Raw genomic sequence first — 72,089 nt, 5'->3', positions numbered from 1 at the left:
AAAGTACTTTTAAATGACTATATCCTCTTAATAACATTCCAAGAGAGAGATTGCTTATCTTGATTTTAATTTTTCAGTCTCCTTTCATCTCTTCTGCTAAAAATACGGCTCAAAGAAAGATCACCCATGAAGCACTTATTACTAACGTTTGCTGGGAGCTGGCAGGAGTGTGGGGCAGATTAAGGGCAAGGATTGGAGGCGGGTGGGGAAACGGACAATGGTACCAAATGAGAATACACTTTATATTTTGTGAGCGCGGGCACAATTCATAAACACAGACTCGAACAAATTCAACTTTTAAAGTTATTTGACAAAGCATGGCCTGAAATTCACCTCTGAGTTTCCTCTGAAGAAAGATGCTTATGATAGACAAACTTACAGAAAGAATGTTTTGCTTACTTAGGAAATGAAACTGTTTTCAGTCCCCAAAGAAGCTCTGATTTAAAACAAGTCCTTCTTACCTGTGGCTTTAAAGCTCTGTGGGCCAAGATGACAACATTTCCCTTTATATGGAAGTCAGATTTCTAGAAACTTCAGTGTTAGTGTTTCTCAAATTGAATGATCCATGAACCACCTGTACCAGAAGCATCTGGAGTTCTGGGCAGGTCTAGTCTCCACTTCCCCTTAGTTCTTCATCATCCCAGCCCCTTCTCCAGCCAACCTGCTAAATCAAAGTCTCTGCTGAATCAGAGTTAGAGTTTGGAGTCTAGAGATACTTCCAGACCCAGGGCATTTCTGGCAGGTGGTCAGGTAGATTTTGACCTATAAAAAGCGAAAGGGACTCAGCTAAAGATAGAATTGAAGAATCCTGGACATCCAATATCAGGGACAAAAGTATTGGTACCTGGATAATGATCCATGGCATTTTGAGTTACTAAAGAAAAAAGATGGAGCCTGATGAAACATCTACATCAAACGTAAGGGAAAAACTAGGAATCAAAAACAAGAGACAATGACTTCATCTTGCCAGCAGAAGTTCAAGTCCTAAGATGGAAATCCTAAAATAAAGATCTTCAGATGGGCACCTTGGTTCTTGAGCTGGAACGAGATATGTCCTCATAAGCACACAAGCACATCCGATTAACAAGAGCCCAAGCTACTCCCGACACCAGGTTCTCTCTAAACTCAGCATAAATCTAGAGTTTCCATAACAATGCCTGGTGTGAAATGCACAAGGCCACCAACAGCTAGAATTCATTCTCACAAGGAAAGAGGGTGAGGGACACGGGGCACCTGGGAGGGGAAGGAGCTGATACCACTTTTCATTCCCAAGCTGAGTTTTATTAAGGACGAGAAAAAGCATCATTAGCCCAGTGTGCAAGTTCTAGCACTGAAACACTCAAGCCTGGCCCAGGGGAACAGGCATATCTGTAGAGGAAGCATCTTCAGTGCTCAACATTGAGCAGCTGGCCAGGCAAGAGGCTGGAGCAGAAACAGGAGCTTTTCTCTCTCTCTCTCTGGCTTTCTCCAAACTACCTAAGTAAACCAGCATTTCAGGCAGCATGAATGACATAAAAGGCATGCAATGACATAAAATTGGTATTTTTTGAGAACCTACCCGAAGGCACCGTGCTGGCTGCTTTCACATGTACTATTTAATAGTCCCAACAGAGGCTTCCGGGAAGACGGCGGAAGAGTAAGACGCGGAGATCACCTTCCTCCCCACAAATACACCAGAAATACATCTACACGTGTAACAACTCCTACAGAACACCTACTGAACGCTAGCAGAAGACCTCAGACCTCCCAAAAGGCAAGAAAGTCCCCCCGTACCTGGGTAGGGGAAAAGAAAACAGAATAAACAGAGACAAAAGAATAGGCACGGGACCTGCACCAGTGGGAGGGATTTGTGAAGGAGGAAAGTTTTCCACACACTGGGAAGCCCCTTCGCGGGCGGAGACTGCAGATAGCGGAGGGGGAAAGCTTCGGAGCCGCGGGGGATAGCGCAGCCACAGAGGACAGCGCAGCCACAGGGGTGCGGAGGGCAAAGCGGAGAGATTCCCGCACAGAGGATCAGGGCCGACCTGCACTCACCAGTCCGAGAAGCTTGTCTGCTCACCCGCCGGGGCGGGCGGGGCCTGGAGTTGAGGCTCGGGCTCCGGTAGGAGCGCCGGGAGAGAACTGGGGCTGGCGGCGTGAACACAGCCTGCAGGGGGTTAGTGCGCCACGGCTAGACGGTAGGTTGTCCGGGGAAAAGCCTGGACCTGCCAAAGAGGCAAGAGACTTTTTCTTCCGTCTTTGTTTCCTGGTGCGCGAGGAGAGGGGATTCAGAACGCTGCTTAAAGGTGCTCCAGAGACGGGCGCGAGCTGCAGCCGGGCATGAGACGCTAAGGCTGCTGCTGCCGCCACCAAGAAGCCTGTGTGCGAGCACAGGTCACTATCCACACCCCTCTTCCGGGGAGCCTGTGCAGCCCGCCACTGCCAGCGTCCCGGGATCCAGGAACAACATCCCCGGGAGAACGCACGGCGCGCCTCAGGCTGGTGCAACGTCATGCCGGCCTCTGCCGCCGCAGGCCCGCCCCGCACGCAGTGCCCCTCCCTCCCCCGGGCCTGAGTGAGCCAGAGTCCCCGAATCAGCGGCTCCTTTAATCCCGTACCGTCTGAGCGAAGAACAGACGCCCTCTGGCGGCCTACATGCAGAGGCGGGGCCCAATCCAAAGCTGAGCCCCGGGAGCTGTGAGAACAAACAAGAGAAAGGGAAATCTCTCTCAGCAGCCTCAGGAGCAGCGGATTAAACCTCCACAATCAACTTGATGTACGCTGCATCTGTGGAATACATGAATACACAACGAATCATCCCAAATAGAGGAGGTGGACTTTGAGACCAAGATTTATTATTTTTTCCCCTTTTCCTCTTTTTGTGTGTATGTGTATGCTTCTGTGTGAGATTTTGTCTCTATAGCTTTGCTTCCACCATTTGTCCTAGGGTTCTACCCTCCATTTTTTTTGTTGTTGTTGTTTTTTAATATTTTTTTCTCTTAATTATTTTTTTATTTTAATAACTTTTTTACTTCTTATCTTTATTTTATTTTACTTTATCTTCTTTCTTTTTTTCCTTCCTTCCCTCCTTCCTTCCTTCCTTCCTCCCTCCCTCCTTTCTTTCTTTCTTTCTACTTCTACTAATTCTTTCTTACTACTTTTTATCCCTTTTATTCTGAGCCGTGTGGATGAAAGGCTCTTGGTGCTGCAGGCAGGAGTCAGTGCTGTGCCTCTGAGGTGGGAGAGCCAACTTCAGGACACTGGTCCACAAGAGACCTCCCAGATCCACATAATATCAAACAGCGAAAATCTCCCAGAGATCTCCATCTCAACGCCAGCACCCAGCTTCACTCAACGACCAACAAGCTACAGTGCTGGCCATCCTATGCCAAACAACTAGCAACACAGGAACACAATGCCACCCATTAGCAGACAGGCTGCCTAAAATCATAATAAGTCCACAGACACCCCAAAACACACCACCAGACGTGGACCTTCCCACCTGAAAGACAAGATCCAGCCTCATCCACCAGAACACAGGCACTAGTCCCCTCCACCAGGAAGCCTACACAACCCACTGAACCAACCTTAGCCACTGGGGACAGACACCAAAAACAATGAGAACTACGAACCTGCAGCCTGCAAAAAGGAGACCCCAAACACAGTAAGATAAGCAAAATGAGAAGACAGAAAAACACACAGCAGATGAAGGAGCAAGATAAAAATGCACCAGACCTAACAAATGAAGAGGAGATAGGCAGTCTACCTGAAAAAGAATTAAGAATAATGATAGTAAAGATGATCCAAAATCTTGGAACTAGAATAGACAAAATACAAGAAACATTTAACAAGGACCTAGAAGAACTAAAGATGAAACAAACAACGATGAACAACACAATAAATGAAATTAAAAATACGCTACATGGGACAATAGCAGAATAACTGAGGCAGAAGAACGGATAAGTGACCTGGAAGATAAAATAGTGGAAATAACTACTGCAGAGCAGAATAAAGAAAAAAGAATGAAAAGAACTGAGGACAGTCTCAGAGACCTCTGGGACAACATTAAACACACCAACATTCGAATTATAGGGGTTCCAGAAGAAGAACAGAAAAAGAAACGGACTGAGAAAATATTTGAAGAAATTATAGTTGAAAACTTCCCTAATATGGGAAAGGAAATAGTTAATCAAGTCCAGGAAGCACAGAGAGTCCCATACAGGATAAATCCAAGGAGAAATATGCCAAGACACATATTAATCAAACTGTGAAAAATTAAATACAAAGAAAACATATTAAAAGCAGCAAGGGAAAAACAACAAATAACACACAAGGGAATCCCCATAAGGTTAACAGCTGATCTTTCAGCAGAAACTCTGCAAGCCAGAAGGGACTGGCAGGACATACTTAAAGTGATGAAGGAAAAAACCTGCAACCACGAATACTCTACCCAGCAAGGATCTCATTCAGATTTGATGGAGAAATTAAAACCTGTACAGACAAGGAAAAGCTGAGAGAGTTCAGCACCACCAAACAAGCTTTAAAACAACTGCTAAAGGAACTTCTCTAGGCAAGAAGCACAAGAGAAGGAAAAGACCTACAATAACGAACCAAAAACAATTAAGAAAATGGGAATAGGAACATACATATCAATAATTACCTTAAATGTAAATGGACTAAATGCTCCCACCAAAAGACACAGATTGGCTGAATGGATACAAAAACAAGACCCATATATTTGCTGCCTACAAGAGACCCACTTCAGACCTAGAGACACATACAAACTGAAAGTAAGGGGATGGAAAAAGATATTTCATGCAAATGGAAATCAAAAGAAAGCTGGAGTAGCAATTCTCATATCAGACAAAATAGACTTTAAAATAAAGACTATTAGAAGAGACAAAGAAGGACACTACATAATGATCAAGGGATCGGTCCAAGAAGATATAACAATTGCAAATATTTATGCACCCAACATAGAAGCACCTCAATACATAAAGCAAATACTAACAGCCATAAAAGGGGAAATCGACAGTAACACACACATAGTAGGGGACTTTAACACCCCACTTTCACCAATGGACAGATCATCCAAAATGAAAATAAATAAGGAAACACAAGCTTTAAATGATACATTAAACAAGATGGATTTAATTGATATTTATAGGACATTCCATCCAAAAACAATAGAATACACATTTTTCTTAAGTGCTCATGGAACATTCTCCAGGATAGATCATATCTTGGGTCACAAATCAAGCCTTGGTAAATTTAAGAAAATTGAAATTGTATCAAGTATCTTTTCCGACCACAATGCTATGAGACTAGATATCAATTACAGGAAAAGATCTGTATAAACTACAAACACATGGAGGCTAAACAATACACTACTTAATAACGAAGTGATCACTGAAGAAATCAAAGAGGAAATCAAAAAATACCTAGAAACAAATGACAATGGAGACACGACGACCCAAAATCTATGGGATGCAACAAAAGCAGTTCTAAGAGGGAAGTTGATAGCAATACAATCCTACCATAAGAAACAGGAAACATCTCGAATAAACAACCTAACCTTGCACCTAAAGCAATTAGAGAAAGAAGAAAAAAAAACCCCAAAGTTAGCAGAAGGAAAGAAATCATAAAAATCAGATCAGAAATAGATGAAAAAGAAATGAAGGAAACGATAGCAAAGATCAATAACACTAAAAGGTGGTTCTCTGAGAAGATAAACACAATTGATAAACCATTAGCCAGACTCATCAAGAAAAAAAGGGAGAAGACTCAAATCAATAGAATTAGAAACGAAAAAGGAGAAGTAACAACGGACACTGCAGAAATACAAAAGATCATGAGAGATTACTACAAGCAACTCTATGCCAATAAAATGGACAGCCTGGAAGAAATGGACAAATTCTTAGAAATGCACAACCTGCCAACACTGAATCAGGAAGAAATAGAAAAGATGAACAGACCAATCACAAGCACTGAAATTGAGAGTGTGATTAAAAATCTTCCAACAAACAAAAGCCCAGGACCAAATGGCTTCACAGGCGAATTATATCAAACATTTAGAGAAGAGCTAACACCTATCCTTCTCAAACTCTTCCAAAATATAGCAGAGGGAGGAACACTCCCAAACTCATTCTACGAGGCCCCCATCACCCTGATACCAAAACCAGACAAGGATGTCACAGAGAAAGAAAACTACAGGCCAATATCACTGATGAACATAAATGTAAAAATCCTCAACAAAATACTAGCAAACAGAATCCAACAGCACATTAAACGGATCATACACCATGATTAAGTGGGGTTTATCCCAGGAAGGCAGGGATTCTTCAATATATGCAAATCAATCAACGTGATACACCATATTAACAAATTGAAGGAGAAAAACCATATGATCATCTCAATAGATGCAGAGAAAACTTTTGACAAAATTCAACACCCATTTATGATAAAAACCCTGCACAACGTAGGCATAGAGGGAACTTTCCTCAACATAATAAAGGCCATATATGACAAACCCACAGCCAACATCGTCCTCAATGGTGAAAAACAAAGCATTTCCACTAAGATCAGGAACAAGACAAGGTTGCCCACTCTCACCACTCTTATTCAACATAGTTTTGGAAGTTTTAGCCACAGCAATCAGAGAAGAAAGGGAAATAAAAGGAATCCAAATCAGAAAAGAAGAAGTAAAGCTGTCACTGTTTGCAGATGACATGATACTATATATAGAGAATCCTAAAGATACTAACAGAAAACTACTAGAGCTAATCAACGAATTTGGTAAAGTAGCAGGATACAAAATTAATGCACAGAAATCTCTGGCATTCCTGTACACTAATGATGAAAAATCTGAAAGTGAAATCAAGAAAACACTCCCATTTACCACTGCAACAAAAAGAATAAAATATCTAGGAATAAACCTACCTAAGGAGACAAAAGACCTGTATGCAGAAAATTATAAGACACTTATGAAAGAAATTAAAGATGATACCAATAGATGGAGAGATATACCATGTTCTTGGATTGGAAGAATCAACATTGTGAAAATGACTCTACTACCCAAAGCAATCTACAGGTTCAGTGCAATCCCTATCAAACTACCAATGGCATTTTTCACAGAACTAGAACAAAAAATTTCACAATTTGTATGGAAACACCAAAGACCCCGAATAGCCAAAGCAATCTTGAGAACGAAAAATGGAGCTGGAGGAATCAGGCTCCCTGACTTCAGACTATACTACAAAGCTACAGTAATCAAGACAGTATGGTACTGGCACAAAAACAGAAAGATAGATCAATGGAACAGATTAGAAAGCCCAGAGATAAACCCACGCACATATGGTCATCTTATCTTTGATAAAGGAGGCAGGAATGTACAGTGGAGAAAGGACAGCCTCTTCAATAAGTGGTGCTGGGAAAACTGGAGAGGTACATGTAAAAGTATGAGATTAGATCACTCCCTAACACCATACACAAAAATAAGCTCAAAATGGATTAAAGACCTAAATGTAAGGCCAGAAACTATCAAACTCTTAGAGGAAAACATAGGAAGAACACTCTATGACATAAATCACAACAAGATCCTTTTTGACCCACCTCCTAGAGAAATGGAAATAACACCAAAAATAAACAAATGGGACCTAACGAAACTTCAAAGCTTTTGCACAGCAAAGGAAACCATAAACAAGACCAAAAAACAACCCTCAGAATGGGAGAAAGTATTTGCAAATGAAGCAACTGACAAAAGATTAATCTCCAAAATTTATAAGCAGCTCATGCAGCTCAGTAACAAAAAAGCAAACAACCCAATCCAAAAATGGGCAGAAGACCTAAATAGACATTTCTCCAAAGAAGATATACAGACTGCCAACAAATACATAAAAGAATGCTCAACATCATTAATCATTAGAGAAATGCAAATCAAAACTACAATGAGATATCATCCCACACCAGTTAGAATGGGCATCATCAAAAAATCTAGAAACAATAAATGTTGGGGAGGGTGTGGAGAAAAGGGAACACTCTTGCACTGTTGGTGGGAATGTAAATTGATACAGCCACTGTGGAGAAGAGTATGGAGGTTCCTTAAAAAACTACAAATAGAACTACCATATGACCCAGCAATCCCACTACTGGCCATATACCCTGAGACCACCATAATTCAAAAAAAAAGAGTCATGTACCAAAATGTTCATTGCAGCTCTATTTACAATAGCCCAGAGATGGAAACAACCTAAGTGTCCATCATCGGATGAATGGATAAAGAAGATGTGACACATATATACAATGGAATATTACTCAGCCATAAAAAGAAATGAAATTAAGCTATTTGTAATGAGGTGGATGGACCTAGAGTCTGTCATACAGAGTGACATAATTGAGAAAAAGAAAGACAAATACCATATGGTAACATATATATATATGGAATTTAAGAAAAAAAATGTCATGAAGAACCTAGGGCTAAGACAGGAATAAAGACACAGACCTACTAGAGAATGGACTTGAGGATATGGGGAGGGGGAAGTGTAAGCTGTGACAAAGCGAGAGAGAGGCATGGACATATATACACTACCAAACATAAGGTAGATAGCTAGTGGGAAGCAGCCGCATAGCACAGGGATATCAGCTTGGAGCTTTGTGACCGCCTGGAGGGGTGGGATAGGGAGGGTGGGAGGGAGGGAGACGCAAGAGGGAAGAGATATGGGAACATATGTATATGTATAACTGATTCACTTTGTTATAAAGTAGAAACTAACACACCATTGTAAAGCAATTATACTCCAATAAAAATGTAAAAAAAAATAGTCCCAACAACACTGATAAGTAAGTTATATTATCCCCATTTTACAGATAAGAAAGCAAGGTCCAGAGAAGTTAAGAGGTCTACCCAAGAACCTTTCTGATAATTCCTCACACTCAAAGCGCTAGTCATACATTTTTCAGAAGCTGCTTCTTTTATAGTAGAAAACAACCTATATGGAGACTTCACTACTTTTATGATAAAAAGGGGGCTTTAGAAGCTAAATACATGCATGTATATGCAAGTATATACAACCACAGCTTCTATCTTGTATGTAGTTTGGGGAAAGAGAAAAAAATTTCCTGTGAAATTTTTTTTGTGTGACTCTCTTGTTGGACCCAAACTCTGCAATGAGATCACTGTAATTAAAACATACATAAAGCCTGCATAGATGTTCCATAAGTACCAGACGCCACTTACACTTTGAGCCCAATTCTGTCCAACACCAAACCATGCTTTTTCTATGACACCATGCTGCACTTCCTAACTCTTGTTCTTTCTGCCTGGGGCCCCCTGGCCAACTCTCTCCACTTGTTGGGATGTCACCCAAACTTCAAGTACCATTTCAATTCCTAGCTACTGCAGGAAACCTTGTGTGAATCACCAGCCTGTTCTACCCTCTTCCTTCTAATCTTACAGCAAGGAGGGACAAAACTAAACACTCAACACTAAGAGAGGTGCTTGAGGCCAAAATCAGAGATGGTGAAAGTCTAGGCTGCCGGGAATCTAGAAGAAGGAAATCGAAACACAGTGAAAGCTGCCAAAATGGAGTTAAGCCTGGTCCCAGGTCCTCAGTTAGCAGGCAAGGCAACACAAGACAACAAGGCTTTGCAGAAACCATTGAGGAGGAAGAGTCCATGAGTCAACCCCAGGGTTTGAGATGGCCAGCATGAGCAGGGAGACCAAATATGGGAGCAAGTGGTCACCTGGTCATTCCAGAGTCAATCTCAAGGCTGCCTATGAAGACCAGACCTCTTCTACCACAGGGGGGCTTATGTCCACCCTCTGAGTAAGGCAGCTGGAGCCCAAATCTGACATCCTGATTTCAACCAGCACCCCTCACCCAGAGGTAGAAAGGTTCCCAACGTTACAACTTGATTTTAGGAACACAAGGAATGGCATGTTGGTCCCCAGATAACCTACCAGCACCACACTAATGCCTGAGATGCCTTTGGTTGTGGAATATAACTTAATGGACTTTGTTCAGGATAAGACTTAAGATGCCATCAACAGGGAGAGAGGAATAGAGAGCACCTTCCCTAGGAACAGAGTGTCAAAGGAAGAAAAGAACTTGGCTCCAGAAAGGTCAAAAAACATGGACATAATGGAAGGCAAAAGGGTATGGAAAGTGGGATAGAAGAAGGTTAGGTATTTCATACACTTCATTTTATCTTCAGCAGCGCTGCTCCAGGTGGCCCCTTCCTTCTTATCTAATTGAAAGTGGTATGGGGGAAGGGCAGCGGGAATGGTCAGTAGTCGACATCTGGTAGGGGCTCCCTGTGCATCCCTCATACCCTTCGTGTACCACAGAGGACCTAAGATACACACAACCCAAGCAGAGGAGAAAAGGCATGGACATGGAGCACATAGTCAGCTGAGAGCAAGATGACACAGAGTTTGCAGCCCGGAGATGTCCATGCTATTCCTGCCTGTCACTGATTTTTCTGTGTTGTTGGACAAGGGCCAAAACTTCTCTGTATTTTCATTAATTCATGAACAATATGTCTAATCCCTGTCTCATAAGAATGTTGTGAAAACTAATGAGCTTATTAAAAAAAAAAAACTAAACTGATGTAGAAGTCCTTTGTATACCCTAGAGAGGCTATAAACACCAGGTGATCTAATTTAAAATACAGATGTGTATTTCCATGTATGTCAAACAATAGAAGAACATTCAACTTTACAAAGTAATGGCTATTTGGTTATTTTTTTAAAAGCAGGAGCGGGGGGTGGGCAGGGAGGTTCCTACTTTGAAGATAGAATATCCTATAAGTGAAAGAAAACTAATGTTAAATATTGTTCAGTTTAACATTTAAATATCAGTAACCTTTATTGAGGGCTTACTAGGTGCTAGATGCCAGGCTAGGCATGTATTATCCCATTTAATCCTCACAGTAACCCACAGAAAGCGTTCTTACTATCTCTCATTTCACAGATAAGAAATCAGAAATTCTGAGAAAGTAAGTAACAAGCAAGAGGTTACATATCTAATCAGCAGTGGAGACAGGATTTGAAGCCCAGGACTGCTCAGTCCCTCATCCATTTCTCTTTCTATTAAACTACACTGCCACCCCAACAAATATGTAGACCCCACAGAACATGCAATGATTGTAGAGTATTAAATGCCCAAAATCAAAACAAAACAAAGCAAAACCTGGCAGAGCAGCTAAGGGAGCAGGGCTTAGAGATCCACATTCTAATTAATGTGAAGGATGTTAACTAAGATAAATTATCTCTAAATGACAAATCCATAGGAAAATAACACATGATGTGTGAAACTCTTATTTATATTTGCCCATCCACTTAACTCATTCTGGCAATCATATTTATGACAGATTTCCAGGGCGGTGCAGAACTCAATGTTCCTCCACAGGGAAGGGCATCCGGTGCCTGGGACCCACCTCCTTCCAGTCCTAATGTACAGCACAAGCTTGGGAAGGTCACTGCCCTCCTCTATAAAATCCAGTAAGATTCAATAAACATTGACAGAGCCCCTCCAGCACCGGGCACTAGACCAGGTGGTCTCTTCCAGTTATCCAGTTCCAGAGCGTAGAGGGCAGTGCAATCTGCCTGGTGTCAATGACAACGTTCAGGTTTTTTCCAGTGTCTAACTTATCACTGAGAAAAGGAACTGAAAGTAACTCTAACCCGTGCTAAATTGGTTCCTCATCACAAACCTAACAAGCCCCCCTCTCACTTTCCTCTCTACAGCCTGACACCTTGGTGATCTGATGATTAAGACGCCATTCTCCAAAAAGAGCAATCATCCGGGGCCCCAGCGGGAGTTGGTGACCCTGTGCTTCCTCCAGCCCACGTGCTATCCACCTGTTTCCTCTCTCTCAGCCACGCGGTTCTCAACACACTGCCTAATGCCCAGAAGCAGAGAACAACACAACCCTGAGCTCTACAAGGGGAGCTGAGTTTAGTCAGCCATTCAGGTCAGAGCTGGAATTCTCCTGTCCCAGCTTCGAGAGCCAAGCTGAAGACCACTGGGGTTCCCCCAAGCCATCTGTGGACTCCATTTCACGTCTCAGCCAGGAAGTATATAATGGTGGGGAAGGGAAAGGAAAAGGCATGTCATTCTCCCGAGAAAGGATCTGTAGAGGAAGTCAGAAAACCAAAGTAAGAGCATCCAGGGGGCTAATATCACCTGCATAACTTTATCTGAAGCCAGATTCAGGCTTATGGAAAACAGGCAGCTACCGACCAGGGTAGGATTTTAGGGATACTGAGAAGGACCCCTTGAATGAAGAAGACAGCCTTCCCCACAAACCTGCTCATGCTTAAAATCCCAGGCTGCCAGCTCTGTTCACAGGCTTACAGTCTTTGATCCCATTTTGTCTGGTCCTGCCACACAGTCTGGGGTGAGCCCCGTGGAGCTACTGGCCAAGGCTGGGGTGCCGTCCTGGGGTCTGGAGCCAAGTCATGTGTGAAGTGGTCATTATGAGCAGAACAGGTGCAGGAATGAGAGTCAAAGCATGGCTGGGAAGACCCATCCTGTGCCCCAACACCAGACCACCCCTCCCACCAACCATGGGACCCAAAGCCAAAATATAAGAAGATTCAGGCTTTCCAGCTTCACTCATTGTGATTATCTTACTTTCTAGTTCTGTCCTTTCCCTTGCTGGTTTTTTCTGGTTGCTTCACTTCAATGCCCGCTCAACGTCTAACCCTTTCACTTTTCTCTTTCATTTCTGGTCCTTTCCTTGCCACCTTGGACTAGACAACAGGATTCTGCTTCCATGGTATTAGGGAAGGGGAAATATCACAGAGGGGCTTTGCAATCAGACACGTAAGGGTTGAGTCCCAGCTCTGCCATTCACTAGCTGTGTGAGCTTGAACAAGGTATTTTAAACTCTCTAATCTTCAGTTTTCTCATCTGTAAGATGAGGTCACTAACCTCATAGGGTTATGGGGAAGATTAAATAAGATAAAGTATGGAAAGCCCAGAGGCTGTTAAGACCTCAGGAATGGTCACACTCGTCCCCTGGCTGTTCTCAATACCAGGCTCTTTAAGTAGCTGTTCCAGCCCAAGTCCACCCAGTCCAGCCCCACTTCCCAGCCAGGCTCATCCTGCCACAGCTGGGGATGGGTGACAAGGATAGCAGCCAGGCAGTGCCACAGAAGAGATAGATGCTGTCATCAGCTCCAAGGTGAGTACAGGCACAGAAAGAAGAGGAAACTTCAGAAACCTGTGCTGGGGCAGGGTCCAGAGCTTGGGTTGAGAATGAGGGTGGAGGGATGTTTGGAGCTTAGTCGTAGTGGTGCTGACTACATGATTCTTCAGGGAGACATAGGAGTAAAAGTGAAGAGCTAGACAGAACACGCTTAAAATAACATCCAGGAAATGTAAACGTTTATGCCTCCCTCGTTATGTACACCCCAGGCAAACACGGTTTCCCTTCCTCTCCTGAGAGCAAACTATTTAGCAGAGAAGCAAGGATGACGGCACTGGACCCTGGAGGACAGAAGGGAGAAAGGCATAGAGGAGCAGGAAAGGCTCTGAAAGGGGAGGATGCAGCCTCAAAGATGAACTGTCAGATTCTCAGCTTTCTATTCCTTTTGGAAAGAACTGCAAGTTTCTTCGGTACCAGGCTGTTGATGCATCTTGTGTGCCCAGTACCAAGCACCGGGCTTACATGGATGAATAAATAAATACCGTTGGCTTTCAGACTCTCAGGAGACTCTGTCCACTCCATCATTACCCTTTACACCTGGCCGGCAGCCCAGCACAAGCCACACAAAAGCCGGCTGTGGCAGCAGCACTTGATGGAAACATTTGCCAGCCTCCCTCACTCTATCCCTCGACTTAAACCACCCACTTCAATCTATCCTTCCTTGCCTTTTCATTCCCTGACTCTACACCCCAACTTTTAAGAGGCAGTAGTTGATGTAGTAGTTGGAAGTGAAGATGCTGGAACCAGACTACGTCAGCTCAAATCTTAGTTCTCCTAGTTGTATGAACTTGAGCAAGGAAAGTATCCTCTCTGGGCCTCGAATTCTTCATCTGGAAGATGGAAGATGGAAGTTCCTACCTCATAAGTTTGTCACAAAGCTTAAACACATGTAAAGTGCTTATCTGATAATAAATGATCTATTAATATAGTAGATAATATAGAAATTATTAATATCTGCTTTCAACTCCTTCCATGGTCTGACGATCCATTTTAGATTCTGCTCTGGGCTTTTGAACTTGTCTCTCCAACAAATTGCTTTGTCTATACACTACCTCAGTATAAGCATCACCTATTGCCTTAGGTAAGAGCTGTTGCCTCCACCAGCAACTCACCCTCACTCCATCAAGAACCCTAACTTATATATAGTAGTGTGTATATGTCAATCTACTGAATAGCACAGGGAACTCTACTCAATACTCCGTAATGACCGATATGGAAATAGAATCTAAAAAAGAGTGGATATATGTATAGCTGATTCACTTTGCTGTACACCTGAAACTAACACAACATTGTAAATCAACTAGACTCCAATAAAAATTAATTAATCTTAAAATTTTAAAAAAAGAACTCCAACTTACAGTCTCCCAAGGCAATAGAAATAAAAGGAAAAATAAACAAATGGGACCTAATCAAACTTACAAGATTTTGTACAGCAAAGGAAACCATAAACAAACAAAAAGACAACCTACAGACTAAGAGAAAATATTTGCAAATGATGTGGCCAACAATGGATTGATTTCCAAAATACACAAACAGCTCATACAATTTAATAACAAAAACACCCGGGGCTTCCCTGGTGGTGCAGTGGTTGAGAGTCCGCCTGCTGATGCAGGAGACACAGGTTCGTGCCCCGGTCCCTCGAGAGGATCCCACATGCCACGGAGCGGCTAGGCCCGTGAGCCATGGCCGCTGAGCCTGCGCGTCTGGAGCCTGTGCTCCGCAACAGGAGAGGCCACAACAGTGAGAGCCCCACGTACCGCAAAAAAAAACAAAAAAAAACCCACCCCAAACAACCCAATCATAAAATGAGCAGAAGACCTAAATAGACATTTCTCCAAAGAAGACATACAGATGGCCAACAGGCACATGAAAAGATGCTCAACGTTACTAATTGTTAGAGAAATGTAAATCAAAACTACAATGCGATACTACCTCACACCAGTAGAATGGCCGTCATTAAGAAGACTACAAATAATAAATGCCACAAAGGGCGCAGAGAAAAGGGAACCCTCTTACACTGTGGGTGGGAACATAAATTGGTGCAGCCACTATGGAAAACAGTATGGAGGTTCCTCAAAAAACTAAAAATAGAGCTACCATATGATCCAGCAATTCCAGTCCTGGGCATATATCTGGATAAAACTATAATTCAAAAAGATACATGAACCCTTATGTTTATAACAGCACTATTTACAGTAGCCAAGTCACAGAAACAACCTAAATGTCCATTGACAGATGAATGCATAAAGAAGATGTGGTACATATATACAGTGGACTACTACTCAGCCTTAAAAAAGAATGAAATAATGCCATTTGCAGCAACATGGATGGACCTAGAGATTATCGTACTAAGTGAAGTAAGTCAGAAAGAGAAAGACAAATACCATATGATATCACTTACATGTGGAATCTAAAATATGACATAAATGAACTTATCTACGAAACAGAAACAGACTCACAGATGTAGGGAACAGACTTGTGGTTGCCAAGGGCAAGGGAGGGATAGACTGAGAGTTTGGGATTTGCAGATGCTAATTACACCCTATATTACATATAGGATGGATAAACAACAAGGTCCTACTGCATAGCACAGGGAACTATATTCAGTATCCTGTGATAAACCATAATGGAAAAGAATGTCTATATATGTATACATAAATCACTTTGCTGTACAGCAGAAATTAACACAACACAGTAAATCAGCTATACTTGAATAAAATAAATTGTTTAAAAAAAGAACTCCAACCTAGCAGGCAAGCTCCACAGGCTCCTTGCAGAAGAAAAGGTACAGACAATCAACGTGGTGTCATGGAACACCTTCAATAAGGTTAATAATAAGGGTGCCTTCAACAAAGGAACTTAAATTAGACTGCAGGCAGCAAATATTTCCCTGAAAAGTATTGCATGCAGAGCACTAATGCTAAACCACTGAGCTATACTTTCTCGGTCTGTAAATGGAAGTGTTGGAGCAGAGCAGTTGTTCCTAAATTTTTCTTCTTTATGCATACCTTTGAAAAATCTGATGAAAGCTATCAACTCCTTTTGAGTCTATAGAATGAACCCTAGGCTAAGAACCCCTAGAATGGATGATTTCTGAAATAAATTTTTAGTTCTAAAACTATGTAAAACACACACATATAAAGCAGGTTAAGAAAATAAGATAATATATGGAGAAATGACATTAGTCTGATATGCATTGTTATGTCTATGCAGACTGCTAAAATCTTAAAATACCTCTATTCTGGGTGGTAAATAGCATCTGTCCCAAAATCCTCCCACCACTGTGCCAGGGCTACTCTGGCCACTCTGGCCCTTCCCTCCAGATCTCCTCATCATCTAGCAATTAAAGGGAACTATCTGGAACAAAAGGAAATCCTTTGGAACCCTGTGCTAGAGCTATGACCAGCAATCATTTTGATCAATTAGTGCCCACTATGTTGAACTTCATTCCTGGTACACAGTAAGTCGTCAAGAATGGTGCAGACAAAAATGGCCTAGGAGATCAGAGGGTGTCAGAAAAGTTTCATAGAGAAGTAACATCTGAGCTAGGACTTGAGATGGTATAGGATGTAGATAGCATGGAGAGAGGAGCCCATTTCAGAAACAGCCTCAGAAGAGGCAAAGCATGAAGAGTGTTCCGTGGGCAGTAAGGGAACCAGTTTGCATAAGCTGATGACACTCACCAGGAATAAAGATGGAAAATCAGGTGGACATCAACCTGTGGAGGACCTCAAATGGCCAACCTAAGGAGTTTGGACTTTTGCCCTACATTGGAGAATCAGCCCTATCCTAAAGAGATAAAGAACTAGATTCTCAGCTAGTTGGATCTCAGTTAGATTGGATATTCCCACCAATCTAACCAAGCACATTATTCTGAAACTTCTCAATCTCACAGAGTGAAATGAAAAACTCAGAAAACTAAAGGAAGTATATTGTAACAGTAGATTGTCATAAAGCCTAGGGGCTTTGAGTTTTGTCCCTACTCTACCTCATTCAACATCTCAGAGTCTCCAATGCTTTTTCCAACTCCAAAGTTATGTGAGATTAGGACAGAGAATATGGGCTTCCATATATCATCTTCTCCTAAAATTTTTAGGTTTGGAGGTCAACACAGGGAGCTTCTTTGACTAACATACAAATGATTACCTCATGACCCCTATTTGCTATACTTTTTCTTAGTATCAGGGTCAGTAAAAATTTCCAATTCAAGCAGCCGATTTATTCCATCCTTAGCTCAAAGCAGTTGATGAGAATGCACTGCTGGTAGGGGGAGCTTCACATCTGGTTTAGTAGTGGGTTTTTGGCCCAACTGATACGAACTGGAAAAGAGTAAAACATATTACTGGATGGAGCTGTGCCTTGCATATTGTAGTATGTTCCTTATTTCCATTCAAATGGCTCTAGATTGGAAAGAGAAAGGCAGGGGAGAGAGGCAGAGGGAGAAAGGGGTGGGTGAGAGGGCAAAAAAGAGAACAAGAGAGAAAGAAGGAAAACAGATTAATAAAATTAAAGCACTGAATAAACATTTGCTGGCAGCTTAAGAGGTACACGAACTATGGAGGCCTTATGTTCATGAACCTGGCTTAAGGCAACACTTAAAGCAGGTCACCAGGAAGGTTTCTGCCAGGGGTATGGACTGTGTCATAGCACTCCAGGCTGAAAGGTAGATGAATAGCAGCACAGCACACGTCTCAGAAATGGTCAACAGACAAGTTTGCAGAAGATTTTTAGCTAATTGGCTGCTGCCAAAGCACCCCCTCACAGCTCAAGACTACTACCCACCTGCTTCCTTCAAAAGCCCCACCCTGGCTAGAATATCAGCTCACCAAGTCAACAGCAGGCTGCGGTCTTGCGGGGGGCTGGAGCTCAGTCAAGATGGCAGGACCAGGAAGTACCAGAGGGCGAGAGCAAGTCAAACTGTTATCTCGAGAATGGAAGCAATGAAACCCAAGAAACTGAAATTTGTCTCTGAGGATCCGGATATGGAAAGATAACTCCAAGAGCTAAGAGACAAAGAGAGGCAGTAACAAAAGAAAGCAAGAAAAGTGAAGTGAGCATGACCCAAAGAACTGCCTTCACCTGAGCTGGTTTTGATTCAGTTTCAGCTATGAAATGAAGGATGGAAAGTGTGGCCTGGTTTAAACTCACAGGATTAGGTTCATATTAAGCAGATTAACCTCTTCCTCCCTTGCTAGGAATGTCACACATTCTCACCTGTTTGTCCATGTACACACACACACACACTCACACACAGAGTCTGAACCTTGGCACCTCTATTTTAAGATTGTCAACTCCTCTACAAGTAGGAAAAAAAATAGTTCCTGGGTCTTGATTTAATACTAACCCATTTGGGGACTTCAGAATAGTCTCTTTTCTCTAGCCCTTGGTTGTTTTCGACTGTCAAACTATGGCTAATGTGAGCTGAACTTCTGGTGGTTTGGAGGGTAAAGTGAGAGAATGCACTGTGAAAGAACTTTGGAAAAGCGTATGTGTTATATCAGTGTAAGGGATCATATTATTAAAAGAGCTTTGTGGGCTAGTTTTCAGTTCTTTCTTTCAAAACCAGACTAATCCCAAGACCTAAGCCAATGACAATCCATTTATGATTATACTCAAAACAGGACTTTTGATTCCTAACTCAGCTCACCCTGACTTGCTTTGGGTTTTTCTCCCACTTTCACTGAGTAGTTTTATCCTAGAGTTGGCCAAAAAAAAAAAAAAAAATGCAGGGCATCCAGTTAAATTTGAATTTAAGATAAACACCAAATAATTGTTTTAGTTTATGTATGTTCCAAATCACACCTAGGACATACTTATAGTAAAGATTTCTCCTTCGTTACTTTAAATTCATATTTAAACTTGCCCTATATTTCTATTTGCTGAATCTGGCAATCCTATTTTATTCACATACTGACCTCTTGTCTCCTCCTAAACCCAACAATTTTCAATATAGTAATAATCTTGGCCAACCTTACAACAGACAGGGAAACATTGGCTGCCAATCCCATTCTTCTTGAAAACATAGAATATCTTTTTATTCTCGGCTAAACCAGCTCACCCTGGCTTGCTTCATTTTTCTCAGAATGAGACTTTTGCCTATCTACGTGATCTTCTCCCTCAGAGATCACAAACTGATGACCTAAGGACTAAATGCAAGCCTAGACGTTTTTTGTCTGCTTGCAATATGTCTTTTTAAATTCTCTATTATGTGCCAATATTTAACAAATGAGCAAAATGATGTTCAACTTCTATCTAAGATAAAGTAACAAAGACCAGATTGAACATCCTGCCTGAAAAAATCAAACCAAACTGAACAAAACAAAAAGACAAAGCATATGAAAAAAAAAAACTTTTCAAGAAACTGAACATCAGGTAATAAAGAACAATGATTCCTGAAAGACGGGGGGGAAATGAGGTGAACCCTACCATTGCCCCAGTATATTGTCTTGAGACAGTCTCCAGACCATGGCATGGCGGGAGGGGAGCCTAGGCAGAGCCCAAAGGACTCCCAGAATTTAGGAAACTGAGCTGACTAAGGTGGCTATAATTCACAGGACAGAATATCAAAAAGGAGAGAGCTGCACAGGGAAAGAACGAGGGTCCCCATTGAATATTCAACAGAATACTGATCCTTGTGAAAAGACTACCTGAGGCCAGAGACAGAAATTTTAAAAATTGAGGGAAAATGTGTCCAGTACTCACATAAGGCCAGGAATATTGACTATTTCCAACAGCCAACTGGAAAACCTCATAATTCACGAGGTGCTGGGTAAAATACTCAGAAGGATCTTACCTCAGTAGTGTGAAATAATTAGCTCTAGACCAAATCTTGCCCTTGTATCACTTAACAAATCTAAAAAGCAGGACATCAAGTGAATCAAAATGTTGATATTTGCAAGTATGTCAACTGTGTGCTGGAACAAAGGTTAAGAATATTTGTAAGAATATAAAGATAACCAGTATCCAACAAGGTAAAATTCATGATGTCTGATATCCAATCAAAAATTACCAGGCATGCAAAGAACCAAAAATATGATGCCTTATGAGAGACAAACCAATCAATAAAAACCAACCCAGAGCTAATACAGATGTTAGAATTAGTAGACAAGGACATTAATACAAACATAAAATATAGTGTTCCATACATCCAAAAAGTTAAGTAGAGATATGGGAGCTCCAAAAAGTACACAAATGTAATGTTCAGAGATTAAAACTACAATGTCAGAGACTGTAAGGTATGTTGTATGGGATTAATGGCAGATCAGACATTGCAGAAGGAATGAGTAGAGAATTGAAAGGCATAGCCATAAAAATTATACAAAAAAGAAACCTAAAGAGGAAAAAAGGGGAAAGAACACCAGCTGGATAAACTTAATTGGACTAATAAACATATTGTAGGAATCCTCAATGAAGGAGAAGGGAGAAAAAATTTTTGGAAAAATAATGACAAAACTGTTTTCTGTTTTTTTGAGCAACAAAATAAAGTAACACTGGTTTATAACTCAAAGTATAATATAAATATCCATGAGTCAATACTGATATCAATCAATACTCAATCAATAAATAAATGGGAGATAATAGACAAATCACAGAAGAATTCTAAATAAGTTACAGAGACACTCTGCTCTCAAAGGGATGGAACATAACTCCTCACTCCTTAAATGTATGCTGTGTATAGTGACTTCCTTTCAAAAGCATACATTATTAAAAGGAGTTTCTCCAACTTTCTAGTGGAGAACCTGACAAATGCTACCTCAATCAGATAATCAAAGTTAACATGAACAGTAAGAATCTCTGGCTAGAATTTCCAGTACAAGGTTGAATAGCAAGAAGGAAAGCGAGCATCCTCGTCTTGTTCCTGACATTAGGGGGAAAGATTTCAGTCTTTCACCATTGAATATCATGTTAGCTGTAGTTCATTCATAAATACCCTTTATAGACCTACTGTATAGCACAGGAAACTCTACTCAATATTCTGTAATAACCTATACGGGAAAAGAATCTGATAAAGAGTGAATATATGTATACGTATAACTGAATCACTTTGCTGTACATCGGAAACTAACACAACATTGTAAATCAACTACACTTCAATAAATTTTTTAAAATATTCTTTATTGTGTTGAGGAAATTTTCCTCTATTCCTACGTTCCTGAGAGCTTTTATCGTGAAAGGTGTGTTGCATTTTTGCCAAATGTCTTTTCTACATCAGTTGAGATGATCATGTGGATTCTTTTTCTTCGTTCTGTTAATTGTGTTTTACTAATTATAATGAGCAACCTTGCATTCCTAGGGTAAATCCCTTGATCATGATGAATAATCATTTTGATATGCTGTTGGATTCAATTTGCTAATATATTTTTGTGGATTTTTACCTCAATATTCATAAGGAATTTGGATCTGTAATTTTCTTTTCTGTGATGTCCTTATCTGGCTTTGGGATCAAAGTTATGCTAGTCTCATAGACTGAGTTAGGAAGTGTTCTCTTCAATTTTTTGGAAGAGTTAGAGAATGATTGGTGCTAATCCTTTAAATGTTTGTTACAATTCACTAGTGAAGCCATCTGGTCCAGGACTTTTCTTTCTTGGGAGGTTTATGGTTACTGATTCAATCTCTTCAATTGTTAAACATCCGATAAAATATGTTATTTCTTCTTGAGTCAGTTTAGTTAATTTGTGTCTTAAGTCATTGTACATTTCTTCTAGATATCAAATTTGTTGGCATACCTTTGCTCATAGTATACTCATAATCTTTTTATCTTTGTCAGGGCACTAGTAATGTTTCCAGTTTCACTTCTAATTTTGGTTATTTGTGCCTTCTCTATTTTTCATTGTCAATCTAGCTAAAGGTTTGTAAATTTTGTTGAGCTTTTCGTAGAACCAATATTTGGTTTTATTGATTTTCTCTATTTTGTTTCTATTCTCCATTTACCTCTGTCTTATATTTTTAAAAATTATTTTCTTCCTTCTGCTAGATTTGGGTTTAATTTGCTCTTCCTTTTCTAGGTCTTTAAGATATAAAGTTAGGTTATTGTTTTGAGATTTTTCTTCCTTTTCAACATGGGCATTTACAGATCTTTATTTTCTTGTGAGCGCTGCTGTAATGCATCCCATATGTGTTTGTATATCGTGTTTTTGTCTTCATTCACCTCTAAGTATTTTCTAATTTTCCTTTTGATTTTTTTTCTTTGACCCATTGGTTGTATAACAGTGTGTTGTTTAATTCCACATATTTGTGAATTTTCCAGTTTTCCTTCTGTTAGTGATTTCTAACTTGATCTTGTTGAGATTAAAGAAGATATTTTGTATGATATCTATGTTTTTAAATCCACTGAGACTTGTTTCTTGGCCTTATATATGGTCTATCCTGGAGAAGTTCCCTATTCACTTAAGAAGAATGTTTATTCTACTGTTGTTGGGTGGAGTGTTTAGCATACGTCTGTTAGGTTTAGTTGTTTTATTGTGTAGTTCAAGTGCTCTATTTCCTTACTTATGTTATGTCTGGTTGATTTACCATTATTGGAATACTGAAGCCTCCAATTATTATTGTAGGATTGTCTTTTTCTCCCTTCAATTCTCTCAATTTTTGCTTTGTATATTTTGAGAATCTGTTATTAGGTGTGTAAATGTTTATAATTATTATATCATATTGCTATACTAAACTTTTATTAATATATAATATCATTCTTTGTCCCTTGAATATTTCTGGATTTAAGACCTATTTTGTCTGATATTAGTATACCACTCCAGCTCTCTTTCAGTTGCTATTTATATTGAATATCTTTTCCATCCTTTCACTTTCAACCTATTTGTATATTTAGATATAAACTGAGTCTCTTGTAGATAGTATACAGTTGAATCATATTTTCTACCCACTCCTCCAATCTACTTACATTTAGAGTAATTACTGATAAGAAAAAAATCTGCCATTTTGCTATATATTTTCTGTACGACTTTAGCTTTTTTGTTCCTCAATTTCTCCATTACTGCCTTCTTTTTGTGTTTAATTTTTTTTAGTAAAACATTTTGGTTCCTTTCTCATCTTCTTATGTCTATACTCCATAGACATTTTCTTTGAGGTTACCATGAAGAGTACATTTAACATCCTAAAGTTCTAACAATCTAATTTGAATTTATCCCAATTTAACTTGAATAGCATACAAAAACTCTACTCCTCTACAGCTCTGTCCACATCTTTCTGTTACTGATGTCAGAGATTACATCTTTATATATTATATGCTCAATAACATTGATTAATAATTTGTTTTTTGAATCATGTACAAAATATAAAAAGTGATGTTACAAAGCAGAATTACAATAATACTGACTTTTATAATTTCCCACCTATTTACCTTTACCAGAGATTTTTATTTCTTCATATGGCTTCAAGTTACTGTCTAGTTTCCTTTCATTTCAACCTGAAGAACTCCCTTCAGTATTTCTTGCAAGGCAGGTGTAGTGGTAATAAACTCCTTTTGTTTATCTAGGAATGTCTTTATTTGGGAATTTCTCCCTCATTTTTAAAGGACAGTTTTGCCAGATATAGAGTTCTCAGTGTTTTTTTTTTTTTTTTTTCTTTCAGTACTTTGAACATATCAACCCACTACCTTCTGGCCTCCGAGGTTTCTGATGAGAATTTGGCTGATAATCTTTGTTGAGGATCCCTTGTATTTGCTAAATCACTTCCCTCTTGCTGATGTTAAGATTCTCACTTTGGCTTTGGCTTTTGGCAGTTTGATTATAATATCTTTGAGCTTATTCTACTTGGAGTTAATGAGCTTCTTGGATTTGTATATTTATATCTTGCATCAAATTTGGGTAGTTTTCAGCCATTAGTTCTTCAAATATTCTTTCTGCCACTTTCTCTCTCTTCTCTTCCTGGGATTCCCATATGTGCATGTTGGTCTATTTGATGGTATCCCACAGGTCCCTTAGACTCTGTTCACTTTTCTTCATTCCCTTTTTCTTTCTGTTCCTTGGACTTGATAATTCCAATTGTCCTATCTATAAACTGATTCTTTCTTTTGCTTGCTCATATCTGATTTTGAACCCCTCCATTTTAGTTTTTATTTCAGTTATCATACTTTTCAGCTTCACAAATTCTTTTTGATTCCTTTTTCTAATTTCTATCTCCTTATTGATATTCTCATTTTGTTAGCACATTGATATCCTCTTTTTTGTACATGTCTTCCTTTAGCTCTGAGTATCTTTAAGAGTTGTTTTAAAGTCTTTGTCCAGTAAGTCTGACATCTGGGATAGTTTGGGCACATTTTCTATCAATTATTTTTTGTTCCTTTGAATGAGCTGTACTTTCTTTGTATGCCTTATGACTTTTGTTGTACAGTAAACATTATAATTTTATAACGTGGTAACTATGAAAATCAGTCTTATCCTCCCCCAGGGTTTACTGTTTTCCTGATTCTTATAGGGTGTCTCTATGCTAGGATCAGTCTGAGGTGAAAGCTTAAGATCTCAGTTCTTTTCTGAGTCTGTGTATCTCCCTGGGAATATATGATGGCTTCTAAATTTCCCTACATGTATAGTCTTTTTTTTTTGAATGTAAAAAACAAACAAACAAACACGCGGAGCCTTTTAAGTATCTTGGAAGTCACTACAGCCCATGGGGGTTGGAACAATGGCAGCCAGCCACCATGCCTATGCCTTAGTAATCAGAGCAGCAATCTACAACCAGAACTCCAATATTTGGAGGACAAGGTCTTTATTACCTAGCCTAGATGCAGCACCAAAAACACAGATTGCCATCCCCACAGCTGACTGTCACAGGGCTGAGAATTTGAAATGGGTAGCCCCAAAGCACCAATGGCTGAAATTGACCAAAATTAACTGCAACTTACCAGCCAAGATTTCCCCTGGAAGTTGCAAGCATTCCAATAAATGTTAGAGTTCCAAAATATTTATTTCAGACCATTTCTACCAGGACTCTTGTTGTCCAGGTGGAGACAAAGCTTCCTGCTGCTTCCTACTTTATCATCTTCTATGAGATTACTCTTAAAGGGAAATTCCTAACACTAAATGCTTATACCTTTTTAAAGTGTCAAATCAATGGCCTCAGCTTCCACCTGAAGAACTAGAAAAGAAGAGCAAATTAAATCTCAAATAGCCAAAACAAACGAATTCATAAAGATCAAAGCAGAAAACACTGAAATAGAACATTACACCAAATTGATGAAACTAAAAGCTGGTTCTTTGCCCAGAAGAGGCCTCTCAGATAACTCTAAGGAACTGCTCTGAAGAGGTAGGGGGAGGTCAGCATATATGTGATTTTGGTGAAGGGAGTACATGCAATCAAGCACAGAACTGGTAGAAGGTTGCCACTAGTCACGAGGAACAGACATCTTAGTTAATGTTTTCAGTACTTTTCTAAGTATGGGAAGGTGCAAGAAATTGGGTTCATAAAATTTTCTTCTGAAAAGGCCTGTTCTTCCAGTTTTTCCAGAGCACAGAGTGCCTCATTCCTGATCTCTGCCCTGAACTCCTTTCAGGGTGTGTTAAAGGTCAGCAACTGCAGTGACTAGTGATTTAATTCTTGTAGAATCAGATGGCAAGTGATGATTTTTAGTTGTCAGTGCCCCCTCATGATCATAAAATTGACCATGGTTTGGGAGGCATTTCATGACCATTTTGTCCCACAGTGGTAGGAATGCTCACTCCTAGGTCAGACCAGGATTTTGGTTATTTAGTGTTATTACTGGACTAGGCTCTGTTAACAGTAGCCAAAAGGCCCTGGACAACCTGGCTTACTAGTCTGTGATGGTCCAGGAAAAGATTCCCTCTTGTGGCTTCCTCACATATCTAGAATATCACCATTACAATCATTGATATCATGTAGAACTATGTATTTGGTCAATCATTTCAAGTCACCTAGTCATCATTTTATCAGAGGCTCAGCCACACATTTGGTAATGCAAGAAACAACAACCTTGCAAAATAGGCAGAATACAAGTAATATACCTAGTAGGATTGGTAAGGTCATAAGTAAGAAATTAAGGCAAGAACTTCCATTAGGTGCAGCCCAGTATACCTCCGGGTCATCTGACCTAGTCTGTTCCATACCAATCCCTATCTTTAAGGGAAATTATATATTCACATTGTTCATAAGGCACCCAGCTCAATTTCCTAGTGTTATTAGGCTGACTATCCTTAGTATGGTTTAATTGTTCCCAACATAAGGGGGGCCCTTAAACTTAAACCATCATAACCAGGCATTATCCATATAAATCCATCCCATAACTGACGAAGGTCATTTCCTTTGACTGAAAGTTAGCTCATTACTCTGACTGAGCTTGATTAACTTTAAAAGAAAATTCATATTTATGGCCATGGTCAGAGCAAGTATGATTGATTGGCCAAGTGAGGGAGTCCCATCTAGTATTATCAATAGTGTCCCAGACATAACTCCTTTCTTCTAGAATTAATTTCCTAAGGGCCATCCAGTTAGAGCCTTAGAAAGGAGAAATCCACCAAAGTAACCCAAAAGTACTGGATATAGGTAATTGACCACAAACCCAACAATTAAATTAATTTTAAAACTCTGCATTAGATTGTACTTATGATAGAAAAAAGCATTTGATTCATATGCAAAAGTCCAAGAAATTAAGAAAATACTGTAAATAATCATACAGGTCAGGTCCAGCATCTTGGGGTAGCTGTCTACTTCTGATGTCATGTTCTCATCCTGGTGTGGGTGTGGTTTTGAGTGTCATTTTAAGGTGATTTTGAGGTCAGCAGTCCTCTCTATAAACCAGTCCAGTGTCAGGGCCTTTTCTAAGTGGGAAATATAAATCCAAGAGTCAATCCCCTTCAGTTTCACTGCTCATGAGCTAGTTAAGAGTACCTGATAAAGGTCCTTCCATCTAGGCTGGAGACAGTTCTTTAAATGATGTCTTTTCCAGTATGCACACTCTACTGGTTGCAGGTAGTGGGGCATCTGATCTTCACCCAAAGACAGATTACTGTGATAAGCTTCAGAAACAAGCTTAGAGTGTCCTTTTAATAATTCAATTAAAATTTACAATTATGTAACATAGCAACAAGGAGCTATTTGGGAAGTGAGTTTTAGGCAGTAAATATCAAACCTCAAAGATAATTAATTATAATAGAACTTAATATCCATTGAAACATAATTTTTCTCTCTAAAATTGCCCTCATTTCTATCAAATATAGTTAAATTATGATTAATTTGTTTTGCAAATCAGTCTGGTTTCAATAAACTTGACCTGATTACTTACATAAGTATAATCGATCATAGAGGCTTTTTAAAATTGATTTTGCTGGAAATTTTTATAAGAAATCTCAGATTAAACTTTTAAAAGGCTTCTTAAGGCCCGGAAAGCCATGCTAAGGGCTTGCCGCAGATTCTGCCTGCAATATCTATAGATTTGAGTGAATTTCTCTCTTCTTGAAGTCCCCAAAGTATCTTGAGATTCCTGCACCTGTCAGGTGGTGACCTTCCTTATTCGCCTGATAAGACTTCCGGTAACCTAAGAGTTTCCAATTTCTGGGGGGATAAGTAGAAAGAAAAGATAAATATTTAAATGTTTCAATTCTGCTTACAAAGATATAATTTACCAAATTGTTGTAAGTCATTAGATTAAGAGAAAAGGTTTTCTTATATCTGGAGAACACAGATTAAAAGACAATATTTCAGACCAAAAGAAAATCCATAAAAATTATAATTATATTTACCAGTTCACTCAGTCCTATGTAACTAGTCCTTTTTGTTAACAGTCTTATTAAGCCATCAGGTTTTCCATTAGGATTTCTTAATTTCTTACCCAGTTCAGCAGTATGATCTGAAATTGATCAAAAATCTGTACTTGTCAAAAAGTCCCTTCTATGAATCTTCTCAAAAATGAAGCATTTTTGCAAAGGCATCAGAGTAACACAATTCTGTCTATGAATGACAAAAGACTTAAAGGGCATGGTTAAAGACCTGACTAGAATGCAACTGACAAAGAAACTTGATTACTGCTGTGACATACAACATTTTAAGATAATAACTAGAATTATGACTGATAACATTTTACCAGGACATACTACATTTTTAGGAATTCCATATAATTTCTACAATATCTATATTAATAACATTTACCCAAACAATATACCTAGGAAGTTTTATCACTTATTTGATAATGCTTCCCATGTAATTTTACATGGAACATTTCCAGGAAACTGAGCAACATTAAGTTTTTCTTTCAATGGTATTGACTTCTCTGTGTTGTCGTTCAATTGCCTTTACAAATTAAGACCTGGGCACTAATCAACCTGCTCTTCAAAAAACTCCATTAAGAAAATGAAAAGAACAATCACAGATAGTGATAAAATATTTGCAAAGCATACATCTGACAAAGGACTTGCATCTAGAATATATATACATAGTCTTAAAACTCTCCTAACTCAATAATTTTTAAAATTATTCAATAAAATAATGGACAAAGGATTTGAATAGACACTTCACCAAAGGAGATATATGGAGGGCAAATGATCACATGAAAACATGCTCAATGTAATTAGTGATCAGGGAAATGCAAATTAAAACCACAATAAGAGACCACTACACACCCACTAGTATAGCTAAAATTAATAAGACTGACCATACCAAACTCTACTGGATTCTCGTAGTAAGTATCAGAAAAAAAATTCCCTCAAGCTTCCAGCAGGGGAGGGGAGAAAGAACCATTTTTAAATATGCCACAGCATTCTTTCTAATTAGGCCTGCCCTCAGAAGAAATTAGTTACCAGAGTCTAACCTGCTGGGTTATTATTAGAGTCTATCTGACCTGGGGGAAGCTCTAGCTTTCCAGGTGGGAGAAGGGAAATACTCAAGTCCAACCTACTGGAGCCATCCCTTCCCACCCAAGGGTAAGAAAAGAAAAAAAAAAAAAAACCTGAGAAATACTTGTGAAGTTCACAGAGGCACAGGCTCCCTAAAAGACTGAGGCCTGATCATAGGACTATAGAACGCTTCCCCTCCCCGCAACGCTGCACCACATTACCAAAGGCCTATTTACACCTGTCCCTTTTTTCTGGTATACCATGTCCAGCTATCAAGAAAAATTTACAAGCCATATCAAAAGACAAAAAACACAGTTTGAAGAGTCAGAGCAAACATCAGGACCAGATGTGACAGGGATGTTAGAATATCAGATCTGGAATTTAAACCAACTATAATTAATGTGCTAAGGGCTCCAATAGATAAAGCAGACATTACACAAGAACAGGTAGGTAAGCAGAGAGATAGAAATCCTAATAAAGAAAAAAGTATGGTATACTCATGCAATGGAGTACTATGTAGCTATTAAAATGAGTGAACTAGGGGCTTCCCTGGTGGCGCAGTAGTTGAGAGTCCGCCTGCCGATGCACGGGACATGGGTTCGTGCCCCGGTCCGGGAAGATCCCACATGCCGCGGAGCGGCTGGGCCTGTGAGCCATGGCCGCTGAGCCTGCGCGTCCAGAGCCTGTTTTCCGCAATGGGAGAGGCCACAACAGTGAGAGGCCCGCGTCCCGTTAAAAAAAAAAAAAAAATGAGTGAACTATTGATCTCACAACATGGTAAATCTCAGAATAACTATTCTGAGTGAAAGAAGGCAGACAAAAAAGCAATACATAATATACAATTCCATTTATGTAAAACTCTAGAAAATGCAAACTAATGTCGCCCCTCCCTCTGTATCCAAGGGAGATTTGTTCCAGGACCCGCAATGGATACCAAAATCTGCCGATGCTCAAGTCCTATAGTTGGCCATCCACAGCTGCAGATTTCACAGACCAACCACATATTTATCGAAAAAAATCTGCGTATAACTGGACCCACGCGCTTCAAACCGTGTTGTTCAAAGGTCAACTGTATATGCTGTTGTTTTTTCAATGTTCATCTTCCTGGTTTCCATAGACACTCTAGTGTTTGAAACCTACACCATCTTTGTGTTTTTAGCATCATCATAGTGTCTGAAACACTGAAAACACCCCCATTGAAGTTGGGTTTTTTCCCTCATGAGAACTACTAACTTCTAAGCAAAGTCAAAATTTTTCATTTTTAAATCTCCTCAATCAATGAAAAAGCAATATATTTATCTAATTTATTGTTATAGAAATGCAAAATGATAGAGCCACTTTGAAAGACTGTTTGGCACTTTTTTACCATAAGTTACAGCCATTGTGCTCCTAGGTTTTCATCAGGCTGATTTGAAAACTTACGTTCACACAAAGGTGAGTGTTGATAGCAGCTTTATTCATAATTTCCAAAAAATGGAAACAACCAAGATTTCCTTCAATAAATGAGAGGTTAAACAAACTCTGGTGCATCCACACAGTGCAATACTTTTTTTAAAGGAACAATCAAGTTGCAGAAAGACATGGAGAAATCTCAAATAGATATTACTAAGTGAAAGAAGCCAGTCTGTAAGGTTCCAATTATACGACATTCTGGAAAAGGCAAAACTATGCAGATGGTAAAAATATCAGTGTTTTCCAGGGTTCCGAGGGAAGAGAGGGTTGAATGATGAAGCATTCAAAATTATGGTAAAATTATGGTAAAATTATTCTGTATATTTTAATGGTGAAAATACAACACCACACATTTGTCAAAACCCATGGAACTTTATAGATTAGTGAAGCTTAATGTATGCAAACTAAAAAAGTCATTTAAGGGCTTCCCTGGTGGCGCAGTGGTTGAGAGTCCGCCTGCCGATGCAGGGGACACGGGTTCGTGTCCCGGTCCGGGAAGATCCCACATGACGCGGAGCGGCTGGGCCCATGAGCCATGGCCGCTGAGCCTGCGCGTCCGGAGCCTGTGCTCCACAATGGGAGAGGCCACAACAGTGAGAGGCCCACGTACCGCAAAAAAAAAAAAAAAAGTCATTTAAGAGTTTGAGGGGAATTTCCTGGCAGTCCAGTGGTTAGGACTCAGCTCTTTCACTGCCAGGGCCCAATCCCTAGTCGGGGAACTGAGATCCCACAAGCCGCCTGGTTCGGCCAAAGTAAAAAAAAAAAAATCATGTAGGAGTCTGAAGGATACCAGAATAGAATACATAATATGACAAAACTATCTAACCATATTACAAATGTATGAAACAACTTCATTGAAAGGGGTGGGGAAAAAGCTGCTGACACTGGACACTTTGGAAATGGAGTCTGTAAGATCAAAGGCAAAAGAAACTGTACATAAGCACAGTTGATACACCCTAGCTGATCAAGTTGATTCCCATGGGGTGTAGATTAACCATTTGGATACCACTATAGATGTATACTAGAATTGAACAATTAAATTAATGGGCGGCAGATGATGGGAGCCAGGTTCTCACTGTTGGAGTGGAAGGTTACAGATAATCTAGGGGAGGAGTCCAGAAAGACCCACCTGGAAACAGATTAGAGTTAGAGAGATCAGTGTGAATTGACCCTTAATGTAGACACGAATGTTTATACACAAAAATGTTCACAGATATGTGTATGTAACCTATTAATATAAACACATATTTTCTTGCTTTGTCAGCTGACGCCTCTTAGAAGCAGCAACACTTCAGTAGCAGGCACCCAGACCCTTTCTTTTGATGTCTCCTTCCTACTTCCCTCTGGCCCTCCATTTCTCTCTCGCAAAGTGTACTTTTGGGATAATCTATTTCAATTTCTTCTTGTTTTTGGAGAAGAAAATGGAGCCCCCCAAAGATAAGTTTTCTAAAGTCATACAGTCAGTTAATAGCAGGGTCAGCCCTGGAACGCCTTGTATTATTCCACTGACTTTCATGTACTGGATAATACCCAAACTATGAGGGTAATGTTTATTGCATTTTATAAAACAGGAGAGCTTGGGACCAGCTCCTTCCCCTAAACATTCCCCAATACCCTTTTTAGGGCTAGGAAGCAGTGCTGGAGGTTAACTTGCTAAGAAGCAGTGCTGGAGATTAATTTGCCCCAGTTCCTTTCTGTATTCATTTTAACCAAAAATGATCACAAGATTTTCTTTGACAGGTGTTGCATTTTCTTATGAGCATAAAAGAATTGAAAGGATTAGAGTTTGTTAACATTAAGCTCTTTAAAATGAGCAAATAGAACAGAGGACATTTCAACTTGGCCCAAAATCAAAGAAACTGATTGACTGATGCTCTTATCTACTTTTTTTTTTTAAGTTTCATTATATAACAAAGGAAAAATCATCTCAAATTTTCCTGGCCCTCACCCTTCCTGCTTCTCTTTGCTTTCTTTATAGTTAAGCAAAGACACTCAAAAAATTGGCTCTTAAAATTAGCCAAATTAGAAAATGAGCCTGGTTGTGAAGTTGGTGATGCACTTTGCTTCCTGCCTTCTCTGGAGCTTTCCAGATTTTAAAACTCAAATTTCATGCAAATGGACCCTGTCTTAATCATTCCCTTTTGTTTTGCTTGACTGAAAGTAATTACAGTAATTAACAGCGATCCATAAATCACCTTTTTCCAATGGCACCATCCTCTCTGTTCCACATGTTCATAATGTAACCTGAGAATAATGTTTTTCCCCAAGGTCTTGCATCAGCTGGGGCTCTCTTTTGCCCCATCCTATTCTCCACTCCTCTAGCACACCCTCCAGTTCATCCAAGCTAAAATCTCTCTCACTCTTTCTCTCCCACCCCCACCCCATCTCACTCATACACTCACACGCCCACACACACGCACGTACACGTACACATACTTTTGCACCTCGTCCACAATTGCATTCCCAGACCTGATATTTCCAACACTCTGTGTATGAAATCCTCCCCATCCTCCAGGCCTTGGAAGTGTTTCATCTTTTCCAAAAACACTCCCTTATTTGCCCAGGACTCTGCTAGGCACTGTTAAAGAGAAAGATCAGTTCTACATGACCTCTATCCCCAAGGAGCTAGTGATTTTCATCGATCCCATCTCAAAATACTAGAATATTTCATGTCACCACAAGCAATTGATTATATAGAGAATGTCATGTTTGACTCTCTACCTCACAATAGATTGTTAGAACATAAATCATACATTACACTTTCATAGCCTTTGCCTCCCTACCCCAGTTTAGAGGGAGCGTGGGAGACAGAGGAAGGAAGACGAGAACACAAGAGCCCAGGTAACAATCTCAACAGCCTTCAATTCTAGGCCTAAACCTAATAATAATAAGAACTCTAAGTCTCCTCAAATGAAAGGGCTGGGGCAGAAGTACAGATGAAGTCCCATGCACTGTATGTTTAAATATTTTAAAATTTTAAACCAAGCTAACAAATTGTTCAATAAAATAGGTCCTCTCCTCTTATCTTGATGAATATACCCTCATAACAAAAAAAAAGAAAGAAAGAAAAGTTCAGGTAAAGCTAGGATTTTAAATGACTGAAAGTCAGAAAAATATCAACAATGATTGAATTATTGTCCTCGTTCTGTTGCTGGGCTAGCAATGATCAGTAATAAAGTCATATATGATTCATAATTATTACTTACTTATTCTACAAACTTTATTTTCCTTGCCTCCATTTCAGTAAAACCACTGTTCTTACAATTGATGATATTTTTACATGTTTTAGATTCTATTGACAGGAATGATATCGAAAACTAAAATATAATTGTGTTAAGGTTTACAAAATTCTAATATATTTTCAATAAAATTATAAAGTAAATGTCAAAAACTTTTCTGTTCATAATGTGTTTTTAAAAGTTATTTCTTCTAAAGCATTCAAAATGATCTATTAAAATTTAAAGACAAAAAAAATCATAGTTAAAAATACCAAAGTTTAAATCGAAATGATTTAAGTAAACTGGGTTTTATTTAATTTTTTGAAAGTATGATTACATCTTACCATGATATATTTCATTAAAATAAACCTATTCTCAAATCAATGTCCATCTAGTTGCCAATGAATGATTGGTATCGCATTTCACAATGTTACGTCTAGACCCACACATACACAAATTTCAGCGTATTTTTGTTTAAAAGTGCAAAATGTTCTTCAGCTGCTATGATCAACTGTTGGCAAATATTATGCTAATCCGTGAATAACTCTGAAACCACAAGTTAAACCTGAAGAGGAGCAAGAAATGAATACTGGGTGCTATTGGAAAATGATACTTTATTAGGCAAAAATGTATTGCACTCATGCTATCCGAGAAAAGGATTTGACAAATTAATTGTTTTTACATTTACGTAAGTGCTCCCATCACTCACATCCTCCTCATTCACCTAAGCAGTGTCCTCCTCTAAATCCTGCATGACACCGCCCACAGACCTTCCCAGCATTTAAAGACAATTCCCTTCAGTCTTGAGACTTAGGGCAGGAGATGTGAATAAATATTTCCCTGGAGTTAGTCATGAAAACAAATGTTTAAGTTACGTCTCATGCCCAGTGCTGAGCACCAAATCCCCAGGGACAGAGGCTTTCATGTGTTCTTCAGCAAATTTGTTTTTGTTTGTTTGCATGTCATGCTCAGGACTAAGAGAGTATTTTATGATTAACATCATCCAAAAAATAAAAAAATCCTGGTCCACGAAATAAGAACGTGATACTATGAAAAGGGGAACATTCAAAATATAAGAAAGAGCTCTTGAGAAGTAAAAGCATGAAAGCAAAAAAATTTAATTCAGAAAAAATGTTGGGAAATAATGTTGAGGAAAGACCCCAGGAAGGAGAACAAATTGAAAAGGAGAGAGAAAATTGGTGAGATAAGTAAGGAAAACAGACGATCAATCCAGGACATACAATGGCCAACTAATAGGAGTTCTAGAAAAAGAAAATAGGGAAAAGAGCAACAATTATACAAGAATAACAACAACAACAAAAATAATAATTTCCAGGACTGAAAAGGAACATCATGTGACATTTCTGAAAAGCAGGGATAAGAATCTAAAATTATGTGGAGAGTAAAAATGTGTTCATTTACAAGGCATGTATCAATGTCATTAAAATTCTTATTAGCAACACTAGTAGCTAGAAAACAATGTGGCAGTACCATCAAAATGGGAGAGACAATTGATTCTAATCTAGAATTAGGTACCAAACCAAACTATCAAGTATGTGGGTAAAATAAAGACATTTTTGACTTTCAATATGCCCCCAAAATTGTCCTCCCAAGTACCTTTCCCAGGAAGCTACTGGATGACTCACTCTCTCACAGAAAAGACTTAGGCAAGAAAGAAGAAGACGTGGGATCCTAGTAACAGGGCTCCAACACAGAAGAGATGATGAAGGACCCCATGGAATTGTAGTGAAGATCAGCCCTGTATGGCAATTCTGCAGGAGGTGAGAGAGAAACCAGCTGGACTGGAACAGGCAAAGGAAGTTCCCTGAAGGAGGTCATCAAGAAAGAATGAAAATGATAGAAAACCTGAAATATTCAGAGGAGCTTCTCTGATTTGTTTCAGAGGAAAGTTTGGGGGATTTAGTGAATGGGCCAAATAAAACTTGGCGAATAAAAAAGTGACAATAGTTAATTCAGGGGTAAAATTAAGTTGTTGTTTTTTTTTTTTTAAAGAAGAAGAAATGGTGTCCTGGCATACTGTGAAGCTCAGCTGTGAATATTAGTTACATAGTAATAATAATATAAATACTGGGGAATGACTTAACCAAAACTTTTGAGAAAACCATATGGGAAAAATTAGGGAGTAATGGGAGAGGAAATGTGTGTGTGCTCATGTGTGTGTGCAGGTATGAGTGTGTGTGTAAAGGCAATATATCACTGAAAATATAAGAAATATAATCACAATACTGGGAGAAGAAAACAGAAGAAACAGGTAAAAGAGTTGAAAATATTACCTCAAGAATGTAAGAATTGGAAATGATGAGAAATTTGGCAAAGAACTGCTGTTTTTTCATTATATATCTAATATTATTTGTTGACTTTTAAACTATGTACATGATTTACTTTGATAAAATTCAATTAAAAATTAAGTTGCATGGGAGGGAGTGTGTGGGATGAGACTGTTTATGACAGATTGCAAAGGGATTCTAGAAAAGTGAGAGAGTTAGATGACCAGGTGTGAAAAATAAGATTGCTTCTCAGCATTAAAAAGTCCACTTTAGATTCAAGACCATGATTTTAAAGTGAGACTACCCAGTGTAATTACATGTTTTCCTCCAACTACATTTCTCCGTGCTTAAGCACAGGTGCCAAGCAGAAAAAGAGTTGGATTGTGATGTAGCCAAGTGAATATGATAAAGAGCGAGCAGAAAGGGAATCAAAGGTATCTGCAAGGATTATAATTGAACATGGAATTTAAGATAGGTGAAGAGGGGATGAGGATCAAGGGAATGAGAGGCAGGGAAAATATGGTAGGACCAATGGATTGGAGGTCATGATGGGATAGATTCTTGGTGTTGGGCTAAAGAATAGTGGTGTTGGTCAGAAAAAGGGCAGAACATGATATTGACAGGGAGGAGATATTGCAGCTATTGGTGATGTGGTTGAAAATATACCTGGGGGAATGAGTGGCTGAGGATGGGTGAAGGACAAGATAAAGAGGAGAAGAGCTCAAGGAAGTAAGGGAAGGGGACTCACTTTGGATAATTTGACCACAAGTAGTAAGGCAGAAAAACTGAGGGGATAATTGTTGACACCCACAATGACAGGTGTCATCTTCATATTTTATGTCCATGATCTTTAGGCACCTGAGTTTATAAATTCAGGATTCAAAGAGCTGTTTTGCCCAGTCTAGGGCAAACACTATACATATCTGGGGGATAGAGGTGGGGTGTATTTTGAAAATCCTTGCAGGTGATGACAGCAATGCCTTCAGTTCAGAGGTTCTTTGGTTGTTTTTAATGTCCTAAATAATAAGATACTGGGTTGCTATCTTTTATTTATTCCAGGGGACCATTTATTGAGTTCTACTGTGTATCCGCTCCTTCCTATACCCAAAATGGATCAAGCCCACCCATACATACCCAATGGTAGCACATGAAAGCCTAGTGCCAAGCCCTGTCTTCCACACTCACTCACACTCACCTTGGCTTCATCACTCCTCTCCCTTCGCTCTCCAATCCCATGTTTCTATACCTCAGATCCTAATCGCCATTTCAGGCTCTTCTGTCTAGGCCACCATCTTGTAACTCTTCAGTGTATTACATCTAGTTATCTTGATTTTGAACCTGAACCATGATAACCTCCTATTCTGGAACACACTCAGCTTCCAAGAATACATTCCAATAAAGATGAAGATGAAGGATCCAAAACTCTTCCCCCAGGATATGCATTCATGCTCCATGTGTCCTTCCCCAAAGACAGTCCATTGTCTCTCATCAAACAATGTGTATCAATTATCTAGCAGGTGCCTGGCACCGTGCTAGGGAGAGGTACTGTTACAAAACTAAACAGGACATAGTCAAGCTTTCCACTAATCCTTTAATACTTAAAGATTACAAATGAGTTTTAATACAGATTTCCTTTGCTTTTGGTATTGAAGGCTTTGTCTACTAAAACAAAGAATAATTTTTTGCTCCACACGCTAATTTGATTGAAGTAATAAAAAATTCAATCCAATCAAAACTTTACTGTCAATTATCTCAAAATCCTTCTACAATTTTGCTATTAGCTAAGGAATTTATACAGCCTAAAAATAAAGTTAGAACAATTATCTTAATGTTGAACTTACAGTTTTCTTCATGGTTATTTCAAGGGTATTTTATTTTATTTATTTATTTTTTTAGAATGAGTGTTTTTTTTTTAAGTCTTTATTGAATTTGTTACAAGACTGCTTCTGTTTTATGTTTTGGTTTTTTGGCTGAGACGCATGTGGGATCTTAGCTCTCCGACCAGGTATCAAACCTGCACCCCCTGCATTGGAAGGCAAAGCCTTAACCACTGGGCAACCAGGGAAGTCCCTTCAAGGGTATTTCAATTTTTTTTTTCCCAGAGAAACTGCATTTAACCAATTAATAGTCTCCTTTTAAATCTTTCATTGATTTTTAACTTTTCACAGATCTTACTTCCCCAGCTAGGACAGGGACTGTTTCTAATCTTTCCTTATATCATTTACAATTCCCAACATCATGCTGGATACACAGAATGACCTTGATACACGTGTGTCTGGAGATTTGGTGGCGGGGCGGGGGCTTTGTTTTGTTTTGTTTGCGGTAATACACTCTTTAAGAAAGGTATGAAAACATCTGTTTTCTTTAAAAGCTTCATGCTTTTAATTCTCTAGTGTATAGTACCTACACTATAGTTATGTAAGAGAATATCCTTTTTCTTAGAAAGTACACACAAGTATTTACGAGTAAAAAGACACAATGTTTCCAATTTACTTTCAAAAGTTCAGGGGGAAAACATAAAAATATACATAGAGAGAGAGAGGGAGAAAGGGAGGAGTGTTAAAGCAAAAATAGAAAATGGGGAAAATTGTCAACAGTTGGTGAACCAGTAAAGAAAGGTATATATTCTTGCAACTTTGCTGGAACTTTGAAATTATATAAAAATTAGAAGTTACCCTAAAAAGTCAATATCTAGAAAGAAGTGTACCCTGTAGTGAAAAGGTCTATCTTGCTACACTCTAGAAAGCAAGAGGGAAATTATTTTGAGTGCTGAGTTACAGATGATGGATGAGGTGGTGAGCTCTCCGTGGTTTCAGCAGAGAAAGAGACCCGATGGTAAACGAATTTTCACTTTTGCTCAGCTCGGTTTGGCCCTCAGACAACTCATCAGTCAGATTTTAAGGAGCTCTGGGAAAATCTCAGTACACATATTTGAGCCCTCTCTAGGACTGCTTCTGGAAGCCCTGCCCTAAGACAGGTCCACCCTTGAGACACTGTCCTATGGAAAAGGAAGTCAGTGGAACAATGAGTTATAATTACGAGGGAGACTAGATGGCTAAGAGGCTGGGAAACAGCTGACATCTCTTTGCTTCTGAAAGTAATTCAAGGTTAGCTCCCTAATGCGAGACTGGCCCCTGAAACCTCAAACACTGCCTTCTCTCCTCCTATAAGTCATCACCAAATGCCAAAATGCATCAGCTGATGTACTCCAGCTCCTGTGTGTTGACGGGAATTTACAATGCAGAGACCAGCCTCTGGGCACACTCTGCAAAGCATCCTGGCTCCCTGCTGATGCAAACTACTCAGCTCTTCTGCAGTGACCTGTGAAAACCAGGGTGGGCTTACTGTAAACTGGCAAGGAATTAAGTCAAGAATGAACAGATGCTCAGGGAAGGGGAATGCCGAGGCCTGACCACAATTGAAATGTCTGAGTCAAAAGTCAAGAAGTCATTCACATGCCAAGGGCCATTTCCTCCACTCACCCCCACCCCGCTATGCTGGAAGTCAGTTCTCCACAGTCTATGGTGAGTCAGGCGTGAGTACTTTGATTACGGCTCGGCTGATGTCATTCAAGAAAGCAGGGGGTCACCCACTGCATCAGAGGAAGAGACATTTGACTGAGACAGGTCCACCCTTCAGCCCTCTGGGGAGCCTGACATTTCCAGGACACAGAAAACAAACTTCCTCTTCAGAGGGAATACGCTTTCAGTGTGGGAAAAAAAAGAGAGAGAGAGAGAGAACCGGAGAGGGTCAAGACGTGTTCACCCTTGGCTGGATGCCCACGATCAGGGAAACTTCTGTCCTTTCAGAAAAGGTGAAAGCATCAGAACGTCCTCTGGTTCAACTGCAGATCCAAGCTACTGCGTGTACGCAGAGAACACTCAGTCTTGACTCAACAGAGCTGCCTGCACCAAGTAACCTTCTGACTCTCTTTCCGCGGAGCCCTTTGTTCTCACGGGAGTTAACACTTTGTTCATATGATGAGCATCTGTTGAGAAGTTCCCAGTGTTTGGCACCAGAGCCATCCTTTGTGGTGGGGAAAGAGGACTCAGAAACAATAGGGCCAATAGTATAAGCTATGTTGTGACAGCTGCCATTGAGTGCTGTGCTCTGCCACTCAGTTTACATGGCTTATCTTATATGAACCTCGACAATCTCATGACGCTGGTACTATTATTTTGTCCACTTTATAAATGAGGAAACTGAGACACCAGAAGACTAAGTAATTTCTTCAAAATCACACAGCAAATGAGCGGAGGTTTGAACCCAGACCAGCGCTGTCCAGTAGAACTTTCTGCAATGTTTAAAATGCTCTGTGTTTCACTATCCAATATGGTAGCCACAAGCCATATGTAGTTACTGAGCACGTGTGATGTGCTTGGTGCAAATGGATGACTGAATTTTACTTTTTTTTTTTTTTTTGCGGTACGCGGGCCTCTCACTGTTGTGGCCTCTCCCATTGCGGAGCACAGGCACAGGCTCCCGACGCGCAGGCCCAGCAGCCATGGCTCATGGGCCCAGCCGCTCCACGGCATGTGGAATCTTCCCGGACCGGGGCACAAACCCACGTCCCCTGCATCGGCAGGCGGACTCTCAACCACTGCGCCACCAGGGAAGCCCTGAATTTTACATTTTTATTTCATTTTAATTAACCTAAATTTCAGTAGCCACCTGTTGCTAGTGGCTCCCATATTAGACAGTGCAGATCTAGACCAACTCGGAACCAATGTACTTAACCATGTGCTAAATAACAATATTTAGGATAGACCTTCACCTTCTTTTAAGTCACGGGAAGCCAAATTGCAATAAATATCAACATCATCCTTGAAGGGGAAGAGGGTCATCCTGTACCTGTAGGGGGTGTAGGAGGGAAGGATAAGGGTTGCAGTTGCCAGGAAGAGAAAGCAGGATTCTCTCATCGAGGTGCTAAAGATATGTGTTTTTGGACACAATAAAGGCATGTATCTCACCTCCCTAGCTATCTCCACCTGTCACCCCTGTCCCCATCCAGCCACCAGCAGCCTTCCTACAAGTCTGACTTCCGGTCCTGCAGCTGGGTCAGCTGGTCCTGGGAGCATGGACCCCCCAGGATGCTCCTCTTTGTGATGGTATTGTGTGCAACACCAAGGAAGATGCCAGAGAAAGATGTGCCTTGGCCACCTGCCCTCTATTAACTCACGCTCCACAAGGCAGACTTGTGAGCCTGACTGAGCTCGCCAAAGTACAATGCAAGACAGTGTGTTAGTGGACAAAAAATGGATTTCAGAGTGGGGGATAAAAGAGGATACTAAATGTGGGCTGGGTGAACAGAGATGGTATTTTGGAGGAAGAGGGGCTTGAGTTGGGCTGCATAAAATGGGTGAACTTAGAAACTCCAAGAGGAGAGGAAATGACATTTGAGGTGGGGCGAAGTCATGAGCACAGAGACCGAGATGAGTGAGCGCAGGTGTGGTGAGGGGCTTTGAGAAGTCAGAGCAGTGTGGGATAAGTTTGTGAAATGGGGCAATGGTCAACACTTTGGCGTGTCCCTCCTCACCTCAACGCTGGGAGCTCTATTAAAAACACTTTGCTCTCAAAGAGCCAGAAGAGAACCTAAGAGATTATTTAAGCTGGCAGTTGGCCCCAACCTGCAGAATTTATTTAAATATATAGATCTCAAGTACCACCCCTCAGGATTCCACGGGATCTAGGGTATGGACCCAGGGGTCAGTTTTGGTTTGTTGGTTTTATTTTATTTTGTTAACCAGTGACCATTCTGATGCTTCTGAGCCCTCATGGATGTTTGCGAACCAGAGATTTCAGCCCACTCCCTGTTCCAAGCAAGAACCTACTTACTCAACGGTCAGAGGGGAAGGAGAATCTACCCTGTTTTCAAAGCTGTCCGGGAAGCATTACCCAGACTCCCTGGAGAAGCCCTCCTGAGAGGCTATGAGCTTACCCCAGGAGGAAAATCATTGAGGGGTCCTGGGAAGGAGTGTCTGACCAAAAAAAAAAAAAAGCAGCAACTTCAAAGGGCTACATGGGAATTAAAGATTTCTTTGCAGGAAATTTCAAATTGTTTCTCCGCTTCCTCGTTGTATAGTTGAGAAAGCTGAAGCTTAGTGAGGAGAATGACTTATGCAAGTTCACACAGTCATCAGGCCATAAACAGCAAATGAAAACAGGTGCCCAGCCTCCTGACCTGGCCCTTGACTTTGCTCTGTTGCCTCTCGTTAGCCTCACCCCGGACAGAGCAGATCACTTCCCTTGGCACCAACTCCATAGTGCCAACCAAAACAAAAGACAAAACCTTTTCTTTGGACCCTTTCATGCTATTTCCATTAAATCATTTTACTTGACAGCAGTTCTTTATTAAAAAGCAGGCACTTATCTTTTGAGGGCCATGTCCTTCGTTATATTATCTCAGTATTTCCCAAAGGCTCAAGGAGATCCAGGGGAAGATAAGCACCTGCCAACAAGATAAATGTTAGCATTTATTAAGGGGAGAAAAAATGAAGTCCCTCAGTGTTTGCTGGCCCTGTGGGAAGAGAATGGAAGCAAGACTTGTTTTCACTTTGAATTTCCTCCTGCCGAAAGCAGGGTCATTTCTGGTCTCCCAGCCAAGCCAACACATTTCCCTTACTCTTTTTTTTTTTTTTTTTAATATTTATTTATTTGGTTGCTCTGGGTCTTAGTTGTGGCAGACGCTCCTTAGTTGTGGCTTGCGGGCTCCTTTGTTGCGGCATGCATGTGGGATCTAGTTCCCTGACCAGGGATGGAACCCGGGCACCCTGCATTGGGAGTGCAGAGTCTTAACCACTGCACCACCAGGGAAGTCCTCCTTCCTCTCTTTTTAAACAATCCCTACTCCTGATAGCACCTTTCCCCCTTCAGCTCGGGTGTGTCTGTCTGAGATGGATAAGATGCAAAGGCATTACTCCTCTTTCTGCTTTCGGTCAGCACCATCTTGTGCACGCCTAGCATGATGGGCATCTCTCAGAGGCCAAGCATCTTGGAAAGATAAAAAAATACAGACCCCAGCCTCATCTAGGTATGATAACTGCGCTTTCCATCCTTCTGCGAGTTGTGAAGTGTTATTCCCCAGTAGCGCCTCCAATCCCCCCACGTACACCACTTGCAACCACTTTATAGGGTGGAAAGAACCAGGGAGGGTTGGGATTTTAAAGAACATTCATCTACCTCATCACTGTGTAAACAAGAAGAAAGGAGGGTCAAGAATTTTAAGTGATTTCAAGGTCCCACTCCCATTTGGTGGCAGATCAGGAACCAAGCACAGGTCTCCTGAAGTTCTACGAAGAGCTATTTGTTCCCCGTTATCATTTGAGGACATTGCATTAGGTTTTGGTTCTGACTTTGCAATTGATTTCCTACGTTCCTGGGGCTCTCCATGCTTCACTTCCTTTGTCTGGAAAATCAGGATTAAAATGTCTATTCCACACAACTCACAGAGACGCCAGGAAAATCAAATGACACCGTGAAATTGAAAATGTTCTAGAAAGTGGAAAGCACTATTTTCTAATTTTTATGACACTTTTCCCATTTCAGACATATCTTCTAACAACCTCCCTAAAAGGGTAATAATTTTTCTTATGCGGTTAAAAAATAACCTCTCAGAAAGAAACTGAGGCAGGAAGACACATGCAAAGCCCATTTCACAGATAGGTTGTCTTTTATCTGATGGAAATGCCCAGGTTATGACTATTTTTGACAAGTTGGCTCACAAGACAGAGGATACTGCTGGGGAGCGTAGAGAGGAATTATCCCACATGGGTCGTTAGTCACAACTGGGCTTTTCCTATTTAAAAATATTACCCTCAAAGAAGAGGAACTGAAATCTCATTCCTCATTTTGGAGCTGAGTTTAAGTCTGTGACAGAACATGACAGAAACAAAGGAGAACGCTCTGTAGGTCACAGTCTCCACTCCAGAGATTAAGGCCCAGCGATTTCTGATGTTGTTTTGTTTCTTCCTTCCTTTTCATTCTGTAGAATATAACTAAAATCAAGAGTAAGGATTCCAAAGAGTCATTCTGACTGGAGTGTGGGCCAGGGGAAGTGCTAAAAGATAGAGCACAGGCTGTTCCAAATGACATGCAACGTCCACTGAACGGGTGGTCCGAGCCTCTGCATTCCTGTCCCCACTCCCAGATCAACCCCAGCCTCACAGCAGTAGAGTAGTTGATGCTTTTTAATAAATAAATATTTCTGGAGGCATTTAGTAGAGCCAGGGTGTGTGATGCATTTATTTTGAACCAGAGTTTTATGTTGTGTTTTATTATTTTTCCCATGTAAGATTTTTTTTTTTCCCCAGAGAAGAGTACTCATTAATTTCAACCACAGCCCTTAGGTATTTTAAAATCTTCTTCTCATACTGGCTGTCACATAGCTAAGTTCAAATACCGATCTTTTGCTAAAAGCAAATGTCGGTGAATACTGAAATTGAATTGGTTCCTCTATGGGGAGTCCACCAGCAGTATCCTGGAGACTCCAGGTACTGAGTGACAATGTCACAGAAAGAGGTTGGCATTCGGACCCCCTAGTGCAGTTCTTCCAAGAATGGGACCCAGAGAGCCTGTATCTTTCATGCTTTTCAACTAGGATTTGTCTTCTGTGGGTATGTATCTAGCTCCTGGGTAAGTGACTGGTGATACCTGACAAGTACCTTGCAGACAGTCAATTCACTCCTACAGCATCTGAAAAGCCCAGTACAGTAACTTTTACAGAGTGCATATGTCCAATAAATAACATGAGCTAATGCAGACTGAAAGCTTACTCAGCAGTAGGCATTGTGATAAGGGCTTTTGGTATGTTATCTAATCTTCTCAACAAGTCAATAATAGGGTCACTACTGATACTTCCACTTTGCAGATGAGGAACTGAGGCACAGAGGTTAGGTAAACTGCTTGAAAATCATACAGCTAACAAGTGGTGGATCTGAGATACACACTCTAGCTGCCAGATTCCCAAGCCTGTAAAAGCAAAGTCTGTCTCAAAACTGCTACACTCTATCACCTCCCAGTCAACAAAAAACATCACCTTTGGATGAGACATTATACTGCCTTCAAGGAGTCAGCTTTTCTGGGACAACTTTGCCAAGGTGGCAAAGATCAGGATAAGTTAGGTTATTCCACATTAGCCATAATGCCTCCGAAATCTCAGTGGCTTTAACACAACAAAAGTTTGCTTCTTGTTGACTTTTGTTCAGTTCTGCCAAGAGCCCATTGGCCAAATCTACTCACCTATCCCCAGCCTGAGTACTGGGGATTGTAGGGGAGCACATCTAATATTTGGTGAGAAATGACTATGGCTGCCACTGGGAATAGCCTTCTAAAGTCTCCAGGGACTTCGTGGGAAGCGTACTGACTGCTCTGCACCAGCCCCAGGTGTTACATCAACCCACATGGAACTTGGCAAACGACTCCCTTTCTGAGTTGCAGTTTCCTCATTTCTCAAATGATGGGATTACACGATGGTCCCTCAAGGTGCCCTCCAGCATATTTTATCAACCTGCCAATGAATGTCCCTTCCTCAAGACATGTACCCAGACTATGCTGCCACCCTCGGGAGGATATGGAAATGTCTCTCGATGCGATGTGAGGCACGGCTGTTCCATGGCACAAGCTCAACGTTTTGCTTGGATGGCGGGCTGGGGGAGATGTTTGCCAACCTAACGAAATGGGGTCAGCGGTTCACGGCAACTCCCAGGACTCTGGGGATGTTGGGAGCTTTTTTGTTGGTTTTTACACCTAATAAAAAGTAATTTCCTCTTTTCAAAAGGCACTTTTTTTTTTTTTTTCTGTTTTGGAAGATTAGAGAGGTTGGGGTTTTGTTTCATTTTTGTTTTTAAAATTAAAAGGACATCAACTTTCAAGGCTGAAGATACCCGTAACAGAAAGAGCAAGTAGATTAGCCCAGATCGAACAGCAAGACAAGAGCAGAGCAAGGGGTAAAACCCACTGCCCCTGGATGGGCCTCATCCCCAAGGCAGGAAATCATTCTTGGATTAAAACTCTTGCCAAATGATGAATGAGTGTTAGGAAGCCCCAAACACGGATTTCACATCCTTTTGAACACACGAAGGAAAGGGAACTTGGTAGACTTTGGCCCAATCTAGCACATAAAATAATGCCAATTGAGACACACCCCTGAACCAACCCAGGGGACAGTGCCTCTCTGGCACTTTCTGGGAGCAGAGAAATTTCCCCTTCTCTGAAAATGGGATTAAGGGCAGGTATGCAGAGTGGGCAGTAACACATCAGCCAGCTCCCCTTCCTTAAAACCTATCAGCTAGCTCTAGACTAGTACACAAACAGCTCAGACACCGCGCTGTGTCCGTGCTGTGTTCTCACCGTCCCGTCACCCAGGCCCCTAAAGAAACATCTGTACACCCATAGGCCAGCCTGGAAAGGAAAAAAGAAAAGCAGCAGGAATTCCACCCCCTGGCCTGGCAACAGGAAAAACTTGCAGGTGTGTTTAAAAGCCAAGCTGTTGAAGCCACTTCCTTCTCTGTCACTTCAACTAACTGCTTGCCATCCAGTTGAGTATAGTTCCCAGAGGTTTGGGGGACGGCCAAGCTGACCCAGCTGTACCCCAGGGACCCTGACCATACCTCCAAAATTTCATGATAGCAGAATCTGAGGAGTCAGTGCTCCTTCTTTCTCCAAATGTCTCCCTTATGTTGCAAGAAGGAAAAGACGCTACCTTGTATGACTCTTGAAGATTTAAAAGTGCTTTTCCTCAAACATCTAGTATCTCATTTGATCTTTACAACAAATCTTGGGCGGGGGTGAAAGGTAGGGCGGGGGAGGCAAGGGTGGACCAAAATTGTCCTTCTCATTCTAAGGCCAGGGACCTGCAGCTTCAAGTTCTGAGCGGCCAGCTAGGCTGGCCCCATGTCCACGGGAGCTCACAGGCACTGTTACAGAAAGAACCGGAACTGAGATGCTGTAATTCCAAATCTAAGTTCCTCTGCTGTTTGCCGGCATTTACGTAGATCCTTGGTTGGGTGTCATCAATCTGACTTTCCCCTGCTGAGTGGCCTAGGACCCCTAGGAACTTGCCCACAAGTTCCATAAACAGAGGCCATATTGCTCATGTCAGAGTGAGGGCTGCCTGGAAATGATTAGGAGAGGAAAGGAAACTAAAGGAAGAACATTCGTGATCCCAGGTCACATCTAGCCCTGGGACAGGAGGAAGTTCTGGCTGCTCGTGACTCAAGGCTGGTGGGAGGTCCAGCGCATATCCAGCCCACCTCCTGGATCGTCCAAGCTGTGGGGGACCATTTAACCAGGAGAAATTTAGGCTCTTTGTCAGTGGTCAGACGTGCCAGGATTCTCATGGTCAACAGTCTGTTTTCCCAGGTGTCCAAGCTACGAGACCCCAGTGAACATCAGATCCCAAGAGTTGACTGGTGACAACTGTCCCTGAAGCCCCCAGAGTCTTCGGAGCCCCCCTCCCCCACAAAGGTCCGCTGGCCCCAATAGGAAATAGTTACAGGACCGACAGAGGGTGCATAGACACCCACTTCAACTGCTCTGACGTGGGAGGAAAGACCCACTTGAGGAAAAACAGGCAACTCTGCTGACTAAAAGTTCATTATCTGGATTCTGGTTACCTAGAAAACACATAGAAAGTTACAAAGCAAGCTAGAGTGGAAAGACACATGAATGCCTCTTTTTGCATGCAGCTTTCATGCTCACAAGGACACACACAGGCATCATCTCATTAGATCCCACAATCCCCTTTGGAGTGAAGGAATGGTTATAAAATTAAAAGGAAGCAAGGAAATGAGTTCCAGAAACATGGATATGCCCCTGGTTCCACAGCTGGCTCGTAGTAGAACTACAGGTAGAACTTGAGTCTCTGAACTCTCCCTCCAGGCCCCCTGTGTTTTTCTCACTCATTCATCATTCATCTATCCATTCAAGGATAAGGTGTGAGTCCCATCAAAGAGATCTTCATCAGCACAAATATCTCCCAAGGGGCTGGCTTCCTGGCAGACTGGAGTTGCCCACTTTGCAATTAGTTGTGGATTGAGAATATTCAGTTACACCACACTGCTCTGGAATCCTCTTTTCTTTCTTCCAGCTCTGTGCCCCTCCCCCATTCCCATTCAACCTTTTTCTGAAAAAGGTTTCAAATTCAGAAAACCTTTTACCACAATAAAAACAAGAGCTATGAGGCAAAATAAATAAAAGCAAAAATACAATGGGACCTAATTAAATTTCAAAGCTTTTGCACAGCAAATGAAACCACCAACAAAACAAAAAGACAACCTACAGAATGGGAGAAAATATTTGCAAGAGCTATGACCAACAAAGGGTTAATATCAAAAATATACAAACAGCTCATACAACTCAATATCAAAAAACAAACGACCAAATCCAAAAATGGGCAGAAGACCTGAATAGACATTTTTTCAAAGAAGACATACAGATGGCCCACAGGCACATGAAAACATGCTCAACATTGCTAATTATTAGAGAAATGCACATCAAAACCACAATGAGTTATCACCTCACACCTGATAAAATGACTATCATCAAAAAGTCTACAAATAATAAATGTTGGAGAGGGTGTGGAGAAATGGGAACCCTCCTACACTGTTGGTGGGAATGTAAATTGGTGCAGCCACTGTGGAGAACCATATGGAGGTTTCTCAAAAAACTAAAAATAGAACTACCATGTAATCCAGCAATTCCATTCCTGAGAATGTATATCCAGAAAAAAGCAAAAACACTAACTCGAAAAGATACATGCACCCAATGTACACAGCAGCATTATTTACAAGAGTCAAGAAGCGGCCCAAGCGCTCAACAACAGATGATTGGATTAAGGAGATGTGATATATATTTATTTATATATTCATTTATAATTATTTATATATTTATTTATATATTTATTTTATATATGCATTTATATATTTATATATATAATGAAATATTAGTCATAAAAGAGAATGAAATATTGCCATTTGCAGCAACACTGATAGACTTAAAGAATAGTATGCTTGGTGAAATAAATCAGACAGAGAAAGGCAACTATTATACTATATGATATCATTTATATGTGGAATCTAAAAAATAATACAAATGAATGTATACCAGAAACAGATTCACAGACATAGAAAACAAACTTACGGTTACCAAAGGGGAGAGAGAGAGGGTGGACAAATTAGAGGCATGGGGTTCGCAGATTAAAACTACTACACATAGGGCTTCCCTGGTGGCGCAGTGGTTGAGAGTCCGCCTGCCGATGCAGGGGACACGGGTTCGTGCCCCGGTCCGGGAAGATCCCACATGCCGCGGAGCGGCTGGGCCCGTGAGCCATGGCCGCTGAGCCTGCGCATCCAGAGCCTGTGCTCCGCAACGGGAGAGACCATAACAGCGAGAGGCCCGCATACCGGTAATAAATACATAAATAAATAAAATTAACTAACGGGGTTTAAAAAAAAAAAAACTACTACACATAAACTACATAAGCAACAAGGATTTACTGTATAGCACGGGAAACTCTACCCAACATCTTGTCATAACCTACAATGGAATATAGTCTGCAAAACTACTGAATCATTATGCTGTACACCTGAAACTAATACAATATAGTAAATCAACTATACTTCAATATTTTTTTAAAAAAAAGAAATCAGGGGCTATGGACCAAGGGATAAATTTAATAGAGAACTGTTTCTTCTTTTCTTGTTGTTGTATGATGTAGGACTTACCATTTAGCCTATCCTTTGTCTACTTTCAGCTATGAAATGAGTTTACACTTATCACCAAGAACTAAATCTCACGAGAAGCCAATATCCATTCAGTCCTCTCTAGGAAAACTGCACTAGCTATTAAAAAACAAAAAGCTTAGCTAAAAAAAAACACTCCTCTGACCTTCCCCCAAGGCTCCCCCAGAGTCACCCACACTTTCCATGATCCAGCAAGTAAAGGGTTAGCACCTGGACCTGGGGGCGGACTCAAGAACCTGCTCCAGCACAAGGCCATATCCTTTCGGATTGGTGGTACCTGGACATAGGAGGGGTGACAAAAAAAATCATCATCATCATCAACGCTTTAAAATTAGAAAGATGACATCTATGAGGAAGCAGCAGCTCTGGGCCAAATCACAGCTCCTCTGGGCTCAGCGACGTAGTTGCTCAATTCTCCTACTGCCATGAAATACTGGGTCATAAAGTCATTTCCACAGAACCACAAAAGCTCTTCTTTAAACATGTCACTTCCCCCATTCAGAAACGTTCCACTATCCTTATGTCCCGTTTTGTTTTGTTTTGTTTTTAGCTCCTCTGCTTGCCTGTCAGGGGCCTCCTCAGCCTGTTCCCTGCAGGTCTCACCCTGATCCCTCACTATTGCTAGGCTAATTCCCACACTGATCCCCACCTCGGTCCCACCTCTGAGCCTTGCTCACATCCTTCCGGGGTCTGCCGTGTCCTCCCAAATCCTTCAAGGTGAAGTTCATGTCCATCTTTTCCAAGAAGCTTTGCCCTGCCACTCCAGTGCTCCCTGGATGCTCTTTCCTTTGAGTTCCTACAGCACCTACAGTTTGGATAATATTAACTTACACAGCTTTGTATTATTTTTCTCTCACTTCATGCATGTCGATGGTTTCTCCTCAGTTACACCAAAAGGACAAGAATCAATCCTTAGTCTTCTCCTAGACCCCCAGAGCACTGGCATAAAGCTAACAGCTTACAAATGGTATGGTAACGTCTTGTCCACTGAAACAGTACTTACATCTAATTTCATCACCCTGCAGAGGGCCTGGCTGAAATGCTTCCACAGGCCTCTGTGAGATCCATTTTGGAAAACACATTTGATATCTGAGAGCATATTCATGCATGTAGCTAATGCCACTCCAACCTCAAAAACTGCTAGAAGATCCTAAAACCTACTTTTAAAAACCCAGTGGTTACAGAAACCACCAGCTCTGTGGATGGTCTTGGCTGAGGGTAGAAGAAGTTTATTGACTATGAAATCAGCCTGGAGGAGAAAAACTCAGACCTGCCTTTTCTATTACAGACAAAATACTTAGTACCTCATTCCTACCTTCCCCCCAAGAGGAGGGGAGGGGCAGGGGAGGCTGACTTTCTCCCTTTCTTTCTTTCTTTCTTTCTTTCCAAACAGCCTCAAAAGAGGAAAAATCTTCTTTGTAGACAAGAAAGTCTACCAAAGATGATCCACGCGTCTTCCTTTTGGAAAAGGCTCGTGTTTATTCTCAGCAAGTCTGACCTCATCCAAGACAATGAAAAGGATGACTGACCAGATTAAGTTGAAGTTAATGGTCTCAAAATGTCAAATAATAATAAGGGCCTACCTTTAAGACAGCTAATCCTAATATGAGGACAGCAGGAGGTAACCACAGTCACATTATAAGTGGCTCTTTAGGGATGGAGAAACGCACTGGAGAAGGATCTTCAAACTTGGGTGAGCTGCGTCAGAGTCATCTGAGGAGTCTGCCAAAGTCAGACACGATGGGGCCCACCCCAGGACTTCTGACTCAACAGGTTGGAAGGAAGGCCCAGAAATCTGCATTTTCAACAAGCTCCCCAGAACACTGCACTTGGAGAAATACCATGGAAAGAGCAGGAAAAATAAAAAGATATGGATGGTTACTGATGCAGAGCATTCTAGTCAGAGAACTGAGAATCCAAGTGACCTTCAGAGAGGTATTCACAAGATAATTCCCATATTCACATACATACACAGCTGGTTTCTGGCAGGACCACACCTCCGTGAAGCACGCCTCACTATACAGTGGTTTACATATAGTATTTGTTCTGCTTGGCTGGGATCCAGGCTGTGCTGGTTGTTAATATTGTGCACATCACCATTGTATAGATACATTAAAAGCAGCTGAATGTCAGCCAGAATAGTTCTTAAAAATATTTAAGAGCTTTTATCTGTAAAAATGACAGATATGCAAATATGCAGAACAGAAGAGGTTACATACAAATGAAACTGTTAGGAAGCTACTTAAATGTTCAAAGGTCCTTTCGTTTCTTTCCATCCTTGCTTTAACTGAAATATTTGGGGATTTATGAAAAGTGAAAGAAAGCAACATATGCAACAATGTTTCTGTCTAGAAAGCAGGAGTAAATCTCTTAGCATATTGGTGGCTTCCCTCTGTGGTCCACGTTTGAAGCGAATCTAGCTACTGGGTCCATGCTGCTCCCCTTGCTAAGGAATCAAAAATGGCTCTATGACTCGCCTGACAACCTGGGCCCCCCTGGGGTAATGGAGCTGCCTGAGTGCCCATCTTCCTCTCTCCCTCCTTTACTTACACCCCACACCCCCTCTCCTGTCTTGACTTTGATCTGACCCTCCCTTAATCACTATGGGCCTGGTTATCTAAACATCACTGGGCTTTGGAGAAATTACACTACAGAAGCCAAATAGATAAATAAACTCTGATCTTAGACCTCAACTAGATCAAGCTTATGAGTCCCATGGGGATGTTTATCTTGGAGAAGTGCAACTTCAGATCTGGGTTCATTATTTGGGAAGGCTGCCAAGTCAGTCCATGGTAAGGACAAGTGGGGACGGTGCTAATCCAGGGTTCAGGTTGAACAGGCCCCACAAATAGCATCTCTCTTACTCACCTGAGTTCTGGTCCAGTTGAGAAATAAGTCAAAACCTGTCTTTGACGGGACACTAAATTATCACCCTGATTACTGATAAATGTGATAATAGAGGATGTGACTTATGTATGGAACAAATGGGCTTCCTAGTCCTAGATCCCAAAATTATCCAGATTTGACCAACCAGTCATAGAAAGAGACTCCTTGTTTTAGCACCGAAAGCCTCACATCCCAGGAAACCCTCAGCCTGAGCAAACCAGGATGATGGCTCATCCCAGCTGGGCCAGGGCAGACTGCCCCCAACAGCATGGGGGCAGGGCAGACTGCACCTCGTGGACAGCTCCCTCTCAAGAGGAAGGAGAGCGGAAGGCCTGGGCTATGGTGCCCAATTTTTTATTCCAAACACACCAATCAAATTAAGTCACTAGAGGATGAGAGTGTTAAACTGGTGGGTCCCTCAGCGCATGGAAGGAAACATCTGGAGTGAGGGAAAAAAACATTACTTTACAAACAAAATATGATAGGTATGACCAACAAGTGAACCCTTGGCAATCCGACGATTTAGTTGGAAGTCTGAACTATGGACGAATTTGAAAAGAAACGTAATTTTGTGAATTTCATGCAACTCCAACTAAACTTTAAAAGCACTGTTTAATAATAACCACTTTGTTAAACAAAGCTTACGTGATACAGTGGTGGCCTGTGGTTGGTAAGGCCACATGATTGATCCCTGCCATGATTTGTGGGCAGAAGTTTAGTATGTGTTATTTCCTGTCCAAGCATTCAACTTCCAGTGTGTGGACACTCAGAGCATTCTTGTCCCCCTGCAAAGATGTTTGGTAACAAACATCTTTGTTACTAAAGATGTTCGGTAACAAACATTTTTGTTACCAAAGATGTTCCACATCATGATTGCCCTGAGGGAGGACTACAGGCAATGGACACATGCCGTGCGCTGGAAACAAATATCTATACTGATATTTGATAGAAATTTAGAGGTGCTTATAACCACATTATAACCGAGCCTATCATGACTGATACAACATGCCATAAACGTGAATAGAAAAAAAAGATTGGAAGGAAATGTTTACAGTGATTGCCTCTCTGAGGAAGGATTTTAAGGTCTTTAATTTCTGCCCCTTTATGCATTTTTGTGCTTCCAAGTTTGTTTTATTGAGTTTTTTTTTTAATTCATGATTTAAAAAATTCAAACGAAAGCAGATGCTTTTAGACCACCTGCTTTAACAAAATAGAGTGGAATTCTTTAAAAGTATTTTGTCACTTGTTTATATGCAAACCACATGTCATGATACTAGTTTGAATCTCAATTTTAAGACATTCTTATTCAAATTCAGTTCAAAATGTTGCTGTCACACATAAATGAAATATTTTCCAGAAAGCTTCCTAACTGAGATGCCTATAAAACTTTTTGGTTGCTAAGGAATGTGAAAACTATTTAACTAGTGAAGCATAATGGCCAAAATATTCCCATCAATTCCTAACCTGAAAAGGAATTCAGAAATGTTTTACTGTTCTTTTTAAAAGTCACCAAGAAATCTACATGTCAAAAGAATAAAATGACTCAAAGTGCATGCTTCCTGTCATTAGAGAGTTATTCTAACCACTGTTCTCATCCTCTTCTTCCATGATATGTACAAGAAGAGGGGGGAGGAGAAAGAGAGAGGTCATTTGAAAGAGCAGAAACTACAATTATTGGGTAGTTACTCTAGGAGCAGACTATTCAAAACGCCGGTGACCAGAGTCATCACAAAGACTGCGACAAGGTCATATCGCTAGGAAGAAAGAGGTAACTTGCTGAGAGTATTCTACTACTGAACAGTGTACACTTATCTTTCTAACTCAGGAAGAGTATTGGACCTTAAAGCCCCTTGGCACTTCTTTTTTTTTTTAACCTTTTTTAAATTGTGATATAACTGACCTATAACATTGTATTAGTTTTAGGTGTACAACATAATGATTTGATATATGTATACATTACGAAGTAATCCCCACAATAAGTTCAGTTACCATCCATCACCACACATAGTTACAATTTTTTTTTTGGTGATGAGAACTTTTAAGATCTACCTTCTTAGCAACTTTCAAATATACAATACTGTACTGTAAACTACAGTCACCATGCTGTACACTACATCCCCAGTACATACGTGTTTTATAACCGGAAGGCAATTCTTTTTATCATTCTCAATCCGTTCTCTCCCTCAGATTCTCTGCAGTCTCTCAAACTCACTCCACCCTCTCAAATCTTGGGTCCTCCCATTCCATCTTTAAAAAAGTGAATGCTTTTGCTTCCAAGAGAACATAATCAGGTGGAGCTACAGAGTAGAGTTTGCATAGCAGATTATAAAGACATCTATCAGAGGGCTTCCCTGGTGGCGCAGTGGTTGAGAGTCCACCTGCTGATGCAGGGGACGCGGGTTCATGCCCCGGTCCGGGAAGATCCCACATGCCGCGGAGCGGCTGGGCCCGTGAGCCATGGCCGCTGGGCCTGCGCGTCCGGAGCCTGTGCTCCGCAACGGGAGAGGCCACAACAGTGAGAGGCCCGCGTACCGCAAAAAAAAAAAAAAAAAATCTATCAGAGAAAAGCTCTGGTGAGGAAATGCCAAATCATCAACACTAGCAATCGTGTTTTAGAAACACAAGCCTTAGATCCACAAGACCTGGATTCAAGTTCTGGCTCTACTTCTATCTAGAGACATAACTTTAGGTAAGAGAGTAAACCACACTGAGCCTCTTACCTATAAAAATAACGTTACCTACCACATTGACAGACTGTGGGGATTAAATGCAATAATGCGTATAAAATGCTTAGCGCAGTGCCCGGAACATAGTGTCTAACATAAATTAGCTGCTGTTACATACCTTTCTAAAAGCTACTCCATAACATAATGTTTAAATACAAGGAGTCCGTAAAATATCATCTGCAAATATACTTATTGCTCTGTTGAATACATTTGACTTTTTAAAGTTTTTTGCTTTAAGAAGCAAAGGTAAGTTTGCCATTTTCTTAAATACTTCTATGACTATGATCTTGTTTGAATTACATAACTGTATCTGAGGTACCACCATTTCTGGGTAACAGAATCCAAAACTACAGTTTCCCTTCCTCCCTTCTTCCCTCCCTCTCTTCCTTCCCCGCTTCTTTCCTTCCTTTCGTTCTTTGTTTGCATGGTGAAAAACACCACACTTCTCTCAAGACTGAAAATGAAATCCAGAAGTACCAAAGTGAAAGCAAGTTTCCAAGGTGCTTGAGTGGGCTGGCAAGCAATTTCTTTTGCTCAGATATCTTAAGCATTGCTTTTTTAGAAATTTCTCTTTCATATTATTTATCCAGATTTCTCTTTCATATTATTTATCCAGATTCTCCATGCACGATAGATTTTCTAAGAAACTAGTGCGGCAGACTAGCCCCCTTTAACTATCAAAACTTTCCAATGATTCAGGCAGAATTAATTAGCTTTGACTGACCGTGCAAATGTTACTCACACCATTTATGTCAACACTTTTTCAATGAGCATTTGAGTTATCGATGCAGACAACCTGACCCCAGGGAAGATTTATGAATTCTTGGTCTTCCTGATATATAGGTGCCTTTAGCTAGTTTACATAGAGAACATTCAGACAAATGATTTAAGAAGCCCATTACTACTTGGCAGATCAAAGGGTAACTGTCCATGGGATGGGGTGAGGAGAGGGAAAGGTAGGTACTCTTGGAACATGGAACCTGCCAATTTATGATGACCCTGCTTGAGCAAGGAGGCTTGCTGGGTAAAGGCACCAAACAGGATGGAAAGATCCTTGCAGAAAGCAAGTTTCCTGTCTCATAATTAGACACCCTCTATGGTCATTATTATTCTCCTTGAAGCCTCATCTTCCTCTCTCCTACCTAGAGTTTTATAGAACATCAGAGCTGTGCCTCAGAGATTCACCACTAAAGACACCATTATCATTAAAATCACAGTACTAGCAGTGGTATTTTAATTCAGATATGTGATAATCTAACAGATGACTTTGGGTGGACTCACCAGGCGTTTTTCAGAAATGATGTCCTTACTGTCCCTCACAGCCTCTGGGCAGCATGCAACAGCACTACTGCATGGATATAGCTTAATGCAGCCAAAAGCAAAGACTCCTGATCCTTTATTTAGCCTGTGTGGCCATATCACAGGTAAATTATGATTCCCAGGAGTCATTTTTAAATATTGGAAAAATCTCATGAACCCCTAAGCATCTTAGAGCTCATGCTAAATGCCATTTTCTAGTCTAAGTTTGTCATTTTAAGGGTGAGCAAATTTACCCAAGGTCACATAACTAGTAAGAAAGCCAGGTTTCACAGTCCTCATCTGGTGCCCTTTCTGCTCCACTGCATCCAATGCAGGAAAGCATGGACACTCAGACAAACTCCCAAGCTGAGGAAGCAGCCGATTTCAAAAGGATTCACCTAGATCTTCTGGCATTCATCAATCAACCCTTGGGCATTCTTTGGAGAGCAAAATAATCCTAGAGAAACAGACCTCCAGTGGAAGCTTGCCCAGAGCTATGCCAGAAAATTCTGGGGAAACCGAACTTCGTACATCTCACCTTTAACTGGCCTGACCTCTCTCAAGGACAGTGGACTCCAGAACTCTGCTTTGCTGTTAATAAACCTAACATAGCATGTTGGCCAGAGTGCCTACAAATGTCCTGACAACTGCCGGCCACCCTGCATTCTCCTTGCCCTTGCCCCCGTTGTAACTCTCCTCAAAGGACCAGGGTTCCAACTCCCAGCCAAGGCTGCAGGAAGCAGTCAGTCCAGTACAAAATAATTTTGTAGCAGCTCTTTAACCCTTCCATATCATTCCAGGGGAATCTGGACTCACCCAAAATGATACATGGGGGTGGGGGAGGGAATACTCCCTATTTCAGCCTCATTCATTTCATCCTTTATACAAACTTTCAAAGCCTAGCACCAGACTCCTCCGCATAAAAATCACTATAGAAAGAAGATGCAAATTTATATGTAGGGTCTTCTTTTGCTGTGGGCGAGAGGGGAATGCTTTCTGTATCTATAGGAGTTTTTTTGTTTTGGTTTGTTTTTTTTTTTTTGCTTTTTTCTTTTTCGATAGATGGGAAGGGAGAGAAGGGCAACGAGAGGAAATAGGGGAAAGGCCTTGAAGGAGCCCAGAAACATAAACACGGACAGTTTGTGCCTTAAGATAAGCAGGAACTAACTTGTAAACAGTGACCCAGGCAGGGGTCAGTCTGTGTCCCTGATTATGATTAAATGAGGTGTCAATTTTGGCCTCACTCTGCATATTGAAAAGTCATTCTTCATACAATGCAATAGCAAAAAAAAAAAAAAAAACCACCAAACAATATGATTAGAAAATGGGCAGAAAATCTGAATAAACATTTTTCCAAAGAAGATATACAGATTGCCAACAGGTATGTGAAAAGATGCTCAGTGTCATCAGTCACCAGGGAAATGTAACTCAAAACTACAATGAGATATCACCTCACACCTATTAGAATGGCTATTATCAAAAAGACAAGAAATAACAGGTATTGGTGAGGGTGTGGAGAAAAGGGAATTCTTGAGCACTGTCGGTGGGAATGTAAACTGGTTCAGACAATATGGAAAACAGAATGAAGATTCCTCAAAAAAATTAAAAATAGAACTGCCAGATGATCTTGCAATCCCACTTCTGAATATATATCCAAAGAAAATGAGAAGAGGATATGGAGTTCATTGCAGCGTTATTCACCATGTCCAAGGTATGGGAACACACTAAGAGTTCACCAATGGTTGACCAGGTAAAGAAGACGTGGAATATATATATGATGGAATATTACTGAGCCATGAGAAAGAAGGAAATCCCGCCACCTGCAACAACATGGATGGACCTTGAGGGCATTATGCAAAGTGAAATAAGGCAAATACCACTTGGTGTCACTTATTTGTGGAATCTTAAAAGAAACAAAAAGAGAAAAAAAAGAAAAGAAAGGGTCAAGTCCACAGAAACTAAGAGTATAAAAGTGGTTGCTGGGACTGGGAAGTAGGGGAAACAAAGAGAGGTTGGTAAAGGGTATAAACTTTCAACAATAAGATGAATAAGCTCTTCTTATTATAAAACATGGATCTAATGTAAAACATGGTGCCTGTAGTTATGCACAGCACGTGTAATTCAAATTTGCTAGAGTAGAATTAAATGCTCTCACCAAGAAGAGAGACAGAGACAGAGAGAATTGTGAGGTGATAGATATGTTAATTATCGATAACTAGATGGGGGAATCCTTTCACAATGTATACATATATCAAATCACCATGATGTACACTTTAAATATATTACAATTACATTTATCAATTACATCTCAAAAAACCTGAAAAATTTTTAACTAAATAAATGTATTTTTTTTCAATTTTGCAAAAAGATAAGTGATTCTGTTCTTAGTTTGGCCCCAAAATGTGGAGAAAATTGAAAATCAAGGTGTCAAAATGTTAGTAGTTGTTACAATCATCTTTATATTTTTCTTTACTTCCCAAATATTTTATAAGGCACATATAGTACTTTTATAACAGGATTTTTAAGTCATATCATTAATAAGCTGGTCTAAGTCTCATTTCACTCAAAGCAATTGGTTAACTACTTAGACTCAGAAGAGAGCCTTGGAGTCATTTAGCCTAATTCCGCACAGACAGGAGCATCCCTAAGGCCAGACATCCAGGACCCGGGGCTCTCCCTCGCCCAGAGTTCTCTGACACACAGAGGACAAGCCCTTGCTTCTTCTCCCCGAGACTCTGCCTCAGATGTCTGAAAATAGCTTTCATTTGGATTCTGAAATTTTTCTCCAACTTAAACATCCTTGTTTCTTTCAGCAGTTTCTTAAATGTCTTCACACATCCTTTGTTACTGTCAGATTTACTAATGTCCTTCCTAAAATGTAGCACCCACGAATGGAACAAAATATTCAAGTTGCCATCACACCAGGCTAGAGTATATTGTCGTCAATCTGACATTGACTATCAACTATATCTTTTGCTTTGCTTTGCTTTTCCTTCCCCTTTCCCTCCTCTCCCCTTCCTCAACCTCTTCCTTCTTCTCCTCCTACTCTCCTTCTTTCTCTCTCTCCCTCTCTCTCTCTATCTCTCTATCTCGCTCTCCAGAGCAAAATGCTGTCTTTGATGGAAGTAGACAGCCTCATAAAAGCAACTTCTGTTCCTATGAGAATCTCAAACAAGGTAAAGGATAAAAAGATAGATAGATAGGTAGATATCATATATATGAATAGACAGATAGATAGGTAGATATCATATATATGAATAGATAGATAGATAGGTAGATATCATATATATGAATAGATAAATAGATAGGTAGGTAGACAGATATATGAATAGATAAATAGATAGGTAGATATCATATATATGATATACATAAGACATCTTTTCTATATATAAAGATATATACAAAGATATAAGATATATAGAAAAGGTTCTGAGTCTACCAAACTGTGAAAGAGGCATGAGAAATTAAAAATAAATTTTAAAGCTTTAAAAATAAATTTAAAAAGAGGCATGACAGCAAGTTTCATTTTTCCCATCCCATAGGACCCTCTTCCTGTGTACGGAGCTCCCCCTTCCCTCCTTATGTCCTCTCATCACCGCAGAACAAACTCAGGCTCATGTATGTGAAAACCTTATCCTCTCTTCTCAACAAACATACCTAGCAAGGAATGCATTTCCTGGAGTTTGGTTCTATTTTTCAAGGTGAGAGCTTTTATTTAATAAATGCTAGTTCCTACCAATATACTTATGGCCAGTAATAGTTTTCTATACCTTAATCCAAGACTATTTGCATTTTAACAAAGAATAATACCTTTACTGACAAGTCACAAAGATCAAGGCAAACTGTGGAAGTGGAAAAGAAATGAACAATAACTCTTAAAAAGTTGAGTATTGTCATCTCTACATTATGGACTTTGAAAGTTAGACTATCAGAATTTTAGGGATGTTGCCACAGATCAACCCATGCATGAGTGGCAGAGTAAAGCCCCAATGACTGTCAACTCTACACTGCATTGCCCTGCCCCTCCATGTCAGTCACTGGGGCCCCAGCCTCCAGGTCCTTCATCCTCTTCCTTCCCCCATTAGTAGCATCCCCTTTCTCCAAACACAGTAACCAAGGACCTTCATTGCCTTCCCTCCTCCCAAATCAAGACCTGCTCTCAATTTCTCTTTTCATACAAGAGTGTCAAACACGATTTAGATATTATCTGTCCAGTAGGCTGCATATAAAAGAGATTGAAGCGATCGACAGTACAACTACAAAGTCCATTTTGAGTATCAAGCGAGAGCAAGGGAGAATTCCTCTGAAATCACACCATGTTTTTCCTTTCAGTGAAACCTACCCTGTAAAGATTAAGAATTTAGAGCAAAGTTGTAAATTCTAGGAGAACTGTCTCTCATTCACCTTCTGTAGTCCCAACACCTAACATGTTGCCAAGCATATCATAAGACCTCAGTAGGTCTTCCCTGGTGGCGCAGTGGTTGAGAGTCCGCCTGCCGATGCAGGGGACGCGGGTTCGTGCCCGGTCAGGGAAGATCCCACATGCCGCGGAGCGGCTGGGCCCGTGAGCCATGGCCTCTGAGCCTGCGCGTCCGGAGCCTGTGCTCCGCAACGGGAGAGGCCACAACAGTGAGAAGCCCGCGTACCGCAAAAAAAAACAAAAAACCTCAGTAAATACCTGCTGAACAAATTAATGAACTTCAGTAGCCAACCATCCTTTGGAATGTTCTACAGGCCTGATGTGGAATTTCAAAGCTCTCCTGCACCTTGATATTGAACCTCCCAAGAAGGAGAGATCTGAGCTTAGAGGAAAACCCATGTTTTCTATGCTCCAAACTTGAATTCCACCACTGACAAAAGAAAGAAAAGGTTAGAATATTCTCGTTAAACTTTGAGATTCACTCACACAGTCAATAATGAACGCCTTCTAGGAAGCCAGCACTGTAAGCAAGACTGAGAGTACTGGGTTGAATAAAATGTGGCCCCTACTCTCAAGAAGCCACAGTCTACTCTGCAATAGAGCACTGTCAAATGAAATGTCAAAATTAAGTGGAACACCCCATCCCCATTCCACTGACAGCATTTTGAAACTAAGAAAATCTGTTGCCAACTAGTCAAGACTTCAGGGCACTTGTAGCTGGCACGGTAGAATACTACTTAACATACTAATGGTAGGTGTTATTATTTCGCAACAGACTGGAGAAGGAATAGACTTTCCTCAAATAAGCCTCAACTGTGTTGCTTGCCTCGGCAAGGTGAGCTTGGTTTTAGTTTAAACTGATGGGGAGATCATACTGAAACTTGAGCACGCACTTCCATCCTTCTTTTGAGAATTAGAGACCATCCCCACTCCAACCAAAGGCAGCAATGAAAAATTGGGAAAACTCCATCAGCAACCAGCCAAAGCAAGAGGCACTCAAATTTGTAGAGCATAGGAGTGGGGGGCCTACACTTTCTGTGGGGAGGGGTGGAATTGTGAAGGGGAATGGAAGCACGATTTAGGGGACATTAAGAGCGCAAAAGAGGAGAAAATAAGGGAGCGGACATATTGGACAAGCTTTTTTCAAAAGCCTCCATTTACAATGCGCTTCCCTGGCATATACCAAGGAACAAGCAAATTAGATACAAATACAATTTCCATTCAGTTTGCCCTGTCCTGTTGGTTTTTTGGTTTTTGGGTTTTTTTTGCAGTACGTGGGCCTCTCACTGTTGTGGCCTCTCCCGTTGCGGAGCACAGGCTCCAGACGCGCAGGCTCAGCGGCCATGGCTCACGGGCCCAGCCGCTCCGCGTCATGTGGGATCTTCCCGGACTGGGGCATGAACCCGCGTCCCCTGCATCGGCAGGCGGACTCTCAACCACTGCGCCACCAGGGAAGCCCTGTCCTGTTCTTTTGATAGCTACACAACCCCTCAGTAAAAACTTTTTACTCTTCCACTGCAATACAGTGTTTGGTCTGAAGAAAATTGGAAAACCTCTAGTAAGACACAGGAACTGCTCCCCAATCATGTTGCACAGCCATGGCTGAAGGGGCATCCGTTTCTTATCCCCCAAGCTCCACCTTCCCACAGGGCAGACTCACCATTGATTGGAAACAGCTGCCACGAAGAACCCTGTGCCCAAGAGGCAGGAGGAGGAAGTTCCCAGGAAATCTTTCGTGAATTAATGCAAGTTAAAGGGCATGAAGAAAAGGATCCTTCCCACACCTGGGTTATATAAAATATTATAGTAGATACAATGATGAAGATGCAAATAAAATAATAATTACCATTTACTGAGTGCCTGCTAGTGTCTAGCACTACAAGCATATACATTATTTAAGATAATCCTTCCCATATCCCTAAAAATTAAATAGTATTATTATCCCCCCAAATTAAATAATATTATTATCCCCAATCAACAGATGACAAAACTGAGGCTTGAAATCAGTAGTATCTTTTCCAAGGTCTCAGAGGTGCTATTTATATCCAGGTCAGTCTTCCTCTAAAGCTCTTGTTCTTTTTATTATACCACGTGCTTAGACATATACAGACATTAGAGGGCCCTGAGCAGTAGCAGTTTGAGGGCTCAAGGAAGGCTTCCTGGAGCAGGTTTCATATGAACTGGATCTTATAGGATGAATATGAGTTATTACAATAAGGGGCAGGAAGAGGAAAAGGACCATCTTCACCAAGGGGACCATCTAAGCAAAAGCGTGGGCTGAGAATTCTGAGGCAGCCAGTATTGTTAGAGAATAAACGTGAGGCAGGCAGGAAGGAAGGAAGGGCAGAGGGGCAGAAAGATCTGGAGAGGCTAGTTGGTGCTGGGCCCTGCGTGCTGTGTTAAGAAGAATGAACTTTATCCCATAGACAATGCGGAGCCCTTGGAAGGTTTTAAAACAGGGAGTGACATGGCCAGAGCAGTGTTTTAAACAGATCATGACAGCAGGGGAGCAAAGGGTAGGTTTAACAGAGACAAGATTAGAGGCAGAGATAAGACAGGAAACTTACAATATTAAGTTGAAAATTAGTAAAGGCACACATTAGGGTGCTCAAAATATGAATGGAGGTGAGAGAACAAATCCAAAAATTAATTAGAAAGAAAAAGTGCCAGGTCTTGCTGATTGTTTAGATGGGTGTAAGAGAGGCACATAGGGCATTCAAGTCCCCAGGAAGACAGCTGGTTTGAAATGATGAGTCAAGTGTTGAAGATATTGAATTGAGGTGTCTGTGAGACCTCAAGCAGAGATGCGACAGAATGTACACATCTGGTCCTCCCAAAGAGACCTGGAGGTTGCCTACATCTAGGTGGTAGCTGAAGTCATAGGTGTGGATGAGCTCTTCCCCGAAGAAGCTCAGCGAGCCAAGGACAGGCCCCAAGGGAGAACCCAAATACTGGGAAGTTGCACAGAAGAGGATCTCCTGCAGGAGACAGTTAATAGATAATTGGAAAGGTACAAGAAAAATCAGGAGATTATAGAGTTCTGGAAGCCAAATGCATAATGCTATAAGAAAATGAGAGTCATCAGTAGTGCCGGATTCAGAAGAAAGCTAGAGAAAACCTAGAATAAACGCAAAAAAATAAAGATCCTCTGGATACAGCCATTTGGGAGGCATTGGTCTCCAAAAGTGCAATTCGATGGCAGACTGGAGGAGAAGAGAAGTGGCTAAGGGGGTCAGAGACCAAGGGAGGGTCTGGTGGACCTTGGTGTTTCTAGAATGGGGAAGACTTGACTATATTTATCGATTGAGAGGAAGGAACTGTTGAGAGAGAGAAAGACTGAGGATATTAGCCAAGACGGGGAGAGGAGGTAGAGGAGTTGATTAATGCAGCAGTGCCTGATGTGATAGGAGTCGGGCCAAGAGCATGGCAACTCCTCAGATCTGAACATAAAGCACAAGTAAGCTCTAAGCCTGCAGAAAACAGCAGGGAAAGTACAGCTACAGATCAGTTAGAAAAGTGTATAGGAAAGTTTAAAGATATTGATCATATGGTAGCTCTATTGAGATAATGCCATTTGCAGAACATGGATGGACCTAGAGATTGTCACACTGAGTGAAGTCAGACAGAGAAAGACAACTATCATATAATATCCCTTACTTGTGGAATCTTAAAAAAAAAAAAATGGTACAAGTGAATTTATTTACAAAGCAGAAATAGAGTCACAAATGTAGAAAACAAACACGGTTACCAAGGGGGAAAGGGGAGGAGGGATAAACTGGGAGATTGGGATTGACATATACACACGACTATATATAAGATAGATAACTAATAAGAACCTACTGTAGAGCACAGGGAACTCTACTCCAACAGTCCCCAAACTTTTTGGCACCAGGGACCAGTTCTGTGGAAGACAATTTTTCCACGGACGGGGAAGGTGGGGCATAGTTTCAGGATGATTCAAGCACATTACATTTATTGTGCACTTTATTTCTATTATTATTACATTGTAATATATAATGAAATAATTATACAACTCACCATAATGCTGACAGAAGGCAGAGCTCAGGCGGTAATGCAAGCGACGGGGAGCGGCTGAAAATACAGGTGAAGCTTTGCTAGCTCGCCCGCCACTCACCTCCTGCTGTGACGCCCGGTCCCTAACAGGCTGCGGACCACTACCAATCCATGGCCTGGGGGTTGGGGACCCCTGCTCTACTCAATAGTCTGTAATGACCTATATGGGAAAAGAATCTGAAAAAGAGTGGATATATGTATAACTGATTCACTTTGCTGTACAGGAGAAACTAACACAACACTGTAAATCAATTATACTCCAATAAAAATTAATTTTAAAAAGTTATATTGAGGAAGATCATGTTTTTTGCCCTTTGCTTTTCTTGAAGAAGTAGGAAGCACCCCCTCATGAATTTGTAGCGATATTAATCCCCCCAGTTGTGTGATTAGCTCCAGTAGTCCTCAGGAAGCAGAGAATTGGGTGGGGGAGGGTGGAATTCTGTCAAGGAAAGTTGCAAGAAACCCTAGAAAATACTAAATGATGGGAGTCAAAGAGTAAGTTTAAGAAGCCCTATGTAGGGCAATTCCGGAAAATAACAAAATTAATTTTAATAGACACCCATCTCGAGAAAAATACCATCCTAAGATTCCCAACCTGATTTTAGTCCTGGAGAAAAACAAGATTCTTAGACATACCCTGGTCATCAAGTAAGTTGAGCTTGATCATGCTAATCAGAAGCTGCTGGATTTGTGTTATCCATTCTAAAGTATTAAACTGAAATAACGAGTAGGACTCCAGCCCACTCAGCAGCATGGGAATCCCCTTCCTCTCTGGCATGGATAGCAATTGTTTGTGTGTTTTCCATTTGGGGAGCTCCTAAGGACCAGATGTAGACAGTGTGTTTGACCTTGCCCTTCTCCCCACCTCATCTGTAGGTCTGTCTCTCTTCCAATAAAAGAAAATGTTTCTGCATCAGAGTTTTAAAATCCAACCCTTAAAATCAGTTAGTTCCACGCCTCTCATCTCCTTGACCTCAGTTTAAAAGGCATATGCCCCTCTGCCTCTCAACTGACTCATCTGCTTTCTGTTAACCTCCCTCCCAATACTGTCAAAGTCTAGAAACCCCATGCACACCTTTGAAAGGTACTCCCTCCATCAACTTGCCATATCTGAAGCTGACCCTTCCCCAAGGACATCACTTCCCTTACAGCCCTGTAGAATGTGGAGTGTACCCATTTCTAAGTCCCATATTCTAGAGCTGGGATGTTCTCCCACCTTCTCACTTTCATTTTTGAAAGTACCCCCCTTTTGGCCCTCTAGCTATCTGGCTCTACCACTCTCTGCCTGGCCTCATAGCACTCACGTCTGACCTCCTAGTAATTCTACCTTCACTCGTCAGACTTCGGCAGTGGTCTCACTAGCTTCTCCTCACCTCAAGCACTGCCCTCATCCTGGGCACCCTGGCTTCATCATCTTCAGGTCAACTGTCCATGCTAGCTCTGCCCCACTGCCAAAATCTTAGCCTCTTAGACTCTAGGGCCCACTTCCAGTGACAACACCCTGTCCTTCAGCTCCCTCGCTCTCTTTTTTCCCACTTTACTCCCCATCTTCACAGAACGCACCAAACCCCTGCAGCCTTTTCTCCCAGTCTGTTCACACTTCTCTGCTTCATCTCCTCCCTTCTCTAGACCAGACCCTACACGACAGACCGTCAATTATTTCTCTCCATCACCTGCATCTCCTCGGTTCGGTCCTGGGGCTATGCTCATCTAGCAAATCCCCAGTATCCCAACACGCATGCTCCCCGGGATTGCAGAGGTGACTAGAGAAAAGGCACAGCTGGGAAGGTTTGCCATTCCAAAGGCATAGTTTCCATTCTCAGGTCTGCTCAGATACCCTGTTCCCTGCCCAGGTCAGCTCTCTGTCCCTAGTCACTACAGTAATGATTCCAACTTTAACACTCTCCTTAAACTGTCTCCCTAACAATGTCTTCACTCTAACTACACATCTTCTCTCTTATTTCACAAAGAAAATAGGTACCCTCAGGTGAGAGCTCTCTCAGCATCCCAAATGCATCTGTGTCTAGACCTACCCTTCCTTCTCTGGACATTTTTCTGAGGTTAATTCATCCACCTACCTCTGCTTTAGATCTTCTCCTGCAACATGAATTCTCTCTCTTTTTTTCTGGATCTTCCATCTCTCTCTATCGTCCCCCTCAGATTGTAGCTTATAAATGCACCTGAGCCTCTCCTATCCTTAAAAAAGTCACTATGACTCAAAATCCCACTTCTGGTTGATGGTCTTCACAACCCAACTGTGCAATAAACACTCCTCACTTCCCATTCTTTTTATCTTAATTAAAGTAATGCACAAGCATAGCTTTTTTGAAGTCAAACAGTGCTACGTCTTAATAATTTTTAAAATATTTTTCTATAATCCTCATTTTTCTAAATAGCCCGTAGCCCACAGTATACTCTATTTTAACTGTTTATAGTTTGACATTATCTTTTCTCTTCCTACTACGGAAGATAAAGATCCTGTTCTCTTTACCAACCCCTCACCATGCCCCACCAGGCATACAAACATCCCTTTTCCCTCCCTCTATCCTCCCCATATAGTTACATTACTTAGTGGTGAAATTATTATTCAACAATTATATTAACATATCTATATATTTTTATACATTTAGTATACTATGATAATGTTTTTCCTTGTACACATTTTGTTTTGCATAATTGCTTTTGTTTTCAATCTTTCTTTCTAGTATCTATCTCTAATTCAGCCCACACCTTCCAAAACAACAGTAAAACTCTCAATACAGTGAAACACACCAGGAAATCTACCACTTGTTACCTTTCACACAATCGTCCATCACCCCTTTCATATGGAAGGATTTCTCACTAGGCTGCTCCTCTCTGTTGTCTTGAGCTTCCCTTTCCATCATCTTACTAATTTCCTGTACTTCCATTGGTTTTATTGTCTTTACTTCCATTGGTTTTATTGTCTGTGATTCCTATATTCCAAGTCTTCCTGTTTCTTGGTTTTCATCCTCATTTGGTGGAGCACATCCTACAGTAGCTTTCTGAAAAAAGGGTGCAAGGAAGGCACGTTTTTTGAGACCTGCCTTCACTCTTTGTTTTTCTTTTTTGGGGGGGGGTGCTGCGTTGGGTCTTCGTTGCTGCGCACGGGCTTTTCTCTAGTTGAGCAGGGACTACTCTTTTGCTGTGGTGTGCAGACTTCTCACTGTGGTGGCTTCTCTTGCTGTGGAGCACGGGCTCTAGGTGTGCAGGCTTCAGTAGTTGTGGCTCGCGGGCCCTAGAGCGCAGGCTCAGTAGTTGTGACGCACGGGCTTAGTTGCTCCGTGGCATGTGGGATCTTCCCGGACCAGGGCTCGAACCCATGTCCCCTGCATTGGCAGGCGGATTATTAACCACTGAGCCCCCAGGGAAGCCCGAGACCTGCCTTCACTCCTGACTGGTCATTTTTTTAGGACTAGGACTATGTGGGAAATCATTCTTCCCTCAGGATGTGGAAGGCACTGCTACACCATATCCAAAAGGTTGAAAATCTTATCTGATTTCTGGTCCTTTGCATACAATCTGCTTTGTTCCTCTCTGGTAGGGTCCTAATATTTCACAATAATGTGCCTTGCATGAGGCCTCTTTTTTTCATCCATTAGGCTAAGCATTCACTAAGCTTTTCTGGACTGCAAATCCAGGACTTTAGATGCTTTGAAGATTTTGTTCCCATTTCTTTGATAGTTAACCCCTCTATTTTCTTTTTCCTTTTTTTTTTTTTTTTTTTCTCCCTCTTGAGCTCCTAATGGTCAAATGTTTGACCTTCTGGGCTTGCCTCAAATTTTGGTGATTCTTGACTTCCTCTTTTCATACTTAATGGTGAGGAACAAAGCATTTATTAGAGGTTTCTCATGCATAGGCAGGGCTAATTGCCTGGTGAGCTTCACCAGAGCTCCAGGGAGGATCCATCTATTCTGTTAGGTCTTTGTCTGGAGCTGGACAGTTTTCCCAGAATACAATCTCCACTCTCCTCGCCTGGCCTCCTGCACTGAGTGTGCTCAGCAGCAGAAGGGGCTAAGGGAATCTCACTTATCTAAAGAGCCCACGTATATTCCCTTTGCACTTCGGGGTGCAGAGTTTCCCTTAGTACCTGTTTTTAGCACATTACATGAATGCCAGGCTAAGTCTACAACCTTGGGGGGAGTGCGTGGTGGGGAGAAGCAGGTAGAGGGGCACTTGCCTGGATGCCTGAAGAGAGAGTGAATATGAGTACCTACGTGTTCTTTGTGCAAACCTTCCGCCAGCCCTTCTGTGTTTTGCCCCTTCCTAGTCTCTCAGTTTTCAGAGGTACTGAGATTCTGATGCCTCTGACTCCTAAGCCTTTCAAGGTTTGCATTCCTTGTTGATTTCATCCCACCTAACTCACCTAACTCCCACAGACTGTTAGGTATTAGCTTTCTCTGAAGGAGGAGAAGGAAAGTGGGGGGGGGGGGGGGAAAAGATAGAGGAGAAGGAGGGAAAACTGGGGGGAGGGGAAGGGGGAGAGGGGAAGAGAGGAGGGAGGAAGGAAGGAAGGGAGGGAGGGAGGGAAGGGAGAGGGAAAAAGAGAGGTAGCATTTATTGAACATCTATTTTGCACCAGACCCTGTCTGTGCTGAACCCTTCACGTAAAGAAACCCATTTTAATCCCAACAACAACCCTCTTAGGTGGGTACTGGCATCATTATTCACATCGTACCATGGAGGAAACGCTGTTCAGAGATATTGGTTAACTTGCCCAAGGTCACACAATTAGGAAATGCCTACATTGAGACTCAGGGCTCTGTGATCCCCCAGACTCATGCTCCTTTCCCTACCTCATGCTGAGAAAGATTTATGGCCCTGGAGTCTACAGGCCACCCCTTAAGTCACCCAGCATGGGCACCCTATGCTCTCCCGTCCATCCTCCGGTCCCCCCAAGGCTTGCAGGCCTTCGAGGGCAGTGGGTAGAGCATTTTCTGTTCCCCCTGGAAGAGGACCAAGGTGCTGTGTTCTCAGCTGCTTGGGCTGAGATCTGAAGCCCAGACCTAGCCACTGACGTCACTCCGTGTGCCCTTCACTTCCACCTAGCCGTTTATGCTGGCACAGCCCGAGAGCTAGGCTGGCAGGAAGGCGATCAGCCCAAACAGGCTTAATAAGAGGCAGCTGGGCTTTAAAAGTCTTCTTGACAATGTAAAGAAACTAAGTCAGATGTTTTTGGAAAGGGCTTTTGGATGAATGTGTCCAACTCCTGGCCTCCTTCTAGGGCCACTCTCCACTTCCTCCCTACACACTTGAATAAAGGTTTCTGTTGCTTTTTTCAGCATAACTGGTGATGGCCTGATTGGCTAAGGTCAGACACTGGCCCACAGGAGTCCCAGGGTGAACCATCTGAGCAGGTCCTCAAGCTCAGCTCGCCCACCAAATGCCCTCAGCGTCTCGCTTGCTGCCTCCTAGTCCCGGCCCTGCTGGGCAGACTTGGTGAAACCTTTGGGTAGATAAAGAGGAAGTGAACACAGGAGGCAGACAGGGATGAGCCCCTCTGTGGATTGGCCTAAAAGCCACAGTGGCTACCACAGCAGAGGTGTACATTACTAAGGAAACTTTAAGGACTAGAAAAATCCAAGCTAAGATATACGAGGTGCCTACTACACACTGGTCTTTCAGTGCTTTCATTCCCACACTTCATCAAGCCACGGCCAGGCTGTTTTCCCTTCTAGCTAATCCAAATCCTTCCATCCACAAGGGAGAGGTCTTACCCATCTCCTCTGTGAAGTCTTCCCACAGAGAGTGGTCCATCCAGGCCAAGCTTAACCGTATGATTTATGTGGAGGACAGTCTGCCGTTCACATTAGCTTATGATTCCTAGGGAAGGAATTCAGTGCCAGAGGAAACTCTCACCCATGAAGAACTAGCATTCTCTCTCCCTTCTGACAATGAGACCTTTGTAACTCATCCCGTTTCCTTCTTTGCCATCAAGAAGCTCCAAGCACAAGGATGGTTTCATTCAGTTGAGGGGTTCAGGAAAGGTCTCTTCTCTATGAGGAAGTGACATTGAAGCTGAAATCCAAACCAATGAATAAGAATTAGCCAGATGAAGACTGGAGGGAACATCTTCCATTCTGAAAAAGCAGCATGTGCTAAGGCTCTGAGGTAGAAAAGAACTGAATGTCCAGTGTAGCTGGATCACGCTAAGTAAAGAAGACAGGGGTACTAATAAAACTGTGTAATGAGTTTCAGACCCTCGGAGAGAGCTGAGTCAGCTCTTACAGATCCTGCAGCCCACGTTAAGAAGTCCAGATTTGAGCCCAACTGCACTAGGAAGCCCTTGAGTTTTATGGGTAGGCGTGTTCTAAGCCAATTTACCTTTTAAGATTATTTCTCTAGAGTCCTGTGGAGAGCACATTGGACAGAGACAAAAGCAGGAACAGGGTGATCAGTTAAGAAGCTATTGCAGATTGCCAGTTAAGAGATGACACTGGTCTGGTCTGGATGTATCAGTGGGTGTGAAGGAAGGTAGACAGAATCCGGACACATTTTGGAGAGAGAATCAAAGAAAATTTGGGTTTTGTCAAGCACCATAAGGAATGGCTTTGGAACCAGGCAGAAGTGGAGCTGAGAACTGGCTTTGCCTCTTAACAGCTGTGTGACCCAAGACATACTCCTTAAACTCTCTGAGCCCCAGACCACTCATCTGTAAAATGGGAGTGGTAACACCTACCTCAAAAGACGGGATCAAGTCTTTAGAAAGCTGCTGTGTTGGAAGTTTCCAGCACGCGGTGAACAATGAATAAACTGATGGAGGATGTGCTCCTAGAGACTGGCCTACAGCAGGCCAGGGAAGGAATTGGAGGGCAGCCAACGTCTGCCTTGGTGGATGAAACAGGAGTCTAGGCTGAGTCACCCCCTTAGATCAAAGGTGCCTTTTCTTGTCCCCCTTCCCCTCCCCCAGCTCCTTAGCTTGGGAACCTCCACATTCATACCCTATAGAAGAGCAGGTTCTGCCCCTGAAAGGGCACTTGAGGA

The sequence above is a fragment of the Aethalodelphis obliquidens genome, unplaced genomic scaffold (genome assembly GCF_003676395.1).
Source record: "Aethalodelphis obliquidens isolate GAN/ISIS:26980383/991018 unplaced genomic scaffold, ASM367639v1 scaffold61, whole genome shotgun sequence".
Taxonomy (NCBI): Eukaryota; Metazoa; Chordata; class Mammalia; order Artiodactyla; family Delphinidae; genus Aethalodelphis; species Aethalodelphis obliquidens.
The sequence above is the reverse complement of the archived record's forward strand: the minus strand, read 5'-3'. Positions refer to the sequence as shown.